Here is a 72,089-nt window from a genome sequence, read left to right as displayed (position 1 = left end):
CAAGTAAACAAACCGATTATTCCATGCACCACCCAAAAAGTGTAACCGACGCTTAAAATTTCTAGCAGCGAAACGAACCAATGTATGCTGAAACTGGTGGGAACATATTGTGGTGTGACAAAAAATTTCTGCAGGGGGTCGAATACGGTGCAAAAAAAGCAATAACTCTGAAAAAAAAAATGTGAGTTTTTAGATGCTGAAGTGTTCAGAACGAAATATTGCGAAAAGCTCAACGCCTGAAATTGTATTGCATAAAAACAGATTTTCATATGGAAAACGAAACATTTCAAGCAAAATCAACTCTTCTTTGTTAGATAGATCGAATAAACCATGTCGAAATAGTTCAAACTTGTGTATATTCCGTCAATGCACTCCACTTAGCGTGTTTGTAAGCCAATTTCCATCAATAAAATTTTAATTTTATCCCTTTAATTCATGGATAGTGAAAATGTCAATCACTGGTAAATATTGATGTTGAAGTAAAAGCCTGTCAAAGTTATACAATTTATCATATCTTGTCAACATTGTGCCTTAATGATGATGCCAGTATAAATAAACATTGGCTCTAAAACGAAATTGATGGCCATCTATCAAGCTACTTTGATATATCTAACAAAGACGAGATAAATTTGCTTGCATTGTTTCGTTTTCCATATTAAAATCTGTTTTTATGCAATTGTATGCGTTGACTTTTTTGCAATACTTAGCACTTTCAGAGCATCCAAAAACTCACAATTTTGTCGAAGACACCAAGTCTGTATCTAATCGATTTTTAAAGTTATAACTGCTTTTCCATGAAAATAATCGTATTTTCAAAACTCAATAAAAAGCTTCAAACAAAAATGGTATCAATTTCTTTCACCATGAATAGAACAGAGTACGATCCAATATTTTTTTAACTATGAGATATAAAACATTTGATCTCTTTGGAAACAAATATGCGTCGTTGATAGTTCTAAAAGTGTTCGGAAGTGCTTATTGTAAGAAAACTGAATTTCATGGATCACCCTAAACATGATTCATTAATAAAAAATATACCTAAGTTTGGCACCATAACAGATAGAATACATGTTTCTTCGGCAAACTTGCTCCAAATACGTTCTTCTACAATTTTGTAGAACATTTTGTAGGCGCTTATTAAACTATGCAGAAGATGTTTGGATCAGCTGAACTAGAGAGGCCAAAGACACCTAAAACTTAAGGTTTAGTAGGCACAACCATTTTTGTCTTTGTATCATTTTGAAGACCAGGCTCTTAAATAAAGACAAATCAATCAATTTTGAAGACTCACTTGAAGTGCAAATTTTTGGTAATACCAATCCGTGTGGTCAAATTATGAAATTCAAATAACTCAACGTACATATGTACAGATGGGTAAATTATTGGTTAAATTGGGAAAAAATCCACAGCTCAGGTGAGATTTGAACTCATGACCCTTATTCGCTAGACAAGTGCTTTACCAACTAAGCTACCGAGCCAATTAATGACCCGGCAACTTAGTTGTCATAAGGTTCAATTCCAATCTCATCGATCTATATCATCTTCCCCTAAATCGCAAATATAACCATCTCTGTTGTACATATGTACGAAGAGCGAAAGTGAGTCGTTTTCGAGCATCTACCTCTATGTAGTTACCCGTCGTATCAAATAGAATGCGAACGACGCGTTTGATCGCCTTCCAGGTAGCATTGTTCTTCCTCTACAAGTGGTTGAGGAAGCGTTGCCTGTACGATAGGCAAACAGTTTCAAACAATAAACAAATCGCTTTCGCTCTTCGTACATATGTACAACAGAGATGGTTATATTTGCGGAGAACACTGGTGCAGGTCTTCATCAATAGATGCCTGCGGTATATATAATTCGTGCATGGTGGCCTCACAAATGGATCTCCAACGTGGAGCTCCATCGTCGATGTCATCAAAAGCCGATAACGACAGGAATTCGGGAGCGAAAGTGGAGGTGGATCGGCCATACTCTACGCAGCAGGGGCGGGAACGAAATCTGCAAACTAGCGTTAGGACATCACAGCAGCTTCTGGAGTTTCGTGAGCAGCAAAAGGAAAACTCTAGTACTCCTTCTAATGTGCGACTTGGTGATAGAGCGGCAACCAGTACTGTGGAAGCATGTGAGTTATTTGCAGAACACTTCGAACAGAGTGGAACTAGCGACCAGGAAAAGGAGTGTGCAGCAAGTGATGTACCGCAGGACATCTGACAATCTGACTACGTTTGTGGTATCCGAAGAGATGATTATTGCTGCATCGAGGAAGCTGAAAAACTCCTTCACAGCTGGTCCGGACTGCATTCCTGCCGCGATACTTCGGCACTGCGTTGCTGCTTTGGCTAAACCTCTTGCGGTGATATTCACTCGGTCTTTTAACCAGGGTAAATTTCCAACTTTGTGGAAGCAGTCGTATATGTTTCCCGTATTCAAATCCGGTGATCGTCGAGATGTTCATAACTATCGAGGAAAAACAAGTATTTCTGCAGCTTCTAAGCTTTTTGAGATAATCATTAGTCAAGCTGTATTAGCCTGCTCTAGAGGATACATCTCCTCAGATCAACACGGTTTGATGCCTGGCAGATCGGTAGTTTCTAATTTGTTGGACTTTACACAAACTTGCATAACTGCAATGGAACAAAACGCACAGGTTGATATCATATATATGTACTGACCTCAAAGCAGCTTTTGACAAAATTGATCACAAAATTCTCTCGTGCAAGCTCTCTTGTCTGGGAGCATCGTCGACAGTTAAAGCCTGGTTGCAGTCACACCTGTCTGATAGAACTCTACGCGTTCAGCTTGATTCCTGTGTTTCGGAGCCGTTTTCCAGCACATCAGGTGTGCCTCAGGGGAGCAATTTGGGTCCCTTGCTCTTCATTCTGTTTTTCAATGATGTTGCTGCCTTATTGGGAGCAAGATGTAAACTTGTGTATGCAGATGACCTGAAGCTTTATATTGTTGTATCAACTCTGGAGGATTGTCATCAATTGCAACGTTTATTGGACCTGTTCGTCGAGTGGTGTTGTCGGAACAAGCTAACCATCAGTATTTCAAAATCTGTGGTAATGACGTTTCATCGTATCAAGAACCCAATCGTATTTGACTACAACATTGATGGCGTCTCGCTGCAGAGAGTTGACAGGGTCAAAGATCTGGGCTTCCAGTGAAAAAAAAAAGTTTCCAGTGGATTTAAAAAAAAACAGGAAGTTTTCCTGAAGAAATTCCCGGAGGAATTTCTGGAGGAACTCTCGGAGCAATTCCTGGAAGAATTTCTGGAGGATTTTCCGGACAATTTCTTGAAGAAATTTCCTGGCGGATTTTCTGAAGAATTTCCGGAAGGAATTCCCGGAGACATTCCCGGAAATATTCCTGAAGGAACTCCTAAAAAAAATCTCGAAGAAATCAATCCTGCAGAAATTCTTAAAGGAATTCCTGAGGAAAATCCCAGAGCAATTCATGGAGTAATTCCCGGAACTCATGGAGGTATTCCTGGGGAAATTCTTGGAAGAAATCTGGAGGAATTCCTGGAGAATTCCTGGAAGAATTCCTGGAGAAAATCCCAGAAGAATTCCTGGGCGAACCAAAGACGCCATTGCCAGATAGCTCTTAGCCTGTTGAACAACTTTGCTGAAAACGGCATACTTGTACCTCATTAGGGTATCGAGATATACGAGTTTTAATATTTCAGACACAAGGCGCCACCTAGCGGAAAAATCCCAAACCAAAGAATTTACTATCAGATAGTTCTGATTTTGCTGAAGAACTTTGCCGAAGACAGCATCATTCTATCCTATCAGGTTTGTAAGATATGAGGGTTTGAACATTTTTGACACTGGCGCCGCCTAGCGGCTGAATCGCGAACCAAAGTCACCGTTGCCAGTTAGTTCTTAACCTGCTGATCAAATTCGCCGGGATCTTGAGATATACGTTGCGCAAAGTATGTGACCAATTTTGGTACCCCCAAGACAATCCGGAATACCTCCGGAACCATGTGGACCAGGCACTCATGTCCCCGGCATCATAAACTACAAGAGTTTTTCGGGAAGTTGTGAAAATTTCATCAAAATCCATTGAAAAACAAAAAAGTGATGGCCCTTTTTGTGCTTTTCCAAAGGTGAAAAATGTACGTTGGTTGGATGAAGGTTAAGGACAAGAGGTCTGTTCCGTTGTTAACCTTCACGTACTCGACCCCCGACAACTCATTTTCAGAATGCTGGCGTTTCGTCAATTTTCATCCGATTTTTTCGAAGTCGCCGTCAATCGATCATAAATTGGCGCAAGTTCATTGTACAAAAGTGGCCATGCAATATCCGGAGCCATACCGGAGATTTTCCGAATTGTACTGGGGTCATACAGTTGATACAGAGTTCGATCTATAGTTTCTGACTCAGTCATTCGAAATCATGAAGATTGATATGTCGCACGGCATGTTTCGGTTGAAAACCAGAAGTGTCTCAAATGAGGCCCCGCGGAACCTGTCACGGGGATCCGGATGGGTCAACTAATTCAAATCTGGTTATCGCAGTTGTGTTTCACTGTTCGCAACAACAAATTCGCTGAAAATCGATGGTTCAAACACAACAACACACGAAATACACTCCGACCTTATTTTACGTCCACTTTTTTTTACGCCGAATTAGTTTACGTCCACTTTTTTACGTCCAAAAATTAGATTAACGTCCATTTCAATCATTGCTCAAATTATCAAATAGTTTTTCTAAATAGACACAAATAATGTTCTGTAAAGTATGAAAGGACAACAATAGCTAACCAGTGATAGCTTCGGTTGTTATTATTTACACTTTTAGATGGCAACACTGTTCTAATATAGTCATATATTGCTAAATATATACATATGAATGTGCACAATATATCAGACTTTTCAGCATAACTTATATGGGTGTCAATTCATATTTTCGACAATATTGTAGTACACCTCGTTTGCAGTACATTGTTCCACACTCCGACATAACAATTCTGTTATTGCTGGCAACACTGACCATGCAGATTTATATAAAGCTCAATATCTCAAATCCGGTGTGAGATAGGCAATTCGAATGTTCGACAATGTTGTAGTGCACCCCATTTACAGTGGATTATTTCACACTGTGATATAAAAAATCTGTTATTGCTGGCAACACTGACCATGCAGATTTAAATAATGCTCAATATCTCAAATCCGGTGTGAGATAGGCAATTCGAATGTTCGACAATGTTGTAGTGCACCTCATTAACAGAGCATTATTTCGCACTGTGATACAAAAATTCTGTTATTGCTGGCAACGCTGACCATGCAGATTTATATAAAGCTCAATATCTTAAATCCGGTGTGAGATAGGCAATTCGAATGTTCGACAATGTTGTAGTGCACCTCATTTACAGAGCATTATTTCACACTGTGATATAAAACTTCTGTTATTGCTGGCAACACTGACCATGCAGATTTAAATAATGCTCAATATCTCAAATCCGATGTGAGATAGGCAATTCGAATGTTCGACAATGTTGTAGTGCACCTCATTTACAGTGGATTATTTCGCACAGTGATACAAAAATTCTGTTATTGCTGGCAACACTGACAATGCAGATTTAAATAATGCTCAATATCTCAAATCCGGTGTGAGATAGGCAGTTCGAATGTTCGGCAATGTTGCAGTGCACCTCATTTACAGAACATTATTTCGCACTGTGATACAAAAATTCTGTTATTGCTGGCAACACTGACCATGCAGATTTATATAAAGCTCAATATCTCAAATCCGGTGTGAGATAGGCAATTCGAATGTTCAACAATTTTGTAGTGCATTTCATTTACAGTGCATTGTTTCACACTGTAATATAAAAAATCTGTTATTACAGGCAACACTGACCATGCAGATTTATAAAAAGCTCACTATATGAAATCCGGTGTGAGATAGGCAATTCATATGTTCGACAATGTTGCAGTGCACCTCATTTACAGTGCATTATTTCCAACTGTGATACAACAATTCTGTTATTTCTGGCAACACTAACCATGCAGATTTATATAAAGCTCAATCTCTCAAATCCGGTGTGAGATAGGCAATCTGAATGTTCGACAATGTTGTAGTGCACCTCATTTACAGTGTGTTATTTCACACTGTGATACAAAAATTCTGTTATTACTGGCAACACTGACCATGCAGATTTAGATAAAGTTAAAAATATCAATTCAGGTGTGAGATAGGCAATTCGAATGTTCGACAATGTTGTAATGCACCTCATTTGCAGTGCATTGTTACACAAAAATATATTACGAGGGCCTCCTTTTCAGATCCTTCGGTCATTGAAAAAAAAACTCACATGATTACAAATCGCATCCGAGAGCTACGAGTTACGCCACGCAAGGAAGTCTTGAATATCGTCCATTTTTCCTGTTCATGAGCATGTTTCTCATCGGTCAATTCCCAAATTCCAGATCGGATCGCTATGTAAAATTTCGTATGCGTGGTAGTAACTACACCATTAAGAAATGTAAACATGAAAAATCTCAAAAAATCGATTTTCACCGGGATACTCACACGGTGATTGAAATAGCTTTTTTCGACTTCTGCGCGTGGACAAATCACGAGTACCAAAATCAAAAAAAAAAAGCTCGTTTTTACTCCCAGCCTACTATGGCATGAGATACTGCTTACGTGCATGCAAATGGGGTCTCCAGTTACCCTAGTGGTTGAGGCTATGGATCGCCAAACCGGGGAAGGTGGGTTTGATTCCCGTTCCGGTCGGGAAAATTTTCTCGACTCCCTGGGGATAGTGCTGTGCTTGCCTCAAAATATACAAATTCATGCAATGGCAGGCAAAGAAAGTCCTTCAATTAATAACTGTGGAAGTGCTCAAAGAACACTAAGTTGAAGAGAGGCAGGCAATTTACAATGAAGGATTGCGTAAGATTCATTGGGATTGCCAAGGAAGCACTGAAACGGTCTACGCTTAATGGATGTTGGAGAGCAATTTGGCCCACATGTGTTTCCAAGAACGAAACAGAAGTAGATATGGATGCCACAATCCTCAAAATCTGCCATGCTGTAGGAAATGAAGGATTTGAGAATCTTGAAAAGAAAGATTTGGAGGAACTGATGATCGACAACCCTCTTGACGATGATGAACTGATGGAGTTACTGATTGAATCGGAAGAAAATTTTGGAGACGCAGAAGAAAGCGAGGTATGTGGGCAGGAATTCAACCAGACTAAGCTTGGTGAACTTCTTGAAATGGCAGAAAAGATGGGCGACATGGCCTTGGATGAGGACCTTGATGTTGAACGAGCCGTGCAATTTCGGGCTGATTTGCGGAGAGTGACGCTTCGGTATAATCAGCATTTCAAACAGCAGTCAGTTACTGTTTTGGCTGCCAAAAATTGCTCGGTCGATGAAGAGAGAATGGGTTAACTAAAATAAGGGCAGTTGTACGATTAAGTTGTTTATTTTTTTTTATTTTCTGTCAACACTGGATTTAAAACGAAAGAGAACAATAAAAGAAATTTTCCATTCATATTTTTTGCTTCACTACTTAATACACCTTGAAACGTATACAGAAGGCATCACGGTCAACCGATAAACAAATAGTTCTTATCCTTCTGAACAAGGTATTCGAAGACGGCACTTTTCTATCTACTCTCGACCCCAAAATTTGGAAGTCTGGAACTTTATTTGATGATCACCTTTTTATTTTTTTTTGTATATTTTAACTACTGCTAATTCTACACTTTGATGATTACCACCACCTAGCGGCGAAATCACCAACTAATTGGTAAATCAACAGAATGCTCTTATCCTTCTGAACAACTTTGCCGAAAATGGCACTTTTGTATCTGCTTTGGATCGCGAGATAGAAAAGTCTCAAATTCTACTTGATAACTACTTCACCTAGCGGTGAAATCTCCAACTAATTGATAAATCAAGATAATGCTTTTATACTTCTGAACAACTTTGCCGGAGACGGCACATTTCTATCTGCTTTGGATCACGAGTTAGAGACGTCTAAAACTTCACTTGATAACTAGCGCCACCTAGCGGCGAAATCTCCAACTAATTGGTAAATCAACAGAATGTTCTTATTCTTCTGAACAACTTTGCCGAAGACGGCACTTTTATATCTGCTTTGGATCGCGAGATAGAAAAGTCTAAAACTTCACTTGATAACTAGCGCCACCTAGCGGCGAAATCTCCAACTAATTGGTAAATCAGCAGAATGCTTTTATACTTCTGAACAACTTTGCCGAAGACGGCACATTTCTATCTGCTTTGGATCACGAGTTAGAGACGTCTAAAACTTCACTTGATAACTAGCGCCACCTAGCGGCGAAATCTCCAACTAATTGGTAAATCAACATAATGTTCTTATCCTTCTGAACAACTTTGCCGAAGACGGCACTTTTCTATCTGCTTTGGATCACGAGTTAGGGAAGTCTAAAACTTTACTTGGTAACTACGTTTACCGGTACCTTGAAGCAACACCCCCAGATAATGGACTATTTGATGTAGATCGATCAGTGTTGCCATCTGAGGTCAAAATTTCGAACAGTGAATGGCCACACATGATAGCCCTTGGTCAGTACTCAAACTTTGCTGAACACATGGAGAAGGTAAACTTGCATCTAACATTGGTATTTTGACGAAATTAGGTAAGTACTGTGATTTTTTTTACGTCCAATTTGATTTACGCCCACCCCCCCCCCCCCCCCCCCCCGATAGTGGACGTAAAATAAGGACGGAGTGTAATCACTTTGAGCCATTTTGGCAACCCCCCTGACCCCAGTACAATCCGGAATATCTCCGGTATGGTTCCGGATATTGCATGGCCACTTTAGTATAATAAACTAGCACCAATTTACGATCAATTGAGGGCGAATTCAAAAAAATCGGATGAAAATTGATAAAATGTAAGCATTTTGAAATGAGTTGTCGGGCGCCGGGTACGTGAAGGTTAAGAGGGAACAGACCTCTAGTCTTCGAAGAAGGTTGAATAAAACAACCGAAACCGTCGGATGTAGAGGTAAAATGGTTTTCGCTGATTTTACCGACTGAAAAGACCGAAAACCCCTAAAACTACATATTATATTTAGCTTTCTATTCATGTAAAAACAATGAATATTGGTTGAATGAACGCAATGTATTTGAATTTTAGAAAATTCCATATTTATGAAACCTGTAGAATTTAATTGTCCAGTAAAAATCAAAAACGATTCATCTTGAAAAATATTTGAAGCATGGTCTTGAAATAAGCATATAATTACGCATCAAAAATGTAGGTAGTTGAAGGATGTTCACGACTCTAATTTTATTTTGTAAACTTTCATTATTGACGTACTTTCTGTCCCTTGTAGCATATTTTCCCATACTTCCTGCATGGCCCTTTCAACTATCGAAGAATTTTCTGGCTCCCTTGGAATATTCCTCGCAAGAATTCCGGGAAAATTTTCTGAAGAATGTTGAAAAAAATCCCGTGGGGAATCTTGAGAGGAGTTCCTGAAACAATCCCGAAAAGATTTCTGGAGAAATCGAGAAAAAATCTCGGAAAGATTCCCCGAAGGAATTCCGGGAGAAATCCCTGAAGCAATCCTCAGTAAAATTCCTAAAGGAAATCCGGGAAAAATCATTGAAGAAGTCGGGAGAGATATTTCTGAAAGAATCAAGAAAAATTTCTCCAAGGTTTATCTAAAAGGAGTCTTTGCAGAAATAAGTGAAGGGATCTCCTCCTGGAACTCCTGGAAAACTCTCGGAAGGGCTCAATTAAGAAATCATGATAAGAATATCTCAGAGAATCCGTAAACCAAGCCATGGAGAAATCCCTGACATTCCGGCATTCCGGGAGAAAACCCTAGAAGAATCCTAAAGGAATCCCGATAGGAATTTCTTAAAGAATCTAGAAACAAGCTCTGAAAGAATCTAGAAAGGGGGAAAACCCTTGAAGGAATCCCGAAAAAAAAACCCTAAAGGAAGCCCAGAAAAAATCAATGAAAAAATCACGGAATAATTTTTTGAAGGAATCACTGAAAAAATCCAGAAGGAATCTCAACATGAATCTCGGAATTAAGAAATCCCATGAAATATTAAAAGAATTACAGTAATAATCAATGAAAGAGTCACTGGATCAATCACTCAGATAATTCAGCTATCAGTTGTAATCTAATAACATGATATAATTTCAGGCGTATATAGGTATAACTTCTACACGTCCGAAACTTACCTTGATTTACTGGATTTAAATTCTCATATGTATCATTGTCCAGAACAACGGTTACACCTTTAATCGAAACAGCAAAACCTGCATCTGTAATCACATCTGAAACTGTTGTTTCAGTGTTTGACTCAGGAGCTTTCGTTGTGGTTATTTGGTCCTCGGTACGAACTTCCTGAAGCTGATGTTCCAAACTAGCATCATCGTATTGATAGCTATCATCCATTTCAGTTTGCTGTTCTTCAACACGTTCCACATCTTCCTGGTCGGATGACTTCTGCTGTTCCTGCTCATCTACTTGTTCTTCTTGTGGCTCACGTTCCTTTTGATCTTCTTCTTCCCGATCACTTTTGCCATTTTCCTCCTCCTCGTCGTACACTCTTATCGTGGTATCGATTATCGCACGTTCCGTTGTTGCCACTTCGTTTGCTTCTGTCTGATCTTCACTTTCCTGATTTCGTTCACTATCAGCATCATCACCAGTTTCTTCATTCTGTTCACTATGATCACTAACATCCGACTCAGTATCAGTTTCTGCTTGTTCAGAGTTTAAGGGACTTGCTGTTGGGCTGGGCTCCCGTAGTTCTTCTTGAACATCTGCTTCCTCTTCTTCCTCCCGAACTGGAACAGATGTACGAGGGTCGGTTATTTTCGTGGCCGTAACCTTCGGTTCCACGGTGCTCGATTCAACTGGCCGCACTGAGGCAGGTGTTTCGTCATCCTGATTTTTTTGCCACAGGAAGTCGATATTCCTTCTTTCCTGGGATGCTGGTGCAGAAAAAACGAGCGTCCCAAGACATAGGACAATTAATAACTTCATTCTGACGAAGTCGAGGACTCTCCTCTGTCGGAGCTCACAATCAGACTTGCGCGCCAACGCGAATTCACGATCGACTGAGCGTCACACTCTAGCCAGTTAGTTTTTATATAGTGCTACATGGAAGCAACGACACTTCCTCTCCACATTCATTAACTGGCCGACGATAGGTTTCTGTTGGAGCAAAGTAGCTACCCTGCGTCTCGTTTGCAATTGATAGATATACAATTTATGTGTGATTCCCAGTAAGAGCGCAACCAAGGCAAAGGCTTCTTGGCAATCATACAGAGTAAAGCCGCCTTTCCATAATTTTTTTTGGCAAAAACTTTACATGCACCACATGTAAAGATGATAAATTTGGAACTCCCTAATAGTCATGAAAGCTGATTCATGCAAATAAGAATTTCAATATTAACTCTTGTTTCATTTCATTTTAAGATTGCAAATTTGTTTACTTTCTACTTTGTCTTAACACAGCAACAAGGGCATCATGCGATATGTTGATAAATTTTTAATATGAAACATCAAAAACCTAATTAACAACCATTATAGGTACCGTAAAACTGGGTAACTTTGATAGAATGACAGGCAATGTATATTTATGCAATTCAGTGTTATAATTTCTATTTTATACAACTCATTTTAGTATCATAATGACCAACTTTTCCGTACCGGTTCATAATGCAACTGAAATGAGTTGCATAATAGAAAATAGTTGCATAATGTTCATAATGCAACTCATTTGAGTTGCATTATGAACATGCAACTCAAATGAGTAGCATTATGAAAAAAATCATTGCATAAAATTGTGTATGGAACTCGTTGCAAAACTCGATTTTTTCAACACTCTTCGTATTTCTCCAACTCGGCAAGCCTCGTTGGATAAATGTACGACTCGTGCTGAAAAAATCAACTTTTTGCAACTCGTCACATAAATAACTATAGCGTGGTTCAAAAACTCGTTTTTGCTCCTAACCGCTTATTCGATTCGTAACCAGATTCTATGCCTTCTCCCAAAATTTGAGCTCATTTGGTTGAAAATTGAGACTGCACAAGCCCTTCAAAGTTTGTATGGGAATTACTATAGGAAAACGATGTTTTTCATTCAATCGACCGCAAGTGCCCTAGAGCGTTAGTTGACACTTGGAACTTCTAGGTTACTCTATCAGCTACAACTTTGCCGAAGATTGCATTCAAATCGCATGCCTCATTAACCCGGGAGCGGTCGCGTCGTGTACTGAGTACATGCACCAAGAAAAATGCACGCACATGGTACACAGCGTGAGCGCGATGTCGCTGCAGGTAGTCAAAGACGCGACAGTTCGAGGGTTAATTAATTACTCTCAAATTTTGGGAGAAAGCATAGAATCTGGTTACGAATCGAATAAGCGGTGTGGAGCAAAAACGATTTTTTGAACCACGCTTTCAGCCCTTGGCTGGTTCGTCTCTAAGTGCCTGCTGTATTAGAATGCAAGATCTAGTCGTAATCTATCATCTATGGAAAGAAACTTAGAGCAGCGTTTCTCAAACTATGGGTCGCGGTTCTGGTGGGCCGCGAAGACTTAGGCGACATTTTGTAATAAATGTTTAAATTAATTTATGCCAAAAAAAATGGATGGCCGTTTTCTAATTTATAAATAGCCTCTTGAAGAATCTGCAGAGTTATTTCAAGAAAACGGCGTTTTCTTTAATACTATTCAAACTTTGTTTTATAAGTCAAAGCCCGGATATATGTCTGAATATGTCTGCGTTCTGGGGTCTCCAGTAAGACTAGTGGTTAAGGCTATGGATCGCCAATCCGGAGACGGCGGGTTCGATTCCCGTTCCGGTCGAGAAAATTTTCACGATTCCCTGGGCATAGTGTTACCATTGTACTTGCCACACAATGTACAAATTCATGCAATGGCAGGCAAAGAAAGCCCTTCAATTAATAACTGTGGAAATGCTCTAAGAACACTAAGTTGAAGTTCCAATGCGATCGTTGAGCCATAAAGAAGAAGAAGAAGATGTCTGCCATCTGAAATCAGAAGGCTTAAAATCTGTTAAAATTTTAGATTTATCTTATGTTCTGAAAAAAAAAAATGAGCTTAAGTTGTGCTTGCAATTTACATTTTCAGTTTGATTTACACGCCAATAAGAATTTTAGTAAAAATACCACAATACCAAAAATCAGCAAAAAAAAATAAAAAAATCGTCAAGAAACCAACGAATGTTTGGTAACCTCACCTGAATTATCTGTTTTTTGAACAGACCTTCGGTAAACATAGTTAACCTGGAATTCGGAAATTTAAACTTTTACAGAATTCCAAACAGCTGAAAAGGAATCTCAATTAAATAGAAGAAAATAAGCATGTATGAAGTATCTGATTGAATATTCCAGGAATACTCCTGACCATCCAGTAGTACTATAAATCTTAAAACTTTATTTGTGTTTACCCGCTCGCCGATGATATAGAATAAGATTTTAAGCCCGATGTGTTCGAAGAATTTAATATCCTAAATCTGGGGTTTTCTGTAGTGTTGCGTGGAAGTAGACTGGTTAAATTTGTATCAGAAACTTGCAAACTGAACGGAAATTCTTAAAACAAAGAGTTTATTGAAATCGATCGCTTGTGTACCTTTGATTTTTTTCCTAAAAACGAAAAGAGCACTGTAAATCATTAAAAACCTTTAAACTTGTAAGATTAAGTGCTACGTAACGAAGGTATATCAAAACCTATGAAAGCGACATAATGTTCGTTTACATTCTCTAAAATGGCGTATGTTACTGAAACAAGTGCTTTTGGGTCGCCAATTTCTATAATATTCAAAAGTGGGTCGCATATCGGAAAAGTTTGAGAACCCCTGACCTAGAGGATGAGCAAGAGTTTTAGGCATAATAACCAGAAAAAGGGCCAAAACTTTCAATGTCGCTTACGTCACTTTGCAGAATTACGGCGTTGCTGGTGTCTTTCGACTCGGCTAAGACCTAGGGTTTGGGTGCTAGTAGTGGACCCCCTAAGCCATAGAAAATTATTTCTGCAGCTTTTTAGCTATGTTACGTTGGTGGATTGTTCCAAAGTGGAATTTTATAACAAGTTTCATGTCCCTTCTTTATGTTAAGACCGTCAAACATACAACATTAATAAATTATGCCAGTGAAATGTGCATATGAAAATATGCATCGATGTTGCCTATAATAGACCCCACCGGGGTCCACTATAGGATTATTTACAAACATCTCAGCGCCTATAGTGGACCCCCCATTTGATTTTCATGTTATCTGTCACTCTGCCGACGGAGCCTATAGTGGACCCTCCTGAATGTGCCTATAGTGGATCCTTTTGAGTGTTTACATTCATTAAATAGTTAAAATAACCGACTGGGAAATTCGTTTGCCAGGAACTGCTGTTTATAGGGATGCTCATTTTTCCACCAGAATAGCGTAAGTAAGGAACGTTTTTGAAAAATTTTATATTTTTTGTTTGCATGAAAAATTTAAGCCTGACCAAGGTCGTGATAACTTAAAATGACTGCAAAACGTGATTTCTGCTAATCAGGCATAGTGGGGGTGTATTCGCATATTACGTCACGCAAAATTTTCCAATTTTAGACCCCTCCCCGCCCCCACTAAACACTTTTGTATGGGGAATTTTGAATTTTTGTGTGGAGCGTAACACAACAGTAGATTCCCTCCTTCCCCTTTAAACGTTACGTAATATGCGAACGAAGCCTGGAAAGGTAATACAAAATGTTAACAACTATCTTGAACATCCCTAGTGACGATCAGTTGCGGCTCTCAACGAACAAGCGCTACAGTGCTCTTGTCAGGCATCCTAGAGGGTTAGGGTTCAGCAAAGTTGTCTGCTACATTTTTATGTCTTTCGTTTGGATCTAGATCTGCTGTGTTGCTGATCTAGATAAGTGTTATCTTTCAATAGGAAACAGTTTCCTGATGAAAACATATGTTAGCTAGAAAGAGACAGACTTCAATCATCAGCAACTTCTATACGACGCTCTAGTGATCTCGGTATGCATCCTAGAGGGTTGGAGTCTTCGACAAAGTGTTTTGAATTGGTTGGTTCTACAATTTAACGACTTTGGCTTTGATCTAGATCTGCTGATACTAATCTAGTGAAGTTTTATCTCTCGATACGATGCTCTAGTGTTCTTGATATGCATCCCAGAGGGTTGAAGCGAAGACGGGTAATAACAAGACAGACAGCTCCCACCCTGTTTCAGGCGACATGGTTGAAATGCCCTCAACGATTCACAGGAACATTAAAATATGATTGTGTGCGTGTACACGCAAATACGTACACGGAAATGGTAGCATCGCATGCACACTCATTCATGATGTTATTCCCTGAAGTCGTTCGTGGCGCTAGTGTGCTTGTAGCTCCCAAGGTATATGGAGCAAGAGGGTAGATGTCTGTCTTGTTATTAGCCGTTCGGTTGAAGTCTTCAGCAAACTGCTTTGGGTTGGTTGGTACTACATTCTTACGTCTTCGGTTTTGATATAGTTCTGCTAAAACTGGTCTAGATAAGTTTTATCTTTCAATATGACGCTGTAGCACAGAGAACAGACCTCCTGGCTCGATGTGGATTCACCCACAGGTGCGGCGATAGGAAACTAGTCAGCTCTTCCATTCCTACGGCGTTCTTATGGGAGTGACGTCATTAGCATTAGTATTAGCATTAGCATTAGCATTAAGCGAGTCGCACAAATTCGTAGGTGGTACAGTCCTACACACTCAGTTTTATTTCCCGAGCTCGGCTGTGCAAATCTCGGTTTCTGAATTGTAACCGAGACTCAGCTGTGGGGGTTCGGGGCCACAGTGTTGTGGGGCCCTCTTTTCAGAGGATATTTTTTTTTTCATTGTAGAATAATCCAGAAAATTTGGAAAATTCTTTCAAAAATTAGGGTTGTTATTGAATAAATTAGGCCGATACAAATATTTATTTCACTGTTTGGCTGGTCGAGGGGGGGGGGGGATAAAAATAATATAGTATTTAATTTCAACAATATTTAATACATTTTGATTAATATTTTTCTAACTGCCCCCTCAAAATGCACTATACTGCCGAAATTTTTCGAAGGGAGGGGGAGACAAAAAGTCTAAATGAAATTTGTATCCGCCTTAATCTAGCTTGATAAGCGTAACTAGAAAAAAAGGCATCCACTATAAACTACCCAAGAAACAGAACTAGCTGAATAGTAGTTTCTTAAGCAAAAGCTTGCTTAAGAGTCGTTTGTTCCACTCTTATGCAGCGGCAATGTTTGTTGGGTAAGCATAACAGAGATCCAGATATGAGAATCTAGTCGGAAGACGATTGTAAAAGAAATTTTATCAAGTAAATAATGCTTTATCCGAGAGTGTTCATAGTATTAGATTCCATTGATCAAGTCGAAATTCATGAGAAAGTCCTTCAAGAAATTCAAAAAAAGATTTAATAGGAGACATTTTCGATAAATATCAGATACAATTTATAGCGCTATCTTTGAGGCCGTTATTGCAAAACCTCTAAATAGAATTTCTTGTGGAATCATTGATGAAATCTATAGGGTAAAACATATAATTTGGACATGTATGTAATTTGGACATGCACGGCGATGTATGTCTTGTTTCTGAGAGCTAATAAAAGTAGATACTTCTCAATATCGATTATTGGATTAAATAGACCCTATTCTATTGACTTACGTTGAAAATACGCTTAACAATTAAGAATTTACTTAAAAATTATCGAAAATGTAAATTGTTTCACTAAAACCCGTCAAATGCACAGGTGTGCAAGACGACATACATTTCATAGTCACATAAAATATTCACCTCAAAATCGTTTAACTAATAATCATAAGAAATTTAAAAGCCTTATTGCAAAGAAAAATGTTCAGTAAAGAAGAATTAGGCAGCCAATCTCTTAGCATTCATCTATAATGCTTAAAATAGAAGGTGTCCAAAATACATTACAAGTTTTCTACTGTAAACATATTTTGGTCACCTGACGAAATACATGGGAATGCTTTACGATTGCATACTTGGAGGCGTATTCTGTGGGTCTGGCAATATTTCTTCGATTTTAGCAAAAACTGTAATAGTTTTCAAAATAGATGCCTGTTAAGCGGAGAAATTTGATTATTTGTAAGAAAATATTTGTTAATTTATGCTACTTCCATGATTTAGCAGTATTTATGGCTAAACATTGAGATAATTGCCCTGTCCAAATTATATATACCTGAGGGTGTCCAAAACATATATGTATTCGGTGTCCAAAATGCAATTCTAACAGGCGATTGGAAATTGTAATTTTCTCAGCTTAAAATGCTTTCGTTAAGGTTTTTGTCACCAGGAACGCAAAGTACAATCATATTATAAGCGTATTAGTAACTTTGCAAAATAATCAATTGCTTTCTAAGAATGCTAGGAGACGATTTTTCCAACATTTCATTAAACAATCCATACGGGCCAGTAGAAAACGAACCGCGCTCATTTGATTGGCGGACTTCCGAATCGATGAAACGGCTACGCGTTGAGGGAGGAACTGGGTATTCAGCAACGTGACGACGGGTGGAGCGATCTCTTGATGGACTGACGGGGCCTTGGACGGATGGATTTACACTGCCACTGGGGCGGCGGGAGGAACGATATCTTGATGAGCGGACGGAAGGGCTTGGGCTGCCGGAATCGGTCAGACAATCGAGGGCGGGTCCTCTTGATGCGCGGCGTTTAAGTGGAAGAGCGGGATTGTCTTCTGATGATTCGGACGGGCTATCCGGAACGGGTCCTCGGGGGAGTACGATGTTTTGATGGATCAGGGGTACGTCTAACGGGTGAATCAAAGTCCCCCGAGGTTTGTTCACTTTCGTAGAACATTATTTCAAACACGTCCGTTGGATTTAAATATCTCACAAGGCTAATTTATTATTTCAAAATCTTGTTAATTGCCTGCACTGAGCGCAGCGCAAGTCCGTCGGCTTGTCAAGGTATCGTTCCTCCCGCGCCGCGGCCCCGTCCCTGATTACACATCCGATTCTGGCAGTGTAAGTCCATCCGTCCAAGGCCTCGTCAGTCCATCAAGAGATCGCTCCTCCCTATCTGTTGAACAAAGGGCTCCGATAAATAAAAAAACTCAAAGGATATGCGTCTTCGCGAAGCATTACTATCATGGCAAAGACAGCCACTTTCGTTGTGGAATTAACTATCTCTGAAGAACGTCAAATATGCATGGGAAATTCTATGTTATTACTGATGCTAGTCCGGTGTTTGGAAGGAATACTGCAATACGATACAGCGTTCTTCAAGTCGGTTCGAATGTTCCCGTCATAAACAATGACTCCTTATTATTCGAAGATAGATTGTTCGCAGGAGAAATTTGTCAAATTACTGAAGAATTTCCAAAACTCAACGTGCCTCCGGGGGTTTTTACTTATGATCAGTGCTGAAACATTCATTTCGTCATATCTAAATTCAACCACCTACAGCTCGTTTTAGAAGCTGAATCTGAGAATATGGTATATGAAAAACTTTCGCGGCTAGACCAGTTCTGCAAGAAAGTCACGGAAAAACCGATATTTTTCGAATATTTAAGGTAAATGTCACGGACTACCTTCGAAAAATGCCAAATGAATTTCATTTGCATTTTTCGAAGGTGGTCCGTGACATTTACCTTAAATATTCTAAAAATAGCAGTTTTTCCGTGACTTTCTTGCAGAACTGGTCAAGCCGCACAAGTTTTTCATATACCATATTCTCAGGTTCAGCTTCTCAAATGAGGTGTAGGTGATTGAATTTAGATATGACGAAATGAATTTTTCAGCACTGCTTATGATAGAACAAAACCACCTAGTAGGAACATCAACACTAGCATATCGCCAGCGTTCAAAGCTGAAACGAAACGCCGCCTGCAAGGTCTCCTAAATTCGGGCATTATTAAGGAAGTTACTGATGACATTAATAAAACCTCTGTTGGTGGTTCTTATCTCTGTTGGTGGTTCCAAAGGGCAAAAATGATATCAGATTGGTAGTTGACCTGCGGCGACCAACAAACAAATGTATTGTTAGAAACTCGTTTCCGTATGCCAACGTTAGAAGAAATCATCTCATATATGAATGGGGCACAATGCTTTTCTACAATTAACCTTACGAGGGCCTTCTTTCGCGTTGTGCTAGACGTCGATTCAAGGCATTTAACCAACTTTTTTTGCTGGAAGTGCACCATACAGATTTATGAGATTATGTAATGCTCCGGTTTATGTAATGCTCCGAATATACTTCAAGAAATCCTGCAAACGGTTGTTATCGCGGACTGTGATGGAGAAGTCAACTGGGCGAAGCTCAAGTTAACAGCCGAATTAATTACTTCTAAAAGTTTTGAAGTATTATTCGTGTTTAGAAGATCAATTCTTAGTAAAGTAGGCATTTTTTTTGCCCGTGTAGCTGCCGGCTTAGACTAGCACTACGGACCACCTGTTCCGGGGGTAAAAGTCCACCAAACAGGTAACCCTAATCCAAGGTGTCAGGCGACCCGTGCTGAGGGATGAATGGTTGAGGGGGTTTAAAAGATGCTCGATCTTTAACGGAGCCCGTAGCGTGGGTAGATCGCCTTTTTTGGGTTGCGTTGCGATGATAGATCTACCAAACCGAAATCTAGTGTCGTCCTATTTTTCAATTTTGGAATATGTGTTCTTGTAATTCAAGGAGTTATAGCATTTAGTCCTACTACTGGTGTTTTGGTGACTTCCAGTTTTTGAATGAAACTGAGTTTACCAACTTTATGTTGCATATAGTTAAAAACCTCACCATCTGAAGCTAAACTCAATGCAAAGGAAATCAAATTGGGTTAGGGATCCATGTATGTACTAACTCTTCGAAAACTGGAAAGTGCTAGTACGCAAGGAACATACTAGAATCCTTATTACTGAACACATGTTCCATTATTGGAATGATATTGCTGCTAATGTTAAAACCCGGGTCCTAAACTTCCTACTGGGGAGAATTTAGCAGTAAAACAAGGGTGATGCTAGGTTTCCGATGCATGGCCAATATCAGTACTCTTGTTTTGTTTTCTAAGAAAACAAAACAAAAACTGTATCAAAATCGATACTTTATTGCCCCTCAATGGCAATTGAGTAATGCGACATGCGACATGGTAATGTCACAATAGATCTAAAAACTGGTCGCAGTGACAAACCCGAACAGGAATAAAAAAAAAAAGTAGGCGATTTTCTATTCTTACCGATGTTCGATTGTATGCTGATCAATTTCGCCCCCAAAGTGGCATTTTCAACTGAGTGATCAATTTGACCCCCGGTTTAGGTAAAACAATTAATTTTGAGGGTGACTTTTGCCATCAGTTCGAGAACCCTACAAATGTGAATTAAATAACTGACAGTAATCATATAATTTTATGCATAATACGGTGTAAAGTTTTGGAAATAAATGTAAGATTCATGCAAAATTAAAAATGCTCGACATTTTAATTTCGCCTTTTGAGAATGTTAGTTGGAGTTATATTTAAGGGATATCGGATGTATTAGTATTGTATTGAATCATTGATCGTTAACAACGAATGCGGTCAAACTTACACGTTTGTTTGTGTGTGATGTAATTTTTAAGTGACTAGAGACTGATAGGTTGTGCGCAAGTATATATGTATTTTGACTTCCAAGCGGTATTCTCACATTATTGAGCTATCGTGTTTGAATTTTAGTGTTTGGCTCAATGTCACCCCATAGAAATTAGGCCAATATCAATTAAGCTATATCGTTGTCAAAAATTAAAGTTGAAGCATTTATGCTTCAAACAATCCTTTCTAACGAATTGAACCTTGATTTGGAGCTTAAATATTGTTGTAACGACCTACAAAGAGATGGACAATGATACCCCCACTGACGGTACTGCATATTCCTCGTGATAAACTCGCTGTCATCAAAAGTAGTTGTGAATGCTGGTGTGAGGCAATTTCCTTCGCCGATATTTTCATCGGTATCTTGGATATCATCATCGCTTTCATATTCCTCAAGAACAGTAATAAACACGGCTTCAGACGAACTGCACTTTGTAGTTACGCTACTGTCAAAGCAAATGTCCGTTAAATCTATTCCTAAGTCTATCATAATACTCTCAGCAGATTCTAGCGCTTGATCGACCTCACGAATGATTTCATCGTATGTCAGCAATTATGACATCTTCCGTCTTCACTGAGTTGTTTTTCAAACTAGGAAAATTTAGAACGTGTGCGTTTCTGTGCACGACATTATTTTTGAATTGAATCCGACTTAAACATGATACAAAAGTTTTGTAACAAAACCTTGGATCGTAAAACTAGCAACTTTTGACTCCGTGGAGGTGAATGCTCTGGCATCCCTAATCGTATTCTCGCAAGCTCAGATTTGATTCCAGTTTGGGTAGAATTCGGTATATCATGAACTCGACAATTAACGATATAATTCGTGGCATTCGTAGTGACGCAGTTTTTAAGGTTCCAGAATTTCTTCACACACCTACTACGCCAACTACGAACTAGGAATAGAGTGTGCCTGGTAACAGAAAAAAAAACATATGATTAGAAGATTGCTAAAACTACTAAAATTGATGCATTATCGGGTAATTTTGGATAGATCATATGAGTAATTCTTGCTATTATCAAAATTTATTTTTACTGTAGACATGTTTTCCATTTTACTTATTTCGAGTTTTTTTCACTTATCTTTCTTTTTTCGAGTACGGAAAAAGTACTGTTTGCTTGAGTTCACAGCAACAACAGACTTCTGGGAATCTTCAGATCCAACTGTTACGCAATCCATTGGTGCACTTATTCGAGTTGTCAACGTTTGCGAATATGTTTTTGATTCTTCCAGTTCCAGATTCATTTTACTTCCTGGCCTCATCGGAGGTGCTGGAGCTCGGAGCTCATTCTCGGACTGATTACGGAATTCGATGTGAGGTGCGTGTCGGATTCTATAAAACTATAACAAAGGCAGGGATGGGAACACTCACTTGCAAAGAGTTACACTCACTTGCTATTTTCTCAGCTCAGAAGCGTGAAATCAAGAAACGGCAACGGCAAAGGCAACAAAAATTGTGATACCGTAAAACGGGGTAACTTTGATAGTTTTTCAGCGAATTTTCTCAATATTTTTTCCATATAACAGTATTTCCCCGAGTTTTATATTTTTAAAACAAGTACTGGTGTATCAGTTATCAATTGCAATTAAAATATTGGATAATCTGAAATGTTTTGGGTAATTTTTAGTTTTTCGTAAGAGCGAGAATCAAATTTTCATTTTTATCAAATCAAATTTTTATTTTTTTTCCAAAAAGTTGTATATAAACTAGGTTTGAATGAAAATACGTCTAAGATATACTCTCATATGTAAAGAGTTGATTTACGTTTGCTTTTTTCTTAACTGGTTGAAGGAATCATAGTTATAAGATAAACTATACAATGCCTGACACACTATCAAAGTTACCCGCATTATCAAAGATACTCCGTTTTACGGTAGCTTCCATTTTAACGGGGATGGAATTACTGTCAATAAAGATTAAAACTTGCTCGGAAGCCCAGGAAAAACACGCGGTGCATCTATGCGGACCGGATTCTCATACGGAGTAACTTTGTTGCCGACGTTTAATGGATGTCAAAAATTAGAAAATGAAGTAGCATGCTTAGGCGAAGGCGCGGATTTCGCTATGTTTCACTTACCATTGCAAACTGTGGAGGAATATTTTGACTGTTTTTTTTTTTCGAAGGAATTTAATAATATCATCAGAAATTGAATAGCCCTCACTATCTTTCACTACTTTTTTTTTTTGCTGAAACTCCGGCGCGATTTCAATTTACGTCCGTCGGCTATAAAACGCGTGCAAATTTTATAGCGTGTAACATTCGAAAAATACCTATTCATTAAACCACGAACGTAACTAAGAATTATTAATATTTTTTGATTTTCCTATTTTCGCTAGGATTTACGACATTTCATGTGTTGCTTGTCGTCAAATAAAATATTTTTGTCACATAGTTGTACTAACATTTGTTTGATTAAAAGAATTTGAGTTTAATGTTGAAAAGATGTTTCAACAAGTTAAACCCTTTTGAAATGCTATGATATAAAGTAGGTAATCATGAATTGAACTTAATTGCGTGTTCTGAAGCAGCGGAAAATTTGACAGATTTCTTCTCCCACGTGGGAATAAAACACTAGTTTTATATGGCCAAGTAGCAGAACTACTGACGAGCCGACTGTGTAGACACCGAGAGCTAAAACTGGGGATCGTGATAATAAAAGAAACTGTTTCTAGTGGCGTTTCAGAACATACTGATGGTCTGATTTATTTCAGCTTAAGAGGAGCCCTTCGGCATCGGTTATATCGCGCTCGTTTGCTCGATAGGCAAACGTCAAATGACAATTCGCTGGGGATGTTCAGAACGAACATCACAACTAGAAGGGTAAAATCTCATGTAGGTACACGAAAGCCACGGGTATTAACTTATTGTAGAATAGAAAATATTTTGTAAAGTCTGTATCCGCAACAATCGGGATACAGAAATACGGCTGTAACTCTGCAATAGATTAATTAAAATTTCTCAAATTTGTCCTGATAACATCTAAGGCAGCATCCATTAATTACGTAACGCTAAAATCGACAATTTTTTACCCCCCTCCCCCCTCCGTAACGCTTTTTTGTATGAAAACCTGAAATTTTTTGTAACGCTCGGCCGAACTCCCCCCCTCCCCCTAGAGCGTTACGTAATTTGTGGATGGCGCCTAAGGATGTGTTCATTCCATCTGCAAAATTTCATGTGAAAAGGTGCAGTACTTTTTGTTGTAGCAATGAAATAGTAGAATGCGTGCAATTGATTTTTTTACAGCCCCTAATTTACCTTCTCAGCGCTGTTACTTTTGAATTTGTTAAAGGAAATGGCTGAAATTTTGAACATAAACCACTCAATCACATGTTTTGCTTGGGCAAAATTTCAAACAAATCGATGCACTATTATTAATTTTATAGTCGAAACATGTATTGGGACCGACCATGATTTTAGCCCCTCAGACAGACATGTTTCAGCACCCCTTATTGCCTCGATTCACTGTTGAAGGTACTATAGGTATCAGGTATCAGAAGGCCGGCTCCAGAGGCACGTTATCCTCCATTTGGGACATTTGTGCCATCGCCAAAATAATAGCCTATTTCGTCATCTACCTGAGGGAAAAGGAAGGAAATAAGGATAAGAATGGGGATAAGGACAGGTAGGGAAATAGGAAAAGTACCCTGGAAGAGGATATTAACGCATAAGCGTACGACAATGGGTTCAAACAGCGCCCTGAAAAGGGCACTGTAATAACGCATAAAGCGAAAGAGAGCCTATAGCTCTTTACCACAGCGGGTTAATAACAACAGAATACCCTGAATATTCAGGTCTCTGAAGTCAGTTTCACTTAATAAGTGTTTACCGAGTACTCGGAAACGCAGTTGCGCAAAAACTGGACAGTTACATATCAAATGATACGAAGTTCCATAATCGGATTCACAGCTATCACATGTAAATGAATCAGCTTGCTGAATATTCGCCATGTGATAGCTGAATCGGCAGTGGCCAGTCAATGCTTTGACCAGAATGCTGCCATTCTGCTTTGACAGATTTGTAAGATACTTTGCCACCCTTGAAGATGGCTCAGTACAATACAATTTGGTTTGACGACATGACTCCAAACTATTCCTGTATTGTCTGTGTTGAGTAGCAGCCCAGGTGTGAATCTGAAGCTACACCCAACACATCGATATCGGAATAGCTGGCTCAGGACCAATAAAGTTATGTGATGCTCCAGTGCGAGCTAACTCATCAGCCAATTTATTTACAGCGATGGAAGAATGGCCAGGTACCCATACAAGATGAACAGCGTTTGCTGAATTCAGCTCCTCGATTTGAGTTCGACAAGCGATAGTTGACCGATGCAAGTGCTTTAATAGCAGCCTGGCTATCTGAACAGAAGTATATTACTTTGCCCATTACGTGCTGCTGAAGTGCTGATTGCACTCCGCAAATAAGAGCAAAGATTTCGGCCTGAAAAACGGTGCAGTGTCTACCAAGTGAGTAAGACTCCCAAGCAACACGACTTGTTTCAAAGCCAGTACCAGCAACATCAGTGCAATTTATTCACTGTTCTAATTAAGGACAACACAACACAATTGCTTCTTCTTTGGAACGCAAAAAGCGCAAATTTTAAATCGTTATGCAACATGAGCCAGGGGGAATGATAAAAAAATGAAAAAAATATATTCAGACTCGAACCATGGACACCAGGAATATTAACCACTCACCTTACATACTACACCAGAAGCTCTGTGAAAGATTTGCTGCTCAATGCACCATAAAAGCTACTGAAGTTACGCGTTACTTCATTGTACCGTCTTTGTCACAAGTTAGAAAGCTGTCAAAATGAAAAGACGCGCAAGTTTTCCGCAACACATTTGGAACCTAATCTGAACAAACAAACCAGAGTAAGATGTTTCATGTGTGTTACATAACACATTTAATGCAAGCTGACTGTATTGCCACTTGTGAGGAATATGTAAGCTCCGCCTCCATAAATCGATGTTAAATACGATGTTATTTGTAATTCCCATGAAACAAAGCTGCAACTTAACGATATTCGGAGTTTAAATGCAACTCAACTGACAAGATGAAAGTTGCGTGCGCTTTTATTGCAACTCTTTTAGACCAAAGCATAGAAAACCACATTTTGGATGATGTTGCAGGTGCTGCTTGGGACTAATACAGTCTTAGCTCACGAGAATAAACACCAGCACCTGCTCGACCTTCGAGAAGGGAGCCATCAGTGTAACATACGATGCCGTCTGAAATACTTCTCTCCAGATAACCAGATGTCCATTCTTCCCGGGAAGGGCATTTCGTGGAAAATGTCATATATGGAAAATTACAAGCAATTATAAGATCACTTGGAGCAAGGACAATTTTGTCCCAATTCACCAAAAGTGGAAACAACGAGGTGTGTGTTGATGTGCGGTTCACAAGAGTTCCCTCTAGTAGACCGAGTACCCGTAGACGGTAAGTGCAAGAAAGTGCTTCTTGTTTGAGATGAATGTGTAGTGGAGCAACGTCAAAGAGAACTTCGAGCGCTGCCATGGGAGTTGAAGAGAACGCTCCAGACATCGCCATCAAGCACATCCTTTGGAGGTGGCCTAACTTTGATTGGACCGTTCTCACTTCGCCCTTTTGCCACCACACAAGACATCCATAAGCCAATATTGGCCGAACAACAGTTGTGTAGATCCATTTGATATACTTGGGTTTTAGACCCCAAGTTGTACCAAAGGTTCGCCGGCATTGCCCGAAGGCCATACAAGCTTTCTTGATTCTGAACTCAATGTGAAGTGTCCAGGAAAGCTTGGAATCAAGAATGACTCCAACGTACTTTACCTGTTCAGTCACATCGATTTCAGAATCAAAGAGACGCAAAGGTCGAACGCCATTACGGTTTCGCCTTTACGTAAAAAGAACAATAGGTGTTTTACTCGGATTAACCGAAAGGCCATATTGGCGACACCAACCCTCAGGGCGCTATGCATCAGGTCGAAAAGGGTGGTGATACACATACCAACTAACAATGCTAGGTATATATATTCTTAATCACTTAACCTAATTTACAGCTCTATTGTCCACTGGGGCACTACGTGAGCAATTTCAATTGACAGCTGCACTTACATTTTGTACAGCGCCTAGATTCTATTCTACTTTATCGAACTGCCTTTCTGCTGCTTTCACTTTTTCTACTTTATACCTAGTAGAATGATGAGCACAAGGATGGTGATGGATGGCCGTTGTTCTTTTCCAGTCCGATTGGGGGTCCATTATGAGTAGCAGTTCGCCGATATCCAGGTATCCGGGTCCGTTTGAGCCATGGGGCTCAGAAGAGGGTCAGTGTCAGCCGCTCTCGGGGGAAAAGCAACTGACGAAAAATTGCAAGTGCCGGGGCTGGGAATCAAACCCATGACCATCCGCATATGAAGCGAACGTGTGACCAACTACGCCACGGGCCCCGGCAACAATGCTAGGTAGTCGTCGGCAAAACCATAAGTAGGAAAACCGCTATTATTGAGTTGCCTCAATAGCGTATCTGCTACGAGATTCCACAAAAGCGGTGACAAGACTCCCCCTTGGGGGCATCCACAAACACTCAATTTCATAATCCCTGCTAGACGCAATGTCGAGAAGAGATATCGGTTTTTGAGCATTTGATGAATCCAATTGGAAATCATTGGAGATATACCATGACTCCGTGCGGCTTCCAATATGGCATCGAAAGGTACATTGTCAAAGGCACCCTCGATATCTAGGAAAACACCCAAACAAGATTGCTTTTGAGCGAATGCTTTCTCGAAATCGTAAACAACCTTGTGTAAAAGAGTCACAGTAGACTTACCAGATTGGTAGGCATGTTGGTTCACATGAAGAGGCACGTTGGCCAGATGAACATCACGGATGTGAAGATCCACAATGCGTTCGAAGCATTTCAGAAGAAAAGAGGTCAAACTGATAGGTCTGAAACTCTTTGCTTCTTCATACGACGCACGACCCACTTTCGGAATAAACTTCACAGTAATATCCCGCCAGGATTTGGGAATATACCCTGTAGCAAAACTGCAAACAAGTATTTTTTTCAAAACATGTTTGAAATGATCAAATCCCTTCTGAAGCAAAAAAGGATGAATCCCATCTGCCAAAGGAGATTTGAAAGGAGCAAAGCTATTAAGTGCCCACTCAATTGATTCTATAGTTCTATAGACATCAGGTTCATCCGAAGATGTAATATCCACACATCCAGGGAAGTGTGTGCTGAATAAGCATTCCAGAACTTCCTCATCAGAGGAAGTCAGATCGCCATTTGGCAAACGAAGTACGTTCACTCGAAAATCCTTAGATTTCGCAAGGATTTTATTTAACCGACTGACTTCACTCAAACTGGAAACATTTGTACAAAGGTTTTTCCAGCCGGATCGTTCAGCAGACCGAAGAGCTTTCTGGTAGGCCTTACGAGCCGACCTGAAAGCCTCCGATCCAGCCGAACGTCGTCTGTTCCAACTCTTTCTACATTGCTTCCTGAGCTTCGCCAGATCGGAGTTCCACCAAGGGGTTCCTCTTGTGATCTTCACAGACCGTAGAGGGCATGCTTCTTCAAAAGCTTCCATGATGTGTCCATGGATGGTGAGTATCCATGAAATTTGGCCGCAACCAAATCAGTAAAAAGATCCCAGTTTGTTGATCGGGGATTCCTGAAACGCAATGTTTGCGAAGTGACAATTAAATGTTCAAAAAAGATGTAGCGATGGTCAGATAAAGATTCTTCATCTGACACATGCCAATTGGTCAACTCGTGACTAAATCTACTAGAGAAAAGCGTTATGTCTAACACTTCCTCTCTAGCAGATACCATAAAGGTTAGGCGGTTGCCTATGTTAAGCGATGCAAGATCTGTACTACTAAGGTACTCCATCAAACTGGAGCCTCTCAAGTTAATGTCTGAGCTGCCCCAGACGATATGGTGAGCATTAGCATCACTGCCAACAATTAGCGGAAGGCCTTTTGAAGCACAGTATGCGATGACTTGTTTGAAAGCATCCGTAGGGGATGGTTCATCATGCGGTAAATAAACCGAACAATAGACGTGTTTCCTGTTGAGGTTTCCAACAGATACATCAATTGTGATAGCACGTACATCTCTGGTGGTTAGTTCAGAGATGAGTGTAGCAACTATTGCGTTGTTGACAAGCACGCAGGCTCGAGGCATGACACGTGAGTTTGCCATTTCATGTTTACTGAAAGTAGCAAACACCGGGTTCACAAGGTTTCCTAGATAGAGATTCCCCTTACGGAAGTAAGGTTCTTTTACCAAGGCCACTTGGGCTGAACCATTTTGCATAAGTCTGCAAAGATTGATTGTGGCTGTTCTTTTATGCTGAAGATTGATCTGAGCTATCCTAACCGTAGCCACTACCCAAACTAGGCAAGATTAAACTCTTCACAACAACAGCACAACAAAGAACAGCAGCAACAAAACCAGATCGGTATCGATTGGAAAACGCCAAAGGCGAGGATACACAGAATACACTGTGTAAATCGCATAATGCGAAACCATATAGGTGAAAATTCAAACTAATTAACAACATCTTCATAATCCCGCCCTTATTTAGCCTCAAGTGAGACTAAAGAAGGGCAGCCGATTGTCTCGGAGAAACACAAGGTCCACTGCACCATTGCTCCGGTTAGCGCAGTAAGGGCAACATACTGTGGAGGGCACCCTGGTACTCCACAGGCTCCGTTTGTGGTTACCCATTCATTCCCAGGCCCCCTAGCCATTCATTCCCAGGCACGGTGAGCATGAAGCCGCATCACACCATGAATTAGGGGTCACCTGTTGGTGGACTCTTAGCACCGGAACGGGCGGTCCGTAGTGTTATTCTTAGTCAATTGAGACAATCGCTACCGACACTACACAGCTATCTAGGCTGATCGAGAAAAGAAGTTAATATTGATGATCAACTTCATACGGGCACGAACAGCCGAAAATCAGACAGACATTTTTCAGCACCCCTTATTGCTTCGATTCACTGTTGAAGGTACTATACCAATAAGCATCAAATTTTGCAGGCTCAATATACACATAATCAACTACCATCTGTGGTAATTTCATGAAAATTGGCACACTCATATGAAAATTCTGAATAGACATAGATCGCATATGAAAAACAGTGTCACTAACACTCACCCCTATCAACACCTGTAACTTTCAAACCAATTGATCAAAGTTGATGAAATTTTGCAAGAAAGTGTCTCTGTAAGTATCATAACTACTTACGAAATTTCATAACTATTCTCACAGAACTTTGAATTGTAGCGGAAAAAACATCTATTATGCGAATGAAATTTGGTCATGATTGTACATAATGGTTAAAACCACGCTTGTTTGTCTTTCATCCACAGTTAGAAGTAATGCATCAAATTTTATTAAATTTGGTGAAAATACACCATAGAGTTCTCAGTATTTTTTTTTGCCAATTTTACCGATTCAATACACACTTATATTTAGCTGTACCTCTGTGCCCCGAATGTTGCGGATACAGGCTTTATTTGCACTAAATTTCATTGGAAAGTTCGAATATTTTTCAAACACGATTTTAATCTTAACCCTCAAGAGGATACCTTAAGGACATAGATGAGCGAATCCAAAGATGGCCGTCACAATGGCTGCCTTGCAAATACCGAAAGCACGGATCTCGTCATCTAAACAACAAACGGAGCTGAAAAAGCAATGAGTAGGCTTGCTAACTCGTGGTAAACATTGAGTAGCATTTTCGTTTTCGGGTATTTTGGGGATGACGAGAACGGTGCTCTTGAAAATGCGAGGCAAAAATGCACCTGGACGCGCTCCCATTTCACCTTAAACGTATCCCGTGATCCATACTTTTTAATATGTTGATGTTGATGTTTTTAGCAAAGATGTAAGGAGAGTCAAGGCTTATCTAGTGATGAACAAGTTAGTTCGGGAAGTTTCAGTTAGGCGGCGCTAGAGAGAATTTAAAAATGCTCCTGAAACGTAGGCACCTTGATAAGCGGACAAGATGCACCCAAACCATAGGGTTAGTCGCACTTCTGTAGGCGCATATTTGTCTGAGTACTCAAAAAAAAATCATAGACAAACAGATGCAACACTAATAAAAAATTACATATCTCAGGATCCTGAAAACTCATTTAATTGGAGTCTTCGGCAAAGTTGTTTGGTTGATCAAGGATCTCCAGATGAAGGACCGTTTGAATCGATATTCCACCACTATGTGAAATCAGTGAGTTTATAAGTTTTAAATCTCATATACATGTATTGCAAATCAAAACTGATTGATGGAACGTCTAAAACTTACATCACGTTCCGAGGGTGGAAGGGGAGGGGTGTTAGCAAAGTGTGGCGACCCAGACAACAAATTTAGAGAGCTCATATATCAAAAGAGTGACATAGGGGGAAAAGTGGGATAAATGAACGATTTTTGCGTGACGTAATTCATAAACGTTCTCAATGGTGGTTCTTCAACAACAATGCAGTGTTTACTGACTCGAAGTTATCCCTCGAAAATCACAATACATGTTTTAAAAATCTCAAAACTTGTGGTATACGATCTTAATCCTTTTCTGGTTAGGACACTTGCGGCGTTATGGTTGGAAGTTGATTCAGTGCCCTCAGTGCTGTGACCAAGCTGCAGTCTTTGGCTGCAGACAACATATGTATCGTACGATTAGCCCAAAGATCTTTTATTATTAGGGAAGTATTCAAGACACGAAAAGGTCCTAAACAGAAACCAAGGATCAACACCTTCAGTATAATCTTACTTATTTGTTATATAGTTATATCAGGGACACTCTCGAGTCCCTTCGAATCTCGCAGAGGGTTAGGGCAATGTGGTGGTCTTCCGTGCTTGCTGTTCAACATTGCTTTAGAGGTGTAATAAGGAGAGCGGGGATAAACATGAGTGGAACGATTTTCACGAAGTCCGTTCAGCTGCTTGGTTTCGCTGATGATATTGATACATATTATAGCTCGTAAATTTGAGACGATGGTAGAAACGTACATCCGACTGAAGAGTGAAGTCAGGCAAATCGGATTAGTCGTTGATGTGTCGAAGACAAAGTACATGATGGCAAAGGGCTCCAGGGAGGAATCACCGCGCCCGCCACCCCGAATTTATATCGACGGTGATGAAATCGAGGCGGTTGAAGAATTCGTGTACTTGGGCTCACTGGTGACCGCCGAAGACACCAGCAGAGAAATTCAGAGGCGCATTGTGGCAGGAAATCGTGCTTACTTTGGACTCCGCAGAACTCTACGATCGAATAAAGTTCGCCGTAACAATAACTATCTACAAAACGCTGATTGGACCGGTCGTTCTCTATGGGCACGAAACATGGACCTTACGTGCAGAGGACCAACGCGCCCTTGGAGTTTTCGAACGGAAGGTGTTGTGTACCATCTACGGCGGAGTGCCCAAGGCGAATGAACCACGAGCTGCATCAGCTGCTAAGAGAACCAACCATCGTCCATACCGCGAAAATCGGGAGGCTACGGTGGGCGGGTCCCTTCATCAGGATGTCGGATAGCAACCCGACTAAAATGGTTCTCGAGAGTCATCTCGAGAGTCATCCGACCGGTACAAGAAGACGTGGAGCGCCGCGAGCTAGGTGGGTCGACCAAGTGGAGGACGATCTGCGAACCCTACGCAGAGTGCGGAACTGGAGACAAACAGCCATGGACCGAGTAGAATGGAGGCGGATACCATGTAGGTACAGCAGAGGCCACCCCGGCCTTAGTCTGATCGGTGAGGTAAGGTAAGTTGTTATATAGTTTGTTAACTTTCGATATCTTTATATTGATGGGATCATCGGGATAGGGAGAGATCAAAAGAAAGAACCAATTTGCATTAGTTATTGGACTGGTGACATTCGAAACCAAACAACACGCGCTTTGTTTAAATATTATATTTAACTTAGCCTACTGCAAGCGTAATGTTACAACACTGGACAAAATGATCGATTCGGTAAATTTATTTCTTGACAAGACATCATGATTACACTCATGGCTACGAACGAGTCAATCGCACTCTCCTATATCTAGCAGGGTGTTGCACCAATTCTTCGTAATTGAAGCTATTCAAAAATGTTACTGTAGATCGAAATCTAGCTATGCAACCTATTTAGTAAATTTTCTTCGGTAAATTTTTTCTGTAGATGACGAAGCAAAGCCTTTGTACGATGAATTGACGTGACACCCTACTCTAGGATGTTTTAATTAAAAATATCGTAACGTGAATTCAACCTGTCCACAGGTTTCACGTACACTCTTACGGTAAAGTAGCAATCTACTTTGCTCAATTGGCAGCTCTTCTAGTTGGGAAGAAATCCTTCCTCTTTTCACTGTGATTTCTTCTGGTCCTGTTGCAGACGCTTGCTGTACCCTCGAATATTAGCTAAAACGATAAAATGAAATTTGGATTAGTAAGTCAAACTCAATTTCAAGTTGAAAAAGCGAATTTTAATTATGCATGGAAGGTTTTAAAAAGCGTTAATTGGATAGCTTAAGCATTAAGCACTATTATGTTTTGCGTAAGCAGTGCCATATCAGCACGAGGAATGGCAGGCAGCAAATAACGCGAACTATTCAAAACATCTCATTTACATTGTATTCTGTTTATTGTTCGAACCTGGCAACTTCTTCTTTCCTTTTTTGCCCTCCGTCTTCACAGGGGCAGGGGTCGTGGTGGTCGTTGTCGTCGTTGTCGAAGCTTCCACTTCCTTTGCAGCGGCTTCTTCAACTTTCTCCATCACTTCGCTAGTGCTAGTCACATCCTCTAACGCCTTAGTGGTTGTACTACTACTGATACTCGAATCTTCAACTTTTTTCTCCGCAGTTTCGCTTTCTGTGACAGCTGCTTTAGTTGAACTCCCTTCATCCATCATGGGTTCCACTGATTTCAGCTCTGCCTCTTTGGCTGGTTCATCGGCAGCAGCAGCATCTTGCTGAACTACTTCTTCAGGTTCTACAGCTGGTGAGGGTTCAGCTACGGGCACAGGTTCTTCCACTGCCTTAAGTGATTCTTCCGCAACATTTACGGCAGAGACTTCTACTGTAACTGGTTCAACTGTATCCTTGATCGGATCTACGGTTCTAGTAGCAGGAGTGTCTTCTTTTTGTTCTTCTGTGACTGTAAGTTCTTGAACATCGGCCTTGACAGTTATTGGATCAATTGCTTTTACTAATGGTAACTCTTCTTCAGGTGTGACGGAATCTGCATCTGCAACGGGAGACGCAGACACATCTACTTTAGCAATAGTTTCCTTAGGCATCTCGCTCTCTACTGATTTTTCAGCACCTGATTCTGGTTCAATCACCTTTGCTTCTTCTTTTTTCTCGACAGGCTTTTCTTCTTCTTTTTTCTCGACAGGCGCAACTGTCCTGATAGTAATTTCCTTCACTTTAGGTTTTTCAATCACAACAGTAACGGGAATCATTCTGTATGTTGGTTCCGCCTCAACACTTTGCTTCTTATTTGGAAGATCCTCCACGATAGGAATCACAGTTTCATCTTCTACGCTCTTAGCTCCTTGCTTCATTCCTTCAGTTACCACTGGCACCACGGTTTCTTTTAGTGCGTCATCAGTTTGCATTTTGGTTTCTTTTTCATCCTTGATCATTTCTGCCTTTGATTCTTTTACAGCGTCTTCTGGAGTTTCATCCGAGACTACCCTAACGGTGTCCTTAGGTGACTCTTCGCTCGAGTTGTCCTCTTTCGAATCATCATCGTCCTTAGCTTGTTGTTTGGTTTCTACCTTGACAGCTTTAGTTGTTTCTATTTTATCTTCAAGGTCTTGTAGCTTATTCTCATTTGATTTCATTACCGGAGCTTCAACAATCACTGGCCTTGGTTGAGAAGTAGCTGTATCTTGCCTCGGTTCTGCAGATTTAGCCTGAGAGTTTTCAATCTTCACTGATTTGGATTCGGAGGTAGTTGATAGAGCATCACTTGTTGTTGGTTTCTGCTCCAACGTAGTCTTTTCTTTTTCAACTTCTTTCACGGTTTCAGAGGGAACTGATTTAACCGCAACCGGCAGGCTCTTTACTTGCTCGACTTTTTCCGATGTACCTTCAACATCTGATTTAACATCACTCTTTTTCGCTACGCTTTCCTCAGCTGGTGTTGGTTGTACGACCACCTGTATTTTCTTTATCTTGTGCAGCTCAACAGTTTCTGACGGCTTCGAGGTTTCTGAAGCCTTAGTAACCTGCACTGAGTCCTCTGATTTCTTGGATTCAAGGTTCTTGTCCTTGGGACTTGCTAGAGGCTCATGAGCTTCCGATACGGTCACCGTGGCCGGCATTTTAACGTCCGGTGACATGGCCTTGACTTCAACGTGAATTTCAATCTTTTGTACCGTTGGAACATGCTCTTCATCTTTCGCAGTTTTGGAGGTCGTTTTTTCTTCTTGGGGAGTTGGAAATGCTACGGTGACGGCGATCGCCGTAACCAGGAGAACAGACTGGATGATTTTCATTTCTGAAAGTAGAAGATAAAATAATAATGTTAGGCACACTATTAAAAAGGACTCAAAATCACAGACGCGAGATTTCGGAACATAAAGAGCTAATCGTTACTACTTCACAGTGATAGAAAAAATCTGTAGGTAGGTATCAGTGAATATTTCGGTCACTGTTCTAGCAGCTCAACTTCCTTCAAGGTCATTGAAGTCTTTACCATTCTCTACATGTATTGCTCTGTCTCATCCATTAAGCTAAATAAATCAGATTATCTCCCTGCTGATCAGTAGAAATGTGGCCCTTGAGAACGTGTTCGACCAATGCAACGTGAGAACAAAGAATCCATTACATCCACGCGCAAATAGTTGAGCCAGTTCAGAGGTAAGAAACTTTAAACTTTTTTCCCAAAGCCATGATGATATGCTGCTGATGGGCAGATTAAAATAAATGGTTCCGCTTGGCAGCATGCCGTGTTTGTTTCAACTGGAGCTGTTTTAAAGATATACAGAAGATGAACAACTTCCGGTCAGTGAGAATAGTTATTTTACGCTTCAAGAATTTATATCTTCAAGTGACGCACAGTATTTTTCTGACCAAATTGCTACTCATCCATGTCTATATTACCGTAGGTACTACTCTATTCTGGTGAAACGTTCCTACTAATCTTGGCATTCTATCAGCAAGGCCTCTACAAGCATTTTCACAGTTAATACCTGAGATCTTGTATTGTTTATTTATCATTTTTTACATTTATGCAATGGATGGCAGGTACAAAGATACTCCATGAACACGCGAGTCAAGGAAATTTACATTACAAAGAGATCCTAAACCGTACCGGTAATCGAACCTAGCCACTTTCAGCATGGACACAAGTGATCCGGGTTTCTGTAAGATAATACAAATACAAGATTACAAATACCGTGCAAAGAGCAACCTGTGCTCTAATACCTCAAGTTGGTATGTCTATACTATTCTACGCAATATGATGAGAACACCACAATAACAATTGGAGGTATTTGATCAAAGTTAGGTATTGATGTGGTATTGTTGATTAGGCTTTGAAAATAACTGAAGAACAAGATTTGTTATTGTATCATGAAGCTATCGAAAAATGTTCGATTTAATAGCAAGAAATGTTATTACTTTGTTATTTCATACCTTCTGGATAACAACTAGAGCACTTGAAATTTATGGTATGCATTCATTATTGAAATAACAAGACTTGTTATTTTTCTGGTGTTATTTATACAAAATTCTGGTATTTATTTTTGTTATTTTGCCTCTTATGTCCACATAATGAAGGGCAAATCGAGGTATAATGTTATTTAAGATTCATACCTAGATATGTTATTTTGTTGTTATTCTTTTCTGCTCGGGACTGCATGCCCTATTTCGTGGCCTTGATGTTTACGATTCGGACTTAGAAAAATATCGTCAGATTGAACTTAGAAAAAGTTTCAGAGGTGGTTTGATTTAATTCAACTTGTGGGGTTTGTGTGCGTCGGAAAGTGTGCTGATTTATGACTTGATGACGGCACGGTGTAACCCCTCTAGGAGATACCTCTGGGATTCTACAGGAATTCTATCCAAGCTTCTTCCAAGAAATCTATCGTATTTTTTTGACAAATTTGTTCCAGTGCTCCTCTGGAAGTTTCTTGTGGGAATCCCAGAGAGTTCTTGTCGAGTTTTTTTTTTGGGGTTTATTGGGGATTCCTTCAGAAGTTCCCTCTGGGGTTCTTCCACGAGTTTCTACTGATATTCCTAAACAGGTTCTGTCTAGGATTTCTTCAAGAGTTCTTGTCAGGATTCATCCAGTAAGTACTGCCAAGATTGTTCCAGAGGATTTTTCTTAGATTTCTTAAGAAACACCTTCTGAAATTACTTCAGCCCGAGCAGAGGAAAATATCAAAATAATAACAACGGAATCACAAAACCTGTTTTTATATCTCGGTTTGTTATTATTAACTTATTAAGTCATCACCGTTCCATAACATGTTCTGTTGGGCAATCTTATTTTGTTATGATCGTGCTCTTGGTATATTTTCTTGAAATTACATTTCAATAACATGTTTTGTTGTTGCACAAGTTCAGTTATTATTATGTCATTGAGACTGTACAAATATTTGATCATTAATATTACAACATAACTAGCTTTGCAATCAAAACTACACCATTCGAGATTTTCGTCGTTCACAGCATTCCGTGAGGAACTGTATGAGAAAATATTATTTTGTCATCAGTCCCATATCTTACTGACATTACGTTTTAACTGTGACAGTGCCAACTTATCAGCCTTTTGTTTTATAAGCACTTTGAAAAGTATACCTGTTTTTTTTTGTCCCAGTTTTAGTTAGGTATGAATACGAAAATAGAAAGTGTAATAGAGTGTTAGCCATTTTATGAAACATTTTGGATCAACTGGTGGAATTTAACGACGAATAACACATTTTCGACAAAATGTAAAAAAATAAGTCATCAAGAACTCCATTGATTATTTTTAAACATATTATTTTTATTGATTTCACTGCATCCACTTAGATTCACTTACATAAATGTGTCAATCAATGAGGTAATAATGTAAATTAATCTTATAATTAATGAACAACCTAATAAAGGGTTTCAAAACGACGGTAGTTTTTCATCGTAAGTTGTTTGGAAAATAAACGAAAACTATTGTTTCTCTTCGTTTTCGATAATAAATCGCTTGCGACAACAATAGCGTCCCAATTATGAATGAAACATTTAACAATAGATCCTATTCTTGCATATCCCATTGAATGCATATGGGACTTTTGAGGAGTTCCTATCCGCAACAGAAAAAAAGCAAATTTTGTTTTCAAATTGTTATCAATAACGTATTCATACCAAAATTTGTTATTGAAATATTTTAAAAATTCGCTGTTATTAAGTTGTTATTGAAACTAACAAAACATGTTATTAAACAGGTCTACCAGGAACATTTTTTTGTTATAATTTTTGTTATTTTGCCGCTTATGACAGACAAGTTTATATCAGGATATGTTATGTGAATAACATGAAAATAACTCTTTCCGCTACTCAGTTATTTTTCCAAAATAACACACTTTATTATGCTGTTGTTATTCCCTTCTGCTCGGGAGGAGTTCCCAAATTCCTTCAAAATGCTTTCCGATATTTCTCTAGAAGTCAACTCCGAGATCCCTCTAGGAATTCCTTCTAGACTCCTCATCTTCGGTGGTTTCTCCACAAATTTATTCTAGGAGCTATTTACGGGGTTCTTACAGAAGTTCCCTCTGGGATCCTTTCTGAGATTCCTAAGAGGTTCCTCCAGCCTGGAGGCTCCAGGAACTACTCTCAGGATTTCTTCAGAAGTTTCTTCTGGGACTTCAAACGAATTTCTATCACTCTAGAAATCCATCCTAGGAATTCCATCTTTAGACGTTTATTTTTACTTTTAGAAAGTATTCCTGTGTAATCAGTAGTAGTCAACAGTGGTAAAATGAAGTGGTTGTAAAATCAGTGCGCATCTCAAACAGTAATTAGCACTTGATTTCCACTAACTATCAACCAACACCTGGTGGCTATCGATAGAGCTTATTGCCGTGTTTATGTGAAGCTGTTATCCGAGAAAATTGTCCACTGCTGTGATAAATATCGTCGAAAACATTTCTGCTTGGTGATACCACGATATCCAGTTTGACAGTGGACGCTAGCATTCATCTATGAGTCAACTGTGGACCCGAAGCAAAACGAATAGCATGTCACAGTCTACTAGCAACACGAAACGGATAAAGCCTGATGAACCTTCCAATTCACCAACATCTGACGTGACAAACAATGAGCTGGCTCGCATGATTACCAATCAAAACAAAATCTTGCAGGCTCGTATGGATAAGCTGGAAGATGAGCTGCATAGCCAACTTTCGAAGGGATTGGACGAAATTAAGGCGGAGTTGTCCGATGTTAACACCAGACTCCGTAAGGTTGAAGCAGAACAGGAAGGTAATGCTGAATCCATTGCTAGGACCCTACTGACTGATGACCTCACGATCAGTGGCGTCCCGTACACCGTTGGAGAAGATCTGCAGCACTATTTTCGTTGTTGGTGTTTGGCTATGGGATATGCTGATAATATGGTCCCATTAGTTGACATCCGGCGCCTGACTAGATCACCGTTGAATGCTGGTAGCAATTGTCTCATCTTGATGTAGTTTGCCTTCACGAACCAGCGAAATGACTTTTTCTCCAAATATCTTGCGATGCGATCGTTGAACTTGGCGCAAATCGGGTTTCAAGCGAACAAACGAGTGTATGTGAACGAGAGTTTGACTCCAGCGGCTAGGAAAATCAAAGCGAAGGCGATTGAGTTGAAGAAGCAAGGGAAATTGGCGTATGCTTTCTCCAAAGGTGGTGTGATTTACGTCAAGGAGCTGAACAGCGAAGATAACGTCGTCGTCAAGTCTATGGAAGAGCTGCAGCGATTTCATCAACGTTAAACCTTTCCTTTATTGCTTTCTCTATCCTTCCAATCCACTCCATAAGCTGTCCATGATTTCCTCTCCTGAAAGTTTTGGGGGTTGCTGTTGCTGCTGTTGGGGTGTTGGGTTGTTGTTGCTGCTGCTGCTTGTTTGATCTGCTGATGGAAAATCATGTAGTCTCATTAGGAAGATTGTTACAATTGTAAAATTATGTTAATTACTGTTTGGTGCGTTGTTTAAATAGTTAAATTATAAGTTGGCGTTTGATTAAAAACATTGTATTTTTAAAGTGTTTAGATTTAATTGCTTTTAAATTGTTTTCTTGAACTGTAACTTGCTTTTTGTTCAGCATAATGGCTAATAACTTGAACGTCAATACTTCTAATAATTGGAATACGCCAGGAATCGTTATGAAGTCTGCATTGGTTCGAGATAAACTTTCGGTTTGTTGCATGAATAGCCAAAGCATTTGTGCAAGGAAAATGTCTAAGATTGAAGAGCTAAAGAAAATAGCTAATATTTCTAACGTTGATGTGATGAGCATTTCCGAATCTTGGTTGAATGAGAAAATATCTGATGATGTCCTGAATATTGATAATTACACGGTTATCAGAAATGATCGTTTGGGTCGACTGGGTGGTGGCATAATCGTTTATATTAAAAAACATTTCCACTTCAGAATTTTGGAAAAATCATGTTATATCGCCGGTGAAACTGAATATATTTTTCTAGAACTTCAAATCAACAAACAAAAAATTCTTTTAGGTTTCTTTTACAATCCTCCTGAATTTGATTGTTCACCATTGCTAACACAAAAGTTCTCTAGATTTGAATTTCAATACGAGCACATTTTGTTAATGGGTGATTTTAATACAAATATACTCAACTCGCAAAGTGATAGAAGTCGGAGGTTTACGTCATTTATGGAAAATTTCTCATTTTCTTCTTTAGGCGATACTCCGACACATTTCCATAGGACAGGATCATCTCAAATTGATCTAATGATTACTAATAAAACTGAACTTGTGCTTCGTTTTAACCAAATTGATGTTCCATTCATGTCGAATCACGATTTACTATTTGCGTCTTTAGATGTGGATGTTTTACGATCTACACAACCAACAACTTTTAGAGACTACAGAAACTTTAATCCCTCCGTCGTTATATCTGTGTTCAACAACATCAACTGGGATGATTTTTACCTAACAAATAATCCTGATTTTTTGCTTCCATTTTTCAATGAACATGTGAGAAGTATGTACGATTCAACTATACCTGTGAAAAACTACACAAGGAAACAAAACTGTAATCCATGGTTTGATAATCAGGTATCTAGAGCAATAGTCGATCGTGACCTTGCTTTTCGAAAATGGAAAACTACAGGAAATAATGACGATTTTGTAATTTTTAAAAGACTGCGAAATAGTACTACTTCAATTATCACAAATGCCAAAACACGTTACTGGAACGCTAAAATTTCTAATTCTGGTACAGTTAAAGAGTTATGGAAGAACTTAAAGTCTTTGAATATTTCAAAAAAGAATGATTGTGTTTCTTTGAACTGTAGCCCTGATGACATCAACAAACATTTCGTTCAGAATTTCAGCTCACCTGTACAAACTGACTTTTCAGATAATAATGGCTCGTGCTCTACATCATTCCGATTCAGTGAGGTTCAAGATTTTCATATAGTCAATGCAATTAACGATGTTAAGTCTAATGCCGTTGGTCTTGATGATATACCCATTAAATTTATAAAAATGATATTCCCCCTACTTCTGAAGCCATTGAAACATATTTTCAATAGTATTTTCAAAAGCGGTATCTATCCTAAAGTGTGGAAGTATTCCAAAATTATACCCATAAAGAAAAAGCCCATGGATAACACACTTGAGAATCTTAGACCAATCAGTATTTTAAGCGCAATTTCTAAAGTCTTTGAAAGATTGGTAAAAAACCAAATTACCTGTTATCTGTCTGAAAACTGTCTTCTATCACAGTTTCAATCAGGATATCGCAAAGGACACAGCATAAAAACAGCTATGATAAAGGTTTGCGATGATATTGGTGTTGTCCTAGATAAGGGAGGATCTGTAATACTTTTGCTGCTTGATTTTTCAAAAGCGTTTGACACCATTTCGCATATTAAGTTATGCAAAAAACTTGAGAATAACTTCGGTTTTTCATATGATGCGGTTCAACTAATACGTTCATACCTTTCTGATAGAAGTCAAACTGTTTTCGTGAATGACTGTTTTTCCGAATATCGTCCAATATTATCCGGAGTTCCACAGGGATCTGTGTTAGGGCCTTTGCTGTTTTCCATTTATATAAACGATCTACCGCTGAAGCTTAACGGTTGTCAAATCCATTTATTTGCAGACGACGTTCAAATTTATGTAGATGTATCTGGTATGACAAAGGATGTTGCTGCAAATTTGATCAACAATAATTTATCTAATATTTCATTATGGGCGTCAGAAAATTCGTTAAAGTTGAATGCTCGAAAAACACAGGCCTGTTATATTACACGCTCGAATCGAAACTATGAGAAACCTGATTTAAACTTGAACGGCATTCCTATTGTATACTCAGAGACAGTGGTTAGCTTAGGTGTAACTATTCAAAGTAATTTCGAATGGGATGGATTTGTTTTAAAACAATGTGGGAAGATATACTCAGTTTTACGCACATTACGTTATACCGCTGATTTTTTACAACAAGATACAAAACTGAAGTTATTCAAGAGTTTGATCTATCCTCATTTATTATTCTGCGATTTTGTAACCACCCAGGCATCTGCTTACATTATGAATAAACTCAGAGTAGCTCTTAATTGCTGTGTACGATTTGTATACAATTTAGATAGATATTCTCCTGTTTCTCATCTGCACAAATCATTGATTGGTTGTACATTCAACAACTTTCCGGTAGTAAGATCTGTGTTTATTTTACATTCAGTAATATTCAAGAACTGCCCCCAATATCTATATAGTAAACTGATTCGTTTGAGAAGTCCAAGGGGTATTAAATTCTCTATGCCACGAGCTACGACTTCACACTATGCAAACTCTCTACTTGTTAGAAGTATATGTAATTGGAATTCATTGCCAGTTGAACTACAAAATATTGTTTCTCCTCTGCATTTCAAGAAAGCATTTTTACAGCAAGTTAGTTAAAGATTTTAAAAGTGCATTATTTAATTAATAATTATTGCTCAGTTTTACAACAACGCACTTCATATTATCATTGAGCATCTAAAACATAAAAGACATTGTCTTAAGTTTTCATGAATAAATAAATAAATAAATAAATAAATAATTGTTTTTAACTTTAAAGAGGAATTTCCTTCGTCCCTCCAAAGGCATTCCAAGAAAATATGCATGGGAATTCCAGAAATTTAATCTGGGATTTCTTCCGGAATTCATCCAGGAGTTCTTTCGGGGATTGCTTCAGGAATTTCTTCCACGGTTGCTACAGAAACTCCATCCAAAATTCAGTTTGGGATTCCTTCCAGAAATTTCATGCGAGATTCCTCTCGGCGTGCCTGCTGAGATTTCTCCAGGAAATCATTCTGATATCCTTTCAGGAATTCTCTAAAAACTTCTCCGGAATTCTTCTAGAAGCTCCTTCTGGGAATTTCTACTGACCTTCTGTCAAAAATTGCTTCTGGAATTTCTTTTTGAATTCCTTCGTAGATTCCTCCGGGCATTCCTTCCGAGATTCCTTTGGAAGCTCTTGCCGGGATTCTTCCGGGAAGTTCTGCTGATTTTTTTTTCCGCAAACTGCTTCTTGAATTTCTTTGGAAACTCTTTCCAGGATTCATCTAGGAACTCTGTTTTGTATTCCTTCACAAGTTCCGTTTGGAATTCTAGCAATTCCTCCTGCAGTTTTTATTTATGGCATTTCTCATGCAGTTTGACCGATACGGTGATTCAGTGCCCACCGGGTGATAAACGAATGTCGCAAATGTCGCTGATTCCAAAAATATGAAGATTAGTTGCACCTACTTCCAGTACAGCCTCCCTCATCGTTACACCTGCAGCACCAAAGAAAACTGAGTCATAACTGCCTGAAAATGGTCAAGCTGGTGATGATATGTAGTCAAGTTGCGCCCAAAAATCTCCCTCATTAGCAATGTACTGTGCCGACGACCGTCTCGGTACGACCTAATGCGGCTGAAGTAACCGGATCCGGATGTCACATAATCTCGAGGTAACGTCGAGGAAGATTTTAAGGAAGGAGGAAGCATCGCTTCAAACGGTGGAGGCTGGGTAAATCGCGAAATTCTATTAGGGTATCGCGCCACTTGGGCGGTGGCTTCTATATTCGTCTGTTTTCCACTATAACTCAGTCAATTTTGAACCAATTGACTTGAAATGTTGTACACGGGTAGATACTCTACCTATTTCACCACATTCCAAAAGTTTTGTCATTGGTTCAAATTTGACTGAGTTATAGTGGAAAACAGACGAATATAGAAGCCACCGCCCAAGTAGCGCGATTCCCTAGATTCATTATCCCCTACCTCCGCATCGCACTGGTCGGGCTTCCAGCAACACTGGGGAAGATCGAGTAACCAACCTCGATGGAAACTATGATCGTAGGCTGTGGGGGGGAGGGGAATGCTTCTGCACACCTGAGCGTCTGTTCTACAAGAGGAGCAGCTCACAACAGCGTCTGATCCCCATAGCAGGGGCAGTTGATCGACGTCCAAGTGCCAGGGAAGGACTCTAAGCTTAACTGTGCATCATGGTTCTCCGAAGCAGATGCATGATGTGCGGTCCTGCTAGCCAGCCGTAAAAAAAGCATTCCAACGGAAAATCTGCTACAAAATAATACGAACTGATACCAACGACAACGACCCCAGCGAACAAAAAGGACTTGCGATAGGAAATTTGGTACTGTAACTAATGCGGTTGGACCACAGCTACCGTTGGCATGAGGAGAGGGTCACACACGAGACTCTGTATAACCTCAACCTCAAGTTTGGCACGCTTATCATGGCTTTTCACGGATTCAGTAAAACATTTGAGTTACCTTTTGATTCTCTTGTATATTTCGGTCTGTGCACTTCTTCTATCTTTCACTAGCTTTCTACATTCACTCTAGGTACTACCACCCACTTCCTTAATCTAGTCTGACCTTCTTTCTACGGGGCCTCCTTCTTCTGCTGCCATCATCCACCGATCCGCTCCTTCATCGTCCTTCCCCTTTTGCCATGTCCGTTGCCTCATTTGCCGCTCAATCGAATCGGGATGTCTGCGACGCGACCACTGGAGAACGGGCCTCAGGTTGGTCCTCGGCCTTGAGCAGCGAATGGCTGCGTCTTTTCCGGGTGACCAGCAAACACAAGGTGGAAAAAACACAAATATTCTCCTGAATTTTAATGAAACAAACTAACGAAAGCCACACTAAACCGTGGCAAACTCTCAGTAACCTGCAGAGGTTTTTTTTTTCTGTTCGGGTGAGCCACTGCGACCAGTATTTAGATCTTTTGTGGCATTACCTGTATCCTTAGTATTTAGTACATGTCGTACTACTCCATTGTCATTGAATAGCAAAAAAGATATTTAAATCTCAGTGAAAGAGCGTCCCTAATCAAACACAATCCGTTGGAATTCTGAGAAAAACAAAACGGTGGTACTACAGGTAATCTTCGATATAACGTACCCTTGAATTCATAAACATTAGCATAAAAATAATATTTTTTCCTTGCTTCGATATAACGTACACTTCAATATAACGTACAAAGAGAAATTATTGTGTACGTTATATCGAAGTACTGATATTTATCCATGCATCGAAACTCTACTAGCCCCATCCATGTCATGCTTCTAGTTTAGTCCCAGGACAATAAAGAAAAACCCGGAACTTTAGGCTAGTAGCAAAACTCTGTCAAATTAGAGAATGTGTTCAGCAATAAGAATACACGTGAGTCCTTGAATTACCAGAACTTAACAGTCCTTGATAGGTTAGTACGCAATTAGATACGTAAAGCATGTTCACCTCCGACCATTACCTGGTGATAGTCAAACTGCACCCGGAAACCATCCGAAACCATCAACGATGCAGCCGAAAGCGCCATCTGGGACGTGGAACGAAGTCGACGGAACGAATCGTTCGACGAGGAGTACGATTTTGGACAAGAAGAATGTAGTGCAGGCGGTTATACTGCAGAATGGAACACGACAGAATATGGAACGATTCAAACAAAAACGGAAACAGCAGACCCGTCTGCTTGGGGAGAAGTAAAGGCCGACTGCAAGAGGTGGAGTACGATAACATGGAATTGCGGTACAGTTCTTAGAAAACACGTAGTTCTATCCAAAGCTCAACACATACCGCCACGACTTCGTACCGCAAGCCGAAATACGCAAGGATAAGGACGGGAGCCTCTTGATGGACGAGCGTGAGGTGATAGTAAGTTTGATCCAGCACTTCGATGAGCACCTGAATGGCGTGGAGAACATTAGCATGGAAAACTGTACTGCCCATAATCGCATAGTTGACGTAAGCGCCAATGTAGTTTTCAGCACACTTTTGAAATTTTAACAATGATTAATGAAAAGTTTATGATTTTTTTTTCTCGTTAATGTCTAGCTAGTGATTAGATCTTGTACTCTATTGAATAAAACTGGCCACAATTATGCACATATGATAGCTGTTAGCTTGTAAGTGCTGACATTGTTAATGGTGGTTACCTCAACTATGCGATTATGGGCAGTGTAGCAGAGGACGGAAATGATCCAACTCCGACGCTGAGAGAAGTTAAGGATGCCATCCACTAGCTGAAAACCAACAAAACAGTTGGTAAGGATCGCAGCCAAACTCATCAAGACGGGCCCAGAAAAGTTGGCGACTTGCACCGGCATAGGGGGTCTCTAAACGTTTGCAAAAACGGTTGGCGACTTGTCTGTAGCAGTCTTGGTACCAGTTGATTGTCAGGATCTAAGAAACTGAACAACTACCGGAGGAGTGGAAGGAAGGAGTAATCTGCTTCATTCACAAGAAATCCAACCATTTGGAATGTGAGAACTTCAGACTGATCAAAATTTTGAATGCCACCCACAAAGTGCTACATCAGATCATATTCCGTCATTTTCGTCATTCTACTACTTACTTTCAGTCCTGGGCACCCACGGTGGTGCAGAGGGCCGACTTCCATCCTGGGCAATTGCCAGCCATCGCCTTGACCTGTGGCCAGGTCAAATTCCTGTCGACTTGCTTGATTTCGTTGTTGAGGCTGCGCCGCTATGAGCCTCTGGGTCTGCCTCTGCTGCGATGTCCTGCTGGGTTCCAATCTAACGCTTGCTTCCAGTTTTCATTTCCGCCTCTGCGTAGTGCGTGGCCAACCCACCTTCACTTTCGCTCCTGAATTTATGTCGCTATCGGCTTTTGATGACATCGACGATGGAGCTCCACGGTAGAGGAACAAATGGGAGGCAACCATGCACGAATTTTATACCGCAGGCATCTATTGATGAAGACCTGCAGCCGTTGGGTGTTCTCCACTGATACACACCAGTTTTCCCTGGTGTATAGCACATATTTCACGCTGAAAGGATTGACCGTGTTTACGCCCAACGATTTGGTCTTATTGATGTTGATGGTAAGACCTGCCGCTGAGGAGCGATTGGCAAGATCATCGGGCTTGCTCTGCATGTCAGAGCGCCGTTGAACTAGGAGAGCAACGTTATCAGCCAAGTTAAAAGTCATTAAGGAACTCCATGGTGATGGACTACCAGAGCAATCCACGAATTGGTTCACGGTCAATCGCACCAACCAGGATCTCGTCGATTACGATGAGGAAAAGCAGCGGTGATAGTATACATCCATGCCTCACTCTAGCAACGACCCGGATGGGATCGGACAAAACACCGTTGTGCGGTACTCTGCACGAAAATGCCCTGTACTGTGCTTCAATGAGGCCGAACATTTTCTCAGGGAGACCCTTGCGCCTGACGGCTTCTCACATGTTTCCGTGATTGAAACGGTCGAAAGCTTCTCCGTAATCAATGAGCACCAGGTAGAGAGACTTAAAATTCATTGAGACTTAAAATTCATTGATTTACCCCAGAATGATACGGAGCGTGACAATACGGTCCACACAGGATCATCCAACACGGAATCCTGCTTGCTGCCGTCGGAGAGTTGCGTCAATCTTCTCCTGTATCCGGTTAAGAATCACTTTGCAGAGGACTTTGAGAACGATACACAGTAACATGATGCCCCGCCAATTATCACATACAGTCAGGTCACCCTTTTTGGGTACCTTTACTAAAACGCTTTGCATCCAGTTGGCCGGAAATGCCGCGGCTTCCTATATATTGCAGAATAATTGATGCAGTAGTTGTGCGGATACCACGGGGCAGCTTTGAACATCTCAACTGATATGCGATCGACCCCTGGGGCTCTTATCGATTTCATGCTACGGATGGCTGTTTCTATCTCCTGCACTGATGGAGCTTTGGTACTGACACAGGTAATGCGTCGAACCCTTGGTGGATAATGCTGAGGTGTTTATGGCGTGGCCGACACTTGAAAAAGGCTTCTAAAGTGCTCGAACCAGCGTTTCAACTGATTAGCCGGGTCGGTCAGTAACTGCCCAGACGTGTCTTTCACGGGGATCGTAGCATTCATCCTGGTCCCACTAAGGCGACGTGAAACATCGTAGAGGAGACGAATTAGTTCGTGGGAAGTAATCAAACCGGCATCATCGACGGCCGGTCGACAACGGACCAGATCTACAATGCATGGCAAATCATCCAGAAATGCTGTGAATAGTAGGTCTTAATACATCACCTGTTCATCGACTTCAAGGCGACACTTGCTTCTATTGATCGCACAGAACTGTTGAAAATCATGGACGAAAACAGCTTTCCAACCAGACTGATCAAAGCAACGCGTTGCAGCTATTGACGGTGTGTAAAACTGTGTAAGGGCTTTAGGGCTGTTTGCATATCAGAAGGAATTTCTCAGCCTATATTCCACTGCACGAATATATGCTGACCTGCTACTCTCACAGAAAATTTGACGTTTGAGCGGTGCCGGCACCTCTCAAACGTCAATTTTTCGGTGGGAGTAAGCAGGCCACCATATATTCGTACAGTGGATTATCTTGATGCATGGGAATTTCCTTGACTGAATCGCTCAAGAAACCGTTTTTTCTTCGATCACAGTACGCAGTTGCGAAGGAATGACTGTTCAAATGGCAGTCACCGTAGAAAATTCCTGTCACCAATCGCTCAAGAAGTTTCTTGAGTGATTTCTTTCGAACACGAAACTGGGCTTTTGGGTGCACTATCCAGTTTATTCGAATCTCGCTGGAGACTGCGACAAGCCGGTGAATTTCCATGTCTACTCTTCAACATCGCTTTGAAATGTAGCAATACGACGAGCCGGGCTCAACAGACGGGTACGATTTTCACAAAATCCAGTCAACTTATGTGCCTTGCCAGAGTATTTGGAACGGTGGCAAAATTGTGCACTCACCTGAAACACGAAGCAGCAAAGTTCGGACTGGTGGTGAATATGTCCAAAACAACGCACCAAATGTACCGTACCATGTACAAAACGGACCGGTGGTCCACAACGGATACGAGACATAAACCATGCTCGAGCAGGACCTGCAAGCACTCGTAGTTTTCCAGCGACGCGTGCTAATGACGATTTACGGCGGTGTGCAGGAGAATGGTGTGTGGCGGAGAAGGAATAATAACGAGCTCGCTGTACTCTACTGCGAACTCAGCAACCAGAAGGTAGCCAAAGTCGGAATGATTCAGTGGGTAGGGCATGTTGTAAGAATGCCGGGCAACAATCCTGTAAAGTTGATGTTCGCTACTAATCCGGTGGGCACAAGAAGGCGTGAAGCGCAGAGAGCACAACAGGCGGATCATCTATCATCTAAAGTAAATGAGTTCGTAAAAAAGTGTTTTTCACCGTACGGTAAATACTTATTCCAAAAAAAGCCGTAAAAATCAGGTGCATACCCGGCTTAAGAATCTTACCATATTTATTAAAAAAACAATGGAAGGTATGCAAAACTGCATGAAGGGTTCGAGCAATCTGCCCCGTTTACACCCGATCCTCGATTTAAACGATTTTTTTTTTTTGCACGGCCGTGCAAAAAAAAACAAACTCTTACAAAGTGCTCTACAGTAAGCCGGGCTCAACAAGCTGCAGGATTTTTATAAAATCCGGTCAATGTATCTGCATCGCGGATGGCCTGCACGATGAGTATTATAACATTTGGAACGATGACAAACACATGAACCATACTCGAGAAGAACCTACAAATAATACTCGGAATTTTCGAACGACACGTGCTAACGACGATATTCGGTGATTTGCAGGGAAATCAAAAAGGCTTAAGTGTGGCATTTGGGTATGTATTATCAACTTTACAGGATGCTACTAGCTCTTGCACCACAACTATGGATACATTTACCTTGAACGATTAGGTATGTTTCATAACTCAAACAGTCATTACTCCTAACGGACAGTGGTCATTGCTTCAAAGTTCAATGCCACTGCACTGTTTACTAGCACAATAATAATTTACTCGAAGAAAAAACACGTAAAATTTTCTACCGCCCTTAGATATCTCTCCTAAAACACTGTGTCCATGAAAGCACACCACTTGCACACTATGTAGCGACTGAATAAGGAGCTAAATCCTCTACGTTAATCAAGATATTGAAATCGGTACTTAACATTCTTTGTTTGTTCGGTGATTTATTATTAATTGTGCACCAATGTCACATCAGCGAGGATGGATCATGGATCTTCATTCTTCATTGTGTTTGATTACTGGATAATCGGTTGCATTCACCACAAATTTATTATCGCTACAGGGGCACACAGTGGTTGTCCGTCCCAAGTTCCAAGTACGTCGCCGTAGTCCGTCGTCACTGAAAACCGGCTTTGACCTTGACTCTCATTCATTCAGCTTGTTTGGGCCGTACTGTTTCTTCAAAAACGAACATTTCGGCCCCAAAGGTGGACACAAAGAGGCGGGCTTATGTTTCAATTCACACGGGTAAACGATCGCCGCATCTATCAAACAAGTTATCTTAATTTGATCAACCCCGTGGAGATTCTTAGCAGTTCAGTTGAGTGCTTTTCATAGATACAATTAATCGTAGCCCGCGCCGCTCTATCCAACTCGATGAAGCAAACTGGCTCTGTTGATTCTTGACCGCCTCGAACCACTGCATAACACCCATTTTTCTCACTTTTGTTTTGAATAATAATTCGCTCATAATCCACCCATCTAGTGAGATGTGGTCAAATCTAGGCTTGAGCTAGACGATCGATTACGAGCCCCCCGTTAGCATGCAATTTCGGTGCACCACAGTCGAGTAAGCAAGCAGAAACGTTGTAATCGATCGCCGGTATATCCAATTATTATTTAGTTTTTCGGTTGAAAGAAAACATAAGCTCAACGGGCTCAGGTTGCAACTTGGATGAAAAACACAAAAACGAGTCGTATATTTAACCAGGTCTCACGGTAGCCAGTGACTAGTAGAAGCAGTTTTGCTCCATTCACAGAGAGCTATTCATTCAGAACTGGAAGGTGGACGAAATATTAATTCGCCTTTGAGTAGTATGTAGATATTAGTAGACGGTGGCAACAGGACGAGTTGTTTTGTTTGGTTCTGAGTCTGTTCTGGTTGACCATACCTGGCAGTAGTATGTACTGCTTAAAACCAGTTTGACTACTAGTATGCTAATCAATGCAGCCAAATCAGAATGCCATCGCGTTGGAGGCGCAAAAATGTAAAGAATGATCAGTATGCAACATGAGAACTCTTATTACTGTACTGGGAAAAGGCTGCTGGTAGTTATCTTACAATTCAGGAACGAGTAGTAATTATAAATTGATAGAACGCACTGCTATTCAAAGGTCAAGGGTCTAATTTTAAGTTGATTCAAATCAGTACTACTAAATACATTTCAGTTCTACGGCGACAACACGTTGTGTCAAATGCCGGGGTCTTCAGGGGTTGTGTCAAAGTATTAGAATCCAAGAGTCAGAGTCATCAGTTTTCGAGAACTGTTTGATTGGTCTCTTTTGGCTGATGCAACTCTTTGGCAGAACCAGTCAGAATTCCGTGCCGCACGAATACTTTCGAGGTGGTGGAGGAATTCGTCTACCTCGGATTCTTACTTACGGATCATCACTTCCACTTCCACAGCTTCAGAAGAAGCTGCGATTTAAAAAGATTCACCCACGCACCAAGTGCACCATGCAGACCCGTGCCCAGGGAGGGGTTTTGGGGGTTAAACACCCCCCATTCTTAAAATTTCATATTTTCATATACTAGGCGCCCCTCCGCGTTTTTCCTAAAATTACGGAAAACCCCTCCCTTATCGCCTTTTCTGTGCACCGGCCTGGCACCATGTACAAACCGCTAATAAGATAATAATAATAATGTTGGCTGTTCGAGCCCTATGAAGTTGATCATCAATATTAACGTCTTTTCTCGATCAGCCTAGATAGCTGTGTACACTGCAAATTTTGTTTACTGGTATTCAGCAAACTTTGCTGATTTTTTTTGTGCTGATTGCGTTCAGCAATACCAATTTACTGAGTATCAGCAATAATTTTTCAAGTTGCTGAACCATACAGCAATTTTGACAGTTGATCAGCAACATTGTGCTGAAATTCAGCAAAAAAATTGCTGAAATTCAGCAAAAAAATTGCTGAAATTCAGCAATTTATTTTACTCATTTTTTTGTGCTGAAAGAATTTCAAAAAAAATGGTGTGTAGTGTCGGTAGCGATTGTCTCAATCGACTAAGAATAACACTACGGACCGCCTGTTCCGGTGGTAAGAATCCACTAACCGGTGACCCCTAATAAATGGTGTGATGCGGCTATATGCTTACCGTGCCTAGGAATGAATGGTTAGGGGGTCTAATAAAAACCTAACCGCTAACGGAGCCTGTGGAAAACCAGGGCGCCCTCCACAGTATGTTGCCCTTACTGCGCTAACCGGAGCAATAGCGCAGTGGACCTTGTGTTTCTCCGAGACAATCAGCTGCCCTTCTTTAATCTCACTTGAGGCTAAATAAGGGCGGGGTTATGAAGATGTTGTTAATAAGTATAAATTTTCACCTATATGGTTTCGTATTATGCGATTTACACAGTGTATTCTGTGCATCCTCGCCTTTGACGCATTCAAATCGATACCGATCTGGCTTTATTGTTGCTGTTCTCTTTTGTGCTGTGATTGTTAAGAGTTTAATCTTGCCTAGTTTGGGTAGTGGCTACGGTTAGGATAGCTCAGATCAATCTTCAGCATAAAAGAACACCAACAATCAATCTTAATAGACTTATGCAAAATGGTACAGCCCAAGTGGCGTTAGTCCAAGAACCTTACTTTCATAAGGGGAATTTCTATTTAGGAAACCTTGTGAATCTGGTGTTTGCAACTTTCAGTAAAATGAAATGGCAAACTCTTTTGTCATGCCTCGAGCATGTGTGCTTGTCAACAACGCAATCGTTGCTACACTCATCTCTAAACTAACCACCAGAGATGTATGTGCTATCACAATCGATGTATCTGCTGGAAACCTAAACAGGAAATACGTCTATTGTTCGGTTTATTCACCGCATGATGAACCATCCCCTACGGATGCTTTCAAACAAGTCATCGCATACTGCACTTCAAAAGGCCTTTCGCTAATTGTTGGCAGTGATGCTAATGCTCACCATATCATCTGGGGCAGTTAAAACATTAATTTGAGAGGCTCCAGTTTGATGGTATACTTAAGTAGTACAGATCTTGGATTACTTATCATAGGCAACCGCCTAACCTTTATGGTATCTGCTAGAGAAGAAGTGTTAGACATAACGCTTTGCTCTAGCAGAATTTGTCACGAGCTGACCAATTGGCATGTGTCAGATGAAGAATCTTTATCTGACCATCGCTACATCTTTTTTGAACATGTGAATGTTACTTCGCAAACGTTGCATTTTAGGAACCACCGGTCAACCAACTGCGGTCTGTGAAGATCACAAGAGGAACCCCTTGGTGGAACTCTGATCTGGTGAAGCTCAGGAAACAAAGTAGAAAGAGTTGGAATAGACGACGTTCGGCTGGATCGGAGGCATTCAGGTCAGCTCGCAAGGCCTACCAGAAAGCTATTCGGTCTGCTGAACGATCCGGCTGGAAAAACCTTTGTACAAATGTTTCCAGTTTGAGTGAAGTCAGTCGGTTGAACGAAATCCTTGCAAAATATAAGGATTTTCAAGTGAACGAACTTCGTTTTCCAAATGGTAATTTCACTTCCTCTGATGAAGAAGTTTTGGAATGTTTATTCAGTACACACTTCCCCGGTTGTGTGGATATTACATCTTCGGATTAACCTGATGTATTTTCTTGCAGTTTTGACTCTCTGGCTTCGGCTCAGAGTATCATAACTGTAGAATCGATTGAGTGGACACTAAATACATTTGCTCCATTCAAATCTCCTGGAGCAGATGGGATTTATTCTATTTTGCTTCAGAAGGGATTTGATTATTTCAAACATGTTTTGAAAAAAACTACTTGTTTGCAGTTTTGCTACAGGGTATATTCCCAAATCCTGGCGGGATATTATTGTGAAGTTTATTCCGAAAGTGGGTCGTGCATCGTATGAAGAAGCAAAGAGTTTCAGACCTATCAGTATGACCTCTTTTCTTCTGAAATGTTTAGAACGCATTGTCGATCATCACATCCGTGATGTTCATCTGGCCAACGTGCCTCTTCATGTGAACCAACATGCCTACCAATCTGGTAAGTCCACTGTGACTCTTTTACACAAGGTTGTTTACGATATCGAGAAAGCATTCGCTCAAAATCAATCCTGTTTGGGTGTTTTCTTAGATATCTAGGGTGCCTTTGACAACGTGCCTTTCGATGCCATATTGGAAGCCGCACAGGGTTATGGTATATCTCCAATGATTTCCAATTGGATCCACCAAATGCTCAAAAACCGACATCTCTTCTCGACATTGCGTCAAGCGGCGATTAGGAAATTGAGTGTTTGTGGATGCCCCCAAGGGGGAGTCTTGTCACCAATTTTGTGGAATCTCTTAGCAGATACGCTATTGAGGAAACTCAATAATAGCGGTTTTCCTACTTATGGATTTGCCGACGACTACCTAACATTGTTAGTCGGTATGTGCATCAGCACCCTTTTCGACCTGATGCAAAACGCTTTTCAGGTAGTTGAGGGTTGGTGTCGCCAATATGGCCTTTCGGAAAATCCGAGTAAAACATCTATTGTTCTTTTCACGGAAAAGCGAAACCGTAATGGTGTTCGACCTTTGCGTCTCTTTGATTCTGAAATCAATGTGACTGAACAGGTAAAGTACGTTGGAGTCATTCTTGATTCCAAGCTTTCCTGGATACCTCACAATGAGATCAGAATCAAGAAAGCTTGTATGGCCTTCGGGCAATGCCGGCGAACCTTTGGTACAACTTGGGGTCTAAAACCCAAGTATATCAAATGGATTTACACAACTGTTGTTCGTCCAATATTGGCTTATGGATGTCTTGTGTGGTGGCAAAAGGGCGAAGTGAGAGCGGTCCAATCAAAATTAGGCCATCTTCAAAGGATGTGCTTAATGGCGATGTCTGGAGCGTTCTCTTCAACTCCCGCGGCGGCGCTCGAAGTTTTTTTTTTTTGACGTTGCCCCTCTACACATTCATCTCAAACAAGAAGCACTTTCTTGCACTTGGGTATTCGGTTTACTAGAGGAAACTCCTGTGAACCGCAGTTCAACACACACCTCGTTGTTTCCCCTTTTGGTGAATTGGAACAAAGTTGTCCGTGCTCCAAGTGATATTACAATTGCTTCTATTTTTCCATATAGGACATTTTCCACGAAATTCCCTTCCCGGGAAGAGTGGACATCTGGTTATCTGGAGAGAAGTATTTCAGACGGCATCGTATGTTACCTGGCCGTACCTGGCCATTCTTCCATCGCTGGAAATGAATTGGCTGATGAGCTAGCTCGCACTGGAGCATTCCATGACTTAATTGGTCCTGAGCCAGCTATTCCGGTATCCAGGGCCGATTCTAAGGGGGGCCGGGGGGGCCGGGGCCCCCACATTTTAGGGGCCCCCACATTTTAGGGTCCCCCACAAAAACTTTTTTTGGTTGCTAACATTAGCTTTATTTTTCATATTATTCTAGTACTGTACTGAAAATAAGGAAAAACATTTTTGGTCATCTCTCCGAGGGGCCTCCACATCCCCTCGGGCCCCGGGCCACCATAATCCTTAATCCGGGCCTGCCGGTATCGAAGTGTTGGGTAAAGCTCCAGATTGACACCTGGGCTGCCACTCAGCACAAACAATATTGGAATAGTTTGGAGTCATGTCGTCAAACAAAATTGTATTGTACTGAGCCATCTCTACGGGTGGCGAAGTATCTAACAAATCTGTCTAAGCATAATTGCAGCATGCTGGTCAAAGCGTTGACTGGTCACTGCCGACTCAGTTATCACATGGCGATTATTCAGCAAGCTGATTAATTTGTATGTTATAGCTGTGAATCCGATTATGGAACTTCGTATCATTTGATATGTAACTGTCCAGTTTTTGCGCAACTGCGTTTCCGAGTACTCGGTAAATAGGGGAAGTTACGTATTTTCGGCAGTTTTGTTCTCTTCGACATGGGGGGTTTTTTGAAACCTGTTGGTCTCAGAGTTTGCCTCAAAGCCTTCCCAACCAAGCTGAGTTTTATGTCTAAATTCCAGGAAATTCGACCCACAAAAATTCTCCATGACGAAGAGAACAAACCGGCCGATAATACCCTTCGTCACCCTACTTATTAAGTGAAACTGACTTCAGAAACCTGAATCTTCAGGACGTTCTGTTATTCTTGACCCGCTGTGGTAAAGAACTATAGGCTCTCATTTCGTTTAATGCTCCTGCCTCTCCGAATCTCTATCGACAGTGATAAAAACCCAGTGCGGTTGAGAAATTCGTGAGCTGACCGTCGGCAACGACACCTGCAGAGAAATTCAGAGACGCATTATGGCAAGGAATCTAGCTTACTTTGGACTCCACAGAACTCGGCGATCGAATAAAGTTCGTCGTCACACGAACCAACCATCTACAAAACACTGACTAGACCGGTAGCCCTCTATGGGCACGAAGCATGGACTATGGATGCAAAGGACCAACGCGTCCTTGGAATTATCGAACGGAAGTTGTTGCGTACCATCTACAACGGAGTGCAAGTAGAAGACAAATCGCTGAGAAAGTCTATGAACTACGAGCTCCGCAGAACTCTACGATCGAATAAAGTTCGCCGTAACACGAAGTTAATTATCTTCAAAACGCTGATTAGACCGGTAGTCCTCTATGGGCACGAAACATGGACTATGGATGCAAAGGACCAACGCGTCCTTGGAATTTTCGAACGGAAGTTGTTGCGTACCATCTACAACGGAGTGCAAGTAGAAGACGAATCGCTGAGAAAGTCTATGAACTACGAGCTCCGCAGAACTCTACGACCGAATAAAGTTCGCCGTAACACGAAGTTAATTATCTTCAAAACGCTGATTAGACCGGTAGTCCTCTATGGGCACGAAACATGGACCCTACGTGCAGAGAACCAACGCGCCCTTGGAGTTTTCGAAAGGAAGGTGTTGCGTATCATCTACGGTGGAGTGCAGATGGAATACGGGCCTTGGAGAAGGCGAATGAACCACGAGTTGCATCATCTGCTGAGGGAACCAACCATCATCCATACCGCAATAATCGGGAGGCTACAGTGGACGGGTCACGTCATCAGGATGTCGGATAGCAACCCGACTAAAATGGTTCTCGAGAGTCATCCGACCGGTACAAGAAGACATGGTGCGCAGCAGCTAGGTGGGTCGACCAAGTGGAGGACGATCGGCGGACCCTACGCAGAGTGCGGAACTGGAGACAAACTGCCATGGACCGAGTGGAATGGAGACGGCTACTATGTACAGCAGAGGCCACCCCGGCCTTAGCCTAATCGGTAAGTAAGGTAAGTATAAAATCCGGATTTCCAGGCAGGTTTTTGTACAATAGATCGATCAAATTTTCTCGTACCGTAAAACGGGGTAACTTTGATAGTTTTTCGGTGAATTTTCTCAATATTTTTCCATGTATCAGTATTTCCCCGAGTTTTATATTTTTAAACCAAGTACTGGGGTATCAGCTATCAATTGCAATTGAAAGATTCGATAATCTGAAATATTTTGGGTAACTTTTAGTTCTTCATATGAGTGAGAATCAGATTTTCATTTTGGGGCAACTTTGATAATGCCCTGAAAAACACATCAAATCTTAAAAATTAATCACATATTGAAATCTTGGGAGTATGAACATGATGAGAGAAGCCTTGTGGAATGCATCAGATATAATTTTTAAATCATAACATTGATTTTTTACTAAATTCTGAATATAAAATTGAGTTTGTTGAGTGGAAAACACCGTGAATTTAGCTATGAAAAATCACTATATTTGTAATAATATATGCTTAACGGTATATCAACAAATGATTACAAGCTATTCATGATGAGTTATCTTTTTTTGGGTAGTTTTTTAATGTAATAAATTTATTAACAAATTTTGAACAACACAGATTTATCTACATGAAATTACAAGGGCATTGCATACTTTTAGGCGTTTATCAATGTATGGAGATTTATATCCCAATTTACAATACTGCTCCCATTTCGTAAAACACACACTTCGTTGAGAGATTAAAGGCCAGATTTGGAATCTACTATGATGAATCTATCGAGAATAAGAGCCCATTCATTGAAAAAATAGTTGAAACGATTGCTTGAAGGGGTGACAAATGACAAAAATATTAACTATTTTTATTTTTTGACCAAAAAGTTGTATATAAACTCGATTTTATTGAAAATACGTCTAAGATGAACTTTACTATGTATAGAATTGATTTACGTTTGCCTTTTTCTTAACTGGTTGAAAGGATAATAGTAATAAGATAACTATGCAATGTTTGCCGCACTATGAAAATTACCCGCATTATCAAAGATACCCCGTTTTACAATACCCAAGATAGCCATTTGCCCAAGTTTGCTAAAAGCTATTAAACATTGACAATTAAAAGAGCTTTTCAGGTACCCGGGTAACACTAGGTTTGGGAGCGGACCTGGTGTGATGGTTAGAACACTTGACCATCACGCCGAGGACCTGGGATCGAATCCCACTCCCGACAAACTCGCAAAATGTGAGTTCTTCCTTCGGAAGGGAAGTAAAGCGTGGGTCCCGAGATGAACTAGCCTAGGGCTAAAAATCTCGTTCATACAGAAAAAAAAAAAAAAAAAAAAACACTAGGTTTATAACGAACTACTTTCATCAGTCAAATATCTCGACCCACTCAAGTTTGCTATCACAAAGCCAGATTTTTCACCAACATTTTAGTGCCGTCAACTGGTGCAATTGAATTTAATCTTGAACTGATTGTCTTCTTCATATCTCTTTTAACAACCCTAGTGACCTTCAGCGATGAGGATCGTTTAACAACCTGCGGCACTGTTCGAACTGAAAAACATTGAAAAACCAATGGTGTGGTGATCCAATTAACCATATGTAGCCGGCTACCCGAGGAATGACAACAAAGTCAACCTCTAGGCTTGTACAAATGGTAGGTAGGTACTTGAACGGATCACTGAGAAGAAGCTTCACTTTTCTGCGCCCAGTAGGTACGCTAAACTGGGTGCGTTCGTTGATTGTCGATTTGCCCCAATTAGAGCAATAATTAGACAAATGCGAGTGCCAGAGCCATTGTCGTGTTCCTTCGAGCGATTCTCCGAGCTGCGACATGAAGCACGTTTTGTATGCCGTCAGCAAATTTGCGCCAACATGAAGGGGCACGGCGTAAAATGCATCACTGCTCTTAGACGACCCAAAGCGATACTTGAGAAGCATTTATGAATTACTTTAAAAATTTACGGGAGGAATAATTGTCTTTTAAAATTCAGAAGAAGGTCTAATACAAAAAATGCGACATAGAAAGAAAAGAGATTGTGAACCATCAATTTGTGTGACAAAATCTTTCTCGTATCCTCTGGGAGTCAATGCCAATAAGACCCCAGGGATCTTGAAAGGATGTAACTTTTTGCTAGTTGACCGTTATTAAATTTCCTTTTAAATGTTATGTGTTTCTAGGAGATATAGTGTTTTAAGATGCTGGTAGTTGACCAAAAACATATGCAAATATTCATATATTCAATAAACTCATACCGTGCCTATAGGAAGGTGCCTTCAACCACGATCCCACCTGCATTAATCGCGTTAGCACCAGCCCCCAGTGCCGGCGCCGACGATCAAGTACAATATCTTTGCCCGAGTTTTTTTGTTTTGTTTTGTTTTCTTTTCGCAGCCCGGTTATCAAATCTTATACAATCGATTGGCCCGCGGTTGGCATCAAATTATGAAATCAATTAACCGGCCAGCCAGGCAGCTAGCCCGCCAGTAGGTAGGTAGGTAGGTAGATGGGCGAAATTAAACGCATTTCTCTTTGGATCATTCCTGATTGTGGAGCGGGTGATCGCGTTTTCTACCCCTGAACCTCAAGCCACAACTGTGGTGTTGAGTTTGTCTTGTGGGTCAAATCTGTGAGATGTGAAGATGAAGAACCTCTTGAAACTGGTTTTCCACGGTTGAATACGGTTTTGCACATTTCGATGAAGAATGTTGCATAGTGTTCCTTTGACAATTTTCTACTGCTTGATCCTTAGTATACCTCGCAATGCATTATTGCGCATACTTACCTTACCGATTAGACTAAGGCCTGAGTGGCGTTTACTGTACATAGTAGCCGTCTCCATTCACTCGGTCCATGGCTGTGTGTCCCCAGTTCCACGCTCTGCGAAGGATTCGCAGATCGTCCTCGACTTGATCGACCCACCTAGCTCCACACACTTCTGGTCGGATGACTCTCGTGAATCATTTTAGTTGGGTTGCTATCCGACATTCTGATGACGTGACCCGCCCACCGTAGCATTCAACCATAGCAAACACCTTGGTATGTCTCTGTTGCGATGTAGATGTCCTACCTGATAGCAGTTTCAAGCTCGGAAGGAAGACCATCGCGGCAGTACTCGATTTAGAGGTATGCCCGCTTAACCTGAGAGCGGTCGCGTAGTGTACTGAGCACATACACGCACCATGAAAAAGCACGCTTTGTGCTACACAGCGTAAGCGTGGTGTCGCTGAGGGTGGCTGTAGATGCGAGTGCTCGAGAGTTATGGATGAATAATTCGTCATTAATGCCATCGTCATAGTCGAATAAAAACAGAAAAGCTCTCAGTGAAAATACCAGATTTGGAGACGTCATAGAAATCTCAAAACACTTTATACTAGCAAAGTGTTCCGTAATTTCGGGTGAAATTGATAAATTTTTCATTGTGTTTAGCAAACTCTAGTCTAACATAAGTACGATGATGGGTTTCATTAGTCAACAAGGTTGGCCCTATAGATCAAACTTTACATCAAGTAGAACCCAACAAACAATATTTAATGCTTTCCTTGGGGTGCTATAAATCAGTCGGGGTTGCATTCATCATAGCATTATTTTCTCCAAATTCCTCCGTCATGTCTGTTCGGTAGCAGTTGCGCTGCACCGAACATTCGACTCGGTACATGGATTCAACCCGAATGCCTTAGCGCAGCTTTGATCGTGTACAATCTATCCACTTACGTTCCACGTCACCACAATGTAATTTACCATCGATAGATTTGCTGAACAAAATTTACAAGCTATTTAATCGTAAAATACTGAACTACTATAACTAATACAGTTGAAATATTTCACGAATAAATACAAATGCCCCATAAAAAATGAAAGTCGCACCCATAGTAAATTAAATATTGCTCCAGAGCAAATTTGAATTGCTCCATGAAAAATTTGAACTGCACCGTAGTAAACAAATAATGTTCCATAAACATTACCATACTGCTCCATATAAAATATGAATTGCTCCATAAAACCATAAAATTGTCCATAGATTAGCATCTATATGCATGAAAATGCAGCGGCATACGTGGAACTACCCATAACTTGCGAACGGATGGTCCAATGTTGGGTCGTCTGAGTTTTGTTCCGTTAGTTTTCACTTAAGGAACGTTTATAAGGCAAAAAACGTGGACAAATTGAGAGCGTTTTAGCACTGCTTCACATTGCACTACTTTAGTGTTGTAGAAGTTTAAAGATATGAAAAATTTTCATTTTTTATGGGGCGATTCATATTTTATATGGTGCAGTTTGATAACACTAGTTTACAGCATTTTTGAACTCGGTAAGCTGATGATCATTTTTGGTGTAGAATCATGCCCTGAGTTCTAAAACGCGAAAGAAAAAAATTACAGTAGAGCGGATTTTTTTTCGACTTTCCATACAAGGGTGATGATTTGAAATCGATTTTTGTTCTATTTTTAAGCAAAGTCGCTCACTTAAAATATATTATTCTCTGTAATCAATGCTCCGATTGAGCTGAAATTTCTAATGTAACTCGCCTACATATGATATGTCAAATAAACGTCGAGAAAGAATTTTTGAATCGGGTTTTTCTTATTGAAAAAAAAATACATTTCTTCTAAAACTTTTGGGAATTTTGCTAAAATTTAAGGAGATCGTCCCTAAAACTCGCCAATATCTTGAATTTCATTAATCTGACGCGAAACCTGTATTCAGATGATCGAATGGTATTGTATTCAGCTTTTAATTTATGGAAAAAGATTTAAAATTGGTTGAACAAAACGCAATATATTTGAATTTTAGTAAATTACATATTTTAAAAAGTTGTAAAACTCGATATTGAGCTAAAACTCAAAAACTGTTCTACTTAAAATTTTTTGAAGGTCGGTTTCGAAATCAGCGCTAAATTGTGCTTCAAAAATGTTGGTCGTTGACCGAAGTTCACGACTTTCGTTTTATTTTGTAAACTAGTGTAATTTTTTAGTGCATTTATCTATTTTCTATGGTGAAACTTTTATTTTTATGGTGCAATTAAATGTTTCTATAGAGGAATATTCAATTTACTACGGGTGCAATTTTCATTTTTCATGGAGCATTTGCGTTTACAGGTATGTTCCGTTTTTGTCAGCACGGTCCGAGATTTTCAGTTGACAAAAACGTAATAGTGATAAAAACGGAATAGTTTTCTTTGATAAAATATTTTGCGACCTTTCAATATGAACTGCATGTTTTGCTATAAAAACACATTCCTAAGTAAAAATGTGTAGTTTACCATAAAATTTAATTGTTACTTGACATGGCACAAATGGCAATCTTAAGAACATTTTAGTTGCTAAGTTCACATTACAGTATTTACCTGACGTCGACAAGAGTTTTTATCACATTTTTGTGACTCCACATATGTGACCACATTTATGGGAATCTAAGAAACTCTATCCAATATACAGTAGTACAAATTCGTTTGAACGCACTTGATATTTGAACGGTAAACTTTACTTGAAGACCATCTGTGTTTTATTGGTATATATTTCGATAAACGCGCACGTAACATACTATCTGCACGAGTAACGGAGATTTTTTTTAATTCGTTTTATTTTTATCAGGGAATAACTATCTATTTTTTGGAGGAGAACTCGTTTAAACGCACTTTTTTCGTATTTTTCATTGGCAAATTATTTCATAATGTTTATATCATTATGCATTTCTAGAAGTACTATTGCTTAGAGCATTATTATCATAAATTTTAGTATGCAGAAACATAAGCAGAAGGTTTTGAGAAGTATGTGCGTTTAACCTTTCAGAACGCGCGCCATTAAGCAGCTGAAACTGCACTGCGCTTGCGCAGTATTCGACGAGCGAGGTTTTTTTGGTAGTGTTGTACTTTTTACATCGGTGCGCGTCCTGAAGGGTTAAACGAATTTGTACCACCGTATCTGTCTATTATTATTGAATCAAAGAGTGACGCATATTATAGTTCCACATGACAAACTTCCTGGAAAGATCAATCTCCCGGAACGTCAATATGGCTTCGTCTTAACAATGAAGGATATGTTTTCTTCCCTCCGAAAGACATTTCTCCACGAGTATCTTATGAGATTTCTCTAGGTATTCCTTCACAGATTCCTATAGAAGTTTCTTCTGCGAGATACTTTTATGAAATCCCAAGTAGGTATTTTTTCCATACACTTACTTAGAACTTCTCTAGAGCTAAGGTTTCCCTAAGAAGTTACTTCTGTAATTTCTCTAGGTTATCTCTTACTATTCCGCTCGGTTATCTTTTGGAACTCGATGAGAATATTTCCCTTGCAATTTCTTCAGAAGTTGCTTCTCGGATTATCTCAGATGTCCATTTTTCTGGAACTTCATCGGGGATTCTTTCGGGAATTCCTCCAGGTGTTAGAATTAATTAAAAAATATTTTGGGGTTTAACCAAGACATCTTCTTGAAATTCATCTAAGAGTTGTTTTTAAGATTCACCAAGGTTTTCCTCCCAGAATTCTTATAATTTCCTCTGTTGATTCAGAATTTCATACGGAAATATATCTATTCATACGGAAAGAATCTAAGATTATTTTCTCTAATCCCTCCAGAAATTCTTTCTGATATTCCTCCATGGGTTTCTTTTGAGGTTTCCCAAGAATTTCTTTCTGGGATTCCTTTAAAATTTTATCTAAGATTTCATCCGAAGCTCTTTAAAGAGTTTCTTCTGGTATTTTTTCAGGAAATCCTTCTGGGGCTCATCTAACAATTTCTCCATGAGTTCTTTGTAAGATTTCTGCAGGAGTTCTTTTTTGTATTTGTGCGCAGCTAAAGTCACTTCTGTAATTTTCATTTTGAATACTTTCAAAATATTTTGCAGGATTCTGTCTTTCTGCTTCGGAATTTCCACAGGGTTTCTTACTGTGGTTTCTCCAAGAGTTCATCTAAATGTATATCCTTCCTGGAGCTTATTCTGGGAATCTTCAAGAAATTCCTGCTACAAATCCTCCAGAAGTACCTTCTGGGAGGCCTCCTAATGTTCCTTACAAAAATCTCCGGGGAGTTATTTCTGAAAATCTTCACGATTTTTTTTTGTGGAAAACCATCAGAAGATCCTTGAGGGAATCTTTTCGAAATACCCTGTAGGAATACAGTAGAAGTTCTTTCAAAAAATCCTACACGAGATCCTTTTCAGAAATTTTCAAAATTGATGGAAATCCTTTAAAAATTTCTTTTGAAAATCTTTCAGGGGTTCCTAACAAACTTTAGATCAAATTCCTGGGTCCTAGACCAACTAATTCCTAACAGCCTACATTCCTAAATTTCCTAAAGGATTTTCTGAAGTATTTCCTGAAGAAATTCTCAGAAGAAATCCATTATGGAATTGGGAGGAATCCCGAATAAAGATTCTGTAAAAATCCAGTTAGCCAGTAAGGCATTGTTTCGCCAATCTGGAGATGGGTTCGATTCCCGTTCCGGTCTGGAAAACCCTCTCGGCTTCCAGAGCATAGTGTAGTGATTGCCACACAATAAACCAATTCAGACAAATTTTCTTTTTTTCTTTATGGCTCGACGTCCCCACTAGGACTTGGCCTGCCTCGTTTCAACTTAGTGTTCTTTGAGCATTTCCACAGTTATTAATTGAAGGGTTTCCTTTGCCTGCCATGGCATGAACACCACCAAACAGACGTAACACTTGCGAAATTTCCATCGACCACGCTTTTAACGATCATTTTATATTTTCATAGTTGTGACTTTCACAACCAGAGGCGCGCGCATCGTTTTTCTATGCGTTTGACATTTCACACTAGCGCCTTCTGTTGACGATATTGCACAACACAGTGATTCGTGCAACTTTTCCCCCAGGTGATGGTAGTGTGAACTGGGCGATGGATTTCCATGAAAATCGTTCAAGGTGTTACGTCTGTTTGTCTGTGGCATGAATTTGTATATTGTGAGGCAAGTACAATGATACACTATGCCCAGGGAGTCGAGAAAACGGGAATCGAACCCGCCGTCTCCGGATTGGCGATCCATAGCCTTAACCACTAGACAAATTAATCCCAATTCAGACAAATAAAGTCCTTCAATTAATTCAACAGTGTTCTCAAAGCACACAAATTTGAAAAGAGGAAGGCCAAGTTCCAATTGGAATGTAAAGCCTTAGAGCAGAAGAAGAAGAAAAAGGATTTCCAGAAGAAAGTTCTTGGAGGAATACCCAGATGGACATCCTGGAGCAATCTCCGGAAGGAACACCATTGAAGGTGGTAACCCTCTAATACCCAATCCCGCCTTTAGACGGGGTATAGTTTGAGCATTTTTGTAATTTTTGTTCCGTGGAAAATCTTTTTTTATATATTTTGGCAGATATTTAGGACTGTTCTGTATATCTCAAAATGGTTTTCGGTGTATTTTAAAACGTATTTACATTTTTTTTAAATCATTGAAAAATTGATGTTATAGTCGCCTTTCAGAAGTCATTGTTTATTTTGTATTTAATCGCTACAATTAACATATTTTAAATTTTTCCCAAATCATTCTGTCCTTGTTTAATAATTTAAGGGAATCGAATACACTCTAAAATTATTTTCCTTAAAATTACATGGAAAATAAAATTTTCTGTGGAAAAAAATTAAAATAATAATATTTCAACAATAATCATAAAATCTCAAAATGTTTTCATCTCAAAAAATCCGTTCCCCAAATTGGCCTTCAGGAAAAATATAAAAGTGTGGGGATGTTCAAAAATAAAAATTAGAAAAATCCAAAACTGAAATTCACGAAATCGAGAATTAAAAAGAATCATCTTCCAAAACATGTTTAAATCGATTTTAGATGAAGAAAAATGATATTTAGATCAAAATCGAAAATTTGGGTATTAGAGGGTTAAGCTAATGCAATGAAAAAATAGCTCGATGAGGTAATTTTAAAGGGTTCAATATTATTGATATGCGCATCCTATCTACAATTGCTGTATCGGTGTAAGCTCTTTATTTTACACTTAAAAAATGAATTGGTTTAATTTTTCTAAGATGCCCAAATAGAGTAAAATAATGCATGATAGTTAACTTGAATTATGCTCTAAGCTGTTGCGTATGCGTCTTTTATGCCATCATGGGTGGCTAGTTCTAATTCATTCATGGATGCATTGCCTTAAGATTCATGTTAAACTATAAATAACTAGTATTGGATGGAAACAAAATATAAAACTTTTGTTATTGATAAAAACGGAATAATCCCTGGTAGAGGCAAAGAACTAACCAATGATATAACAATAAAAAATTTTGCCCTAATATCTCATTTTATCATTCTTGTGTTATTAATGAATAGCACTAAATAACTCGCTAAGAACAAAAAAACACTATCATTGCAAAATTTGTTATTTATGAGTTATTATTGAATAACAATAAATAACTGAAAAATAACAAAATATGTAATCATAGCAAAATAAGTTCTTCTGAGCATCCTAAGTAAAATAACATCCCAAAGGCATATTTCGCAATCATAACTTATTTTGTTATTGATGAGTTATTTTGCATTTATTTTATTTTAAATAGATTATTGATGAAGAGGAAATCTTGTTATTGGTTTGTTGGGAATAAGCGCTGAAACAACAAAAAATAGTAACTCACTTTGTTCCAGAAAAAAAGTAAATAATAACTAATTTTGTTATAATAATAAGATCTAACCGAGGACAAAACATTTCTCAACTTACACTACATTTTTTTTCATTCATTAGAACAACATTTACAATTATGATGATCTCTTTTGAAATAACTTATGTTGTAGTTACTTTGTTCTCAATAACTCGATAATAACTTATTCAGTTATTTCTCATTTTGAAATATTTTGTCCTTGGTTAGTTCTTATATGGATAACTTTAGTTATTATTGAGTTATTTTCCGGAACAAAGTCAGTTATTATTTTTGTTCTTTTAGCTCTTATTCCCAATAAACCAATAACAAATTTTGCCATTCAGCTATTCATTTTCAATAGCAAAATTTTATCTTCGTTAGTTATTTTCTTCTGCCCGGGATATGTTGACGAAATCGGATAGTGACAAAAACGGATAGTGATAAAAACGGCTATTATTATTACCAATATTAAGGAGATATTCAGCCCCCGGCTGGTTCATCTCCGCGTCACTAAATATTGTTCCATGTAAATCTAATGAAAATGCAAACTCTCAGCTACAACTTGTACTCATTTTTTTCAGAACATGATTTTTTTTAACAAAACATCAACTCTTACTACATTTTCTTTAAGAGCTTAGGCATAGTTGTTCAACACGCTGTACAGGGGATGGCCAAAATGTTTGGGATAGGCAACTTTTTTTTCTCTCACAAAAAAGTTAAACAAGCTGTAACTTTTCATAGAGTGCATAAAAAAAAATCTCATATTTGGACTGTTTGTCAACCTGTTAGGCTGTTACAAATTTTGTTTTGACTTTCTGTCTCCCCCCCTTCAAAAATGTTTGCCTGGATTTTGCATTTTGAGGGGGCAGATAAAAAAATATTTATCAAAATTTCGGGTCTTGCTCAAAATTCCTTAACAAATCCGATGAGTTTTCAATATTTTTCAAATTAAATGCTTTATTATTTTTATCCCCCCCCGTCCCCTCGACCAGTCAAAGAGTAATGGGACAAAAAGTGAAATAAATATTTGTAACGGCATTATATGTATGTGAATCATTGGTATAAATTTGAGCTTGATTGAACTTGAAGCTAGAACCGTTGAATGAAATTTTTAACGTTCATCAACAGTACATTGCTACTTGATTCGAAGTTATAAAATGTAATATTTCCTCAGTTATTCCGGTTTGACATTTTTACCCATATAGAGGAAAATAAATCTAATTTTCAATACCACACAAAAATTACTAAATGTGTTCTTCCTTTAATTCAAATAGGCTCTAATATATCTTATTAGAGATATCTTGAGAACAGAAGTAGAAAATCTTTGGATATAACAACTAAAACTTAATGACATTGGTGTAAAAAAATTACATATTTTCGAGAAAGATCCTAAAAGTGTCAATCTATGATTTTTTCAACGTTTAAAATGTACCTATGTTTTACAGTTGACTCTCTACATCTCGATATTGATGGGACCATCGAAATAGGGAGAGATTGGATTGCAGAACGAATTTGTAATGCACACTAGATTGGAAAAACCTCCGTAACTAGAAAAAACCATCAACAAACAGATGTCACATCGCCCATACAGACTGCTTTGCTCCTAGAAAACTTGGTCTAGCAACCTGTGAAAATGGTCATATCGACATACGGAGAGAAAATGTGGAGCAAAAACGAACTAGATCGCATCGAGATAGAGAGATATCGAGATAAGGATATATCGACATATAGAGAGGTAAAATGTATGCAGATTGAAGGGATTTTTTTTGGGCCCATATAGCCGAGGCGGAAAACGCACGGGTATTCAGCATGACCATGCTGAGGGTGACGGGTTCAATTCCCGATCGGTCCAGGATCTTTTCGTAAAGGACATTTCCTTGACTTCCTTGGGCATATCGTATCTTCGTGCCTGCCACACGATATACGCATGCAAAATGGTCATTGGCAGAGGAAGCTCTCAGTTAATAACTGTGGAAGTGCTCATAGAACACTAAGCTGAGAAGCAGGCTTTGTCCCAATGAGGACGTTACGCCAAGAAGAGAGAGAGAGAGAGAGAGATTGAAGGGACCGAGCAAATTATCAAGATAGGGAGAGATATCGACATGTGGAGAGTCGACTGTAATAACTTGTGAAGTATTAATATATTATTGATAAACGCTCAAAATTTCATTCTATTCGTTTCACTGGTTTCCGAGGTATGACAGTTCAAAACTTAGTTGTCTAAAAAAAGTGTTCATGAGCTGGAAAGTAAATCAACACGATCGAAATGACACCTATCTAGAGTGCCGTGCAACTTGGCAAGACTAAGTTTGCCGGGACAGCTAGTATTACATAAATTCTCTCATGATATATATTTATATGTGATAATCTAAAGGTATTTCAAGCCTAACTTTACCAAACACCGTATCTAACAAAACCCACGAACGGAGAGAATCGAAGGGGAAGTTCGCTGTTCCCATAGCAACACATACATTGAGCATTTCGAAAACGTGAAAAATCCGGGTACTTTTTCACAAATCATTCCCAAAGGTTAGCCCAGTTAACACAAAGTCTTATATGATGTTGGATATGATGCTAAAGTGGAGGTCATATGCGTACATGCTTCCATTTAACCGCGTGTAAAGTGTGCTTATATCGCTTCCATTTTTGTATCTTATGCAACATCATATGCGATCATGTGTTGACTGGGTAGTGATACAAGTAGTCCTTAATGAAATTCAGCGCCTGATGTAAAAATTTCCTTTTTATTTACATATGTTACATACGGCGTTTGGTAAAGTTAGACTTGATTTGAATACCTGATTCAGTGTATGATGAGCATTTAATCTACCAATGGAGACGCATGGTTATTTACCAGAAATATCAAGAAAGGACTTCAGGCAACAAATTATTATATCTGTTCATCTGTAGTTCTGATTACCCGTATTAAAATCCACCAAACTATAAGAACTACAGAAATAACTGGGTAAATCTTGAATCCAAGTTTCTAAAACAGCATGCAGCACAAATGTGGCTTGAAGGAGATGCGTTTCCGGTATATCGTGGCATGTGCAATCGCTTTACTGTTTCACTCTTTCTTACGACTTTTCCTTGCTTAACAATTTATCATCAAAAATCTTAATAAACTATGAACAAATCACCCCGAGCATCCTTACCGGTGGTGAAAATCTCCGCTTCTGATAAAATCTGCTACCCTACAAGGATACCAACTCGACCAGTTTTCCTTCCGCTGCTCTGCTTCGAATCACTTTTCTCCTATCCACCCACACACACAGTCCACTATTGTCTACCGGGTGACCAGGCCAGCCACCAGAAACACCAATGTCAACAACACTTTCATACACAATCCGAAAGCCCCCCACCACAACACTGCAGCACAGAGCGATCTTAATCCCGTTCCCAGAACACCTTCGCGGAGAGCGCGCACCTTGAAATCTGTACCGCGATCGAGCCAAACATACACCTGTCTTCTCACCTCGCGACGACCACCTTCGTTCGACTAAACATTGACAACGTCTTGAGTTCACTTTTATAGACTTTATTCGCATAGGACCACGAACGAACGACGGTCGACGACGACAACCAACCGGCCGACTGACCGACCGGTGTGGCAGGCTGGAGATCGCGCGTGTTTTGGACCGCGCCGCCGTCGCACAGTGGGATCATTCTGAAAAAAGACGATCAAAACCTCTAAGAGCCGTTAGATGACATTTTAGCACATAGGTGACTTTGGAAAATATGTTCAGAAAAATCTTCTCTATTTTTATGCATATTCACTGTATGGTAAAACTGTAGGGTGAACCCGAGCAAAAAAATATTTTTTCAAAATATTTTTTTAGAGGGTAGATGTCTTCAGCAAAGTTGTAGAACAAGTAATTTCAAGTAACTTTGCTGAAGATACCATATAGCTTGGACTTCATTTTTAAAGAGAAAATATGAAAGTTTAAAAAGCAACCTCAAAATCAGTTTTCTGAACTTTTCCATGATTATATCGTAAAATTTCAACGTGATATGTTCTACAAGTTTGTAGGTACTACTGGAATACACTATCTTGCTGAAGACACCAACTCTGTAAAATTGAAAATTGCTCCAGTAAACCATTTTTTTGAAAATTTTTCACTATTTTCACTATTGAATATTTTTTGAATAGGCACTTTTTGGCAGCCGTGCTATCAAAATTTCAATGCGTTATCATGTCCAGAATAGACCAAAAGTGACTTAACAATCGGGTCTGATAAGGCACTTTCATTTCTGATGCTATTTTAATAGTAATTTTCAAAGAAAATATCCACAATTCTTATACAACCTTTCGATATTATTTTTAGCTCATCCAAGTAGTAATTCTGAATAAAAAAAATCAAGTTAAATAAATGTAGACTATTTCAACTGTTAGTGTCATTTATTTTAAACTACAAATTTTGAAAGAGGGAAAAGGCTCTTTGAGTGATTTCCTCATCTACGAAATCTTTCTCAAAAAGGCACAAAACCTTTTTATCTTTTCAAAAAATCGTTATAATAGAAACTTAAAACTAAAGGCTCCTCCGGAAGAGTATCCATAATCGAGTCGTGATCTTGATGCGGATTTGTCAAGGGATGAACCAAGGTAATATGTCTACGACGAAGGAATTTTAAAAATCATGGACAGGAATCGACCTAACGGACGCAGTTCTTGAAAACTGGAAAAAAAAATTAAAGAGTATCGAACAGCATAACCAATTTCAATAAAATATCTGTGAAGAATTTTCACCATGACGTGAGATTTACAACCTAGAATATCTCTAACAGATACTGGCTATTTCAATGTGATGCAACAAAGTTTCACTCGTTTTATTTAATTTTTTTTATTTTCAACACAAAACTTGTAGAGGCATTCATTATATTTTCGCCTTTTCAGTTTTTCAACCGAAGTTATAATGTTAACATAGC

At 39.7% G+C, this 72,089-nt stretch overlaps 2 protein-coding genes across 3 annotated transcripts in view; both read right to left on the bottom strand.

Annotated features, from left to right (window-relative positions):
* LOC115258620 (ABC transporter F family member 4-like) overlaps window positions 1-11,127 on the bottom strand; it is a 13,697-nt gene extending 2,570 nt beyond the window's left edge. Inside the window, exon 1 of the mRNA XM_029858914.2 lies at window positions 10,216-11,127. Coding sequence (XP_029714774.2) covers window positions 10,216-11,026 — 811 coding nt within the window. The 5' untranslated portion in view covers window positions 11,027-11,127. The remainder of the gene's footprint in view (window positions 1-10,215) is intronic.
* A 21,406-nt stretch (window positions 11,128-32,533) lies between these two features.
* LOC115258566 (FK506-binding protein 5-like) lies at window positions 32,534-70,705 on the bottom strand. Of its 2 annotated transcripts, none has more exons than XM_062851452.1 (3): window positions 70,319-70,705; window positions 33,246-35,121; window positions 32,534-33,036 (listed from the first exon to the last, which is right to left on the bottom strand). In XM_062851452.1, the coding sequence occupies exons 2-3, from the start codon at window positions 35,117-35,119 to the stop codon at window positions 33,033-33,035; spliced, it is 1,878 nt and encodes a 625-aa protein (XP_062707436.1). In that variant the 5' UTR covers window positions 35,120-35,121; window positions 70,319-70,705; the 3' UTR covers window positions 32,534-33,032. The 2 variants fall into 2 exon arrangements, with proteins under 2 accessions (XP_062707436.1, XP_062707435.1); XM_062851451.1 differs by having other exon boundaries at window positions 33,271-35,121; window positions 70,319-70,704.
* Between the last annotated feature and the right edge of the window lie 1,384 nt (window positions 70,706-72,089).

The sequence above is a fragment of the Aedes albopictus genome, chromosome 2, assembly GCF_035046485.1.
Source record: "Aedes albopictus strain Foshan chromosome 2, AalbF5, whole genome shotgun sequence".
Classification (NCBI taxonomy): domain Eukaryota; kingdom Metazoa; phylum Arthropoda; class Insecta; order Diptera; family Culicidae; genus Aedes; species Aedes albopictus.
This window is presented reverse-complemented; position numbering and strand designations above follow the sequence as displayed.

Coding starts and splice junctions, on each gene's coding strand:
- LOC115258566 (XM_062851451.1), bottom strand. CDS start 35,119: ATGAAAATCATCCAGTCTGTTCTCCTGGTTACGGCGATCGCCGTCACC. Junction 33,037..33,270: donor AGGAAAGAAGAAGTTGCCAG/GTTCGAACAATA, acceptor TTATCGTTTTAG/CTAATATTCGAGGGTACAGC.